Here is a 60,948-nt window from a genome sequence, read left to right as displayed (position 1 = left end):
TGAAGTGAAGTCCATGGCAATTCTTTGATTCAGTGAAATAATTTGCGAGTTGCCGCAGCTCCATGCTTAAGCCATGTTGGAGCGAGGTTGGCACAGAGAGGTTTTGAGCCAGTTTGCACTGTTTGTTGAAGGCCTGTTTGGTTGGTTACTGCTCTCAGATAACAGCATACTACAGCATGCCAGTGAAACCAAGATATCATTTATGTTTGGAATTTGATTTCACCTTGTACTGGTTTCTAGAGGAGTCTGTCCAATGTTTTAAGATGGTCACAAGGCAGATTGATGAGGCATAATGGATCAGCACAACTTGTCATCATTTAAAGAAAAATGTGCAGCCTGGTGGGCAGTCTGAAGTTGATTAAATGACTGAGGTCGGTCATTAATAATGTTTTATTTCTGTTCCATTTGTGTGAGTGCACCGTACATTTCTTAGCCTTTCCTTTAATGTATCCTTACTAATTTAAGTGCCATGCAGGACTCTGTAACCTGCTTAAGGAAACTGGATGATTCAAACTGAACCAAGGGTTATCCTGAAATAACTTGATGGTTTAGATGCCAGGAATGCTGAGTTAATTTTAGGCTTGAAATATCAGTGGCTGCAATGGCTTATCTTAGCAACGAGATATATTTCTGACAGTACTACGGAGATCTTCAGCTACAACATGGTTTTCCAGGGGTCACAAGGGCACTGATACTTGCCATGTTGTTGAGTAAAACCTGAATGATGGAGAGCGTGGATTTCATGAGCTCCACGAATCTTTGTGTTCTTCTCATTTAATCACGCTTAATATTTCCAACCCAGAGTGGAACATAATGAACCCCGTTCCAACAGGCCTGGCATTCTACAGGAGCAGAGTAGCTGGGCCTCCATAGGCTGAGTTGCTCTGGAGTAAGAGTCTTCTACATATTGCTTTATCCCGCCAGCATCCTTTGGCCAGACTGCCGTGGATGCTCCTCTCCTCCCATTGGTGTATCCTACCACTTGAGTTGTTCTCCATCTACAAAATGGGAATAGTGGTCCTTCCTTCAAGTGCCTGTGATCTTGTGTGTAAAAGTGCTAACTAACTGTATATGGCATTTGAATGTACACTGAGAAGCTCCATACACACATGGGCACAGCACACTGTCACTGTGGAGGTGCATTTGCTGTACCGTCGTAACCCAAAGTACAGATTCAAAACCCATTGGTTTGTGTACTGTGCGCATAAGAGTAATTTCCATGAGAGAGGACCTCAAAAGATGGGCAAAACTGCATAAATCCTGTGTGTGTGTGCTATGGACTGAGTTCTCTCAAAATCCATATGTTGAAACCCTCTCCCCCACTGTGATGATGTTAGGAGTAGGGTTGTAGTTAGGTGATGAGGGTAGGATCCTCTCGCTGTGATTAATGCCTTTACAAGAAGAAACACAAGAAGGTCTTTCTCTCTGCCATGGAAAGACACAGTGAGGAAGCAACCATCCACAGCTGGGAAGAAAGCGCTTACTAGAACCCCACCATTCTGATGTCCTGATCTCAGACTCTAGCCTCCAGAACTGTAGGCAATGTCTATTGTGTAAGCTGCCTAGCCTATGGTATTTTGTTAGAGTAGCCAGAACTGACTAACATGGTGTGTTTCCAGAAAACATTTATCTAGAACCTAGCATCATCCCTCAGGGTAATAGTCTTATACTGACTCATGTCTCCTTATATGCAAGAATCAGCTTACAGCAGGACAAAGGAGTGATAATTTCAGCATCAGCCAACATTAGTGCCATATTAGTGTAGTGTGCTGCTGTCATGAGGATCTGAGGAGTTTTCTTTTTTGTAAGGATGCAGTTACATGAGGTTTTCAGGATAGAGCGGCTGTGTTTCATGCAGTTCTGTTTTTGTTTGTTTGCTTGTTGTTTTGTGATACTTGAGGATAATTCAAAGCATCTCTTACAGGAAAGGTCTATGATCATTTGCTGTCACTGAAATTCTTGGATTCTGATTTTTTTCTTTAACTTAAAAACAATGTTTTTTGATGTTAGAGAGACAGAGCATGAGCAGGGGAGGGGTAGAGAGAGAGGGAGACAGAATCCTAAGGAGGCTCCAGGCTCTGAGCTGTCAGCACGGATGCAGGGCTCAAACCCACAAACCAAGAGATTTGACCTGAGCCAAAGTCTGATGCTCAGCTCAACCAACTGAGCCACCCTGGTGCCCCTTCTTTAAATATTTTCTAAAAAATCAATTGCTTACAAATTTTGAATGCTGTCAGTCATTCCCTACCCTTGCCTCTTTTCTGGAATTGCAGTGCTCTGTGTACAAAATTTGTAAGGAGTGGTAGTGCTTGAATGCTTATGTCTCTAGAAAAAATTATTCACTCAATTTATTTTTATTTCTCCTGGGTTTTTGTTGTTGTTGTTGTTGTATATTAGGCTCTTGTCATAGTTTTTTTCTGTGTCTTTTAATTTTTAGAAGCTCTATCACCTTTACAGTACATATGAGAATAAGTTATGAACACACACAGAACATTTTCCACAAAGTGAATTTTCTTGCATAAAGAGTTTATTGTGTTACTGAGCCTCTAATAGGGAAATGTAATCAGATAAGAATGAGAAATGGGAACTCCCTCCCCCTTTTCTCTGTCATTTACACTGATCAATTTACCTTTCATTATCTGCTATGTGTAAAAGGTAACATGATGGCAGATAAAACTTAGTTTAGAGTTTGAAAGCACACATCATTCTAACAGCACAGACAGCCATGCATTTGCCCTCGGTATCTGGGAAGACCTGACAATTCCATAAAAACAGACTTTATAGGGGCGCCTGGGTGGCGCAGTCGGTTAAGCGTCCGACTTCAGCCAGGTCACGATCTCGCGGTCCGTGAGTTCGAGCCCCGCGTCGGGCTCTGGGCTGATGGCTCAGAGCCTGGAGCCTGTTTCCGATTCTGTGTCTCCCTCTCTCTCTGCCCCTCCCCCATTCATGCTGTGTCTCTCTCTGTCCCAAAAATAAATAAACGTTGAAAAAAAAAATTAAAAAAAAAAACCCAGACTTTATAGAATGTGTAGCTACCCTGTCCATTTGAGATCATACAGTTTTTTTAATGTTTTATTTTTAAGGGAGAGAGAACACAAGTGGGGGAGGGTCCGAGACAGAGGGGGACAGGGGTTCAGAAGCAGACTCTGCCCTGAAAGCTTCGGTGCTGACAGTGTGGAGCCCAGTGTGGGGCTTGAATTCTCTAACTGTGAGGTCATGACCTGAGCTGAAGTCAGACACTCAACCAACTGAGCCGCCCAGGAGCCCCCAGATCATACAGTTTGTAATGTACATGCTGGACAGGTGTTTTTAAGTCACCTCAAGTCCTTTTCAAAAATGGAGATATACACGTTAATAAATAAGCCACCAAATAAGCAAAGAGATATGGACATATTTTATCCCCCAGAATCAGCACAGTACTGCCACTAAAGCCGGAGAGGTATAGATGTGGGCATCAGGGTCAGGAGCACTCTGGATCATTTTTCAGGTTGCCAGTCGGAGTTGAAAGCCCAGTTCTGCCACACAAGGTAGTCCATCTGCCAACCGATGCACACCATTCGAGCAAGAACAGGAAGAGTAACTCAAGGAGGGTGGTGTGACTGCTTAGAGCCTGATGTTCCAAACAAGATGGGGACTAATCGAGTAGTGGCACAGCATCCCCCCCCCCCCCGCCTCCACATGGTGCAGAACTCAGACAGGAGCCTCAGCTGGCTTCTCTTGCTATTTCACTGGCCTCCACCAGCAGCTACACTTCATTTCAAATTGGCAAAAGAAGATTTACTCAGAGTCTTTGAATTTATACAGCCTCTGCATGACACAGTTTGTACCCTGATCTGCAATTCTAATAGACTGCTACATCTGAATGCTCACTGGATTTCACTGGATACATTTGTACATGTATGATGCTGAGTTAAGGTAGTGGGTTTTGGTTGATGCATGTGGTTGGTTTGCTGGGGTTGCTATAACAAAGGACCAGCTACTGAGTGGCTTAAACAGAAACTTGTATCATAGTTCTGGAGGCGGGAAGTCCAAGATCAAGGGGTCAGCAGGCTGCTCTCTCTCTAAAGGCATCAGGGAGGGATCTATTCCAGGCTTCTCTCCTGGCTTCTGGTAGTTCACTGGCTTGTGGCAGCCTAACTACAGTCTTCACATGGCGTTCTTTCGGGGTGTGTGTCTGTGTCCAAATGTCTCCTTTTAATAAGGACACCAGTCATATTCTGGCCACCCTACTCCATTGTGGCCTCATCTCAACTACATCTGCAGCCACCCAATTTCCAAGTAAGGTCACATTCTGAGATATCTGAAGTTAGGACTTCAACATAAGAATTTGGGGGAGACACAATTCAGTCCATAATAGTGCAATTGGCATGAAGATAATCAACTTATAGAGGGTTAGCACCAGTAGGATCCTAGAAGATTAATTATCAGATGCAACCCTCTTATGAGATTAGTGGGCAGTAAAGAGCACATTATTTTAAAAATTAAATTAAACGAAGTGTCTTCTAAATGTTCTGTAATAATTAAAGCTCCTTTATGATTTCTCATCTCTCTCCCAACCCAAATGGCCCTCCTCTTTCTTTGACTCTCTGCCATCATCCCAGTTCTAGCTCACCTTTATTGACTTCAGGAAATCTTCCTTAAGTATTCTCACCAGCACACTGCCCAGTTCTATACTTGTAACCTGCATCACTAACCTGACTTTTATTAACTGGCATCTGAAATGTATATACCACTTTATGGTTTTTTTCTTTAAAATTTTTTTTTAACGTTTATTTATTTTTGAGACAGAGAGAGACAGAGCATGAACAGGGGAGGGTCAGAGAGAGGGAGACACAGAATCTGAAACAGGCTCCAGGCTCCGAGCTGTCAGCACAGAGCCCAACGCGGGGCTCGATCTCACAGAGCGCGAAATCATGACCTGAGCCGAAATCGGCCGCCCGACCGACTGAGCCACCCAGGCGCCCCATTTTCTTTAAATTTTTAAAAACTGTTTACTTATTTTTGAGAGAGACAGAGTATGAGTGAGGGAGGGGCAGAAAGAGACAGAGACACAGAATCTGAAGCAGGCTCCAGGCTCTGGGCTGTCAGCACAGAGCCCAACGCAGGGCTCGCTCAAACTCACAAACTGTGAGATCATGACCTGAGCCAGAGTTGAACACTTAACTGACTGAGCCACCCAGGCGCCCTGATATCACTTTATGGTTTTTTTTTTTTTTAATTTTTTTTTTTTTTTTTTTTGAGAGAGACAGAGACAGAATGTGAGTGGGGGAGAGGCAGAGAGAAAGGGAGACAGAATCCAAAGCAGGCTCCAGGCTCTGAGCAAGCTATCAGCACAGAGCCTGATGCAGGGCTTGAACTCAAAAACTGCGAGATCATGATCTGAGCCGAAGTCCGACGCTTAACTGACTGAGCCACCCAGGTGCCCCGATATCACTTTATGTTTTTATTGTGCCATGTGTTTATTAGACCTGGCATTTGTAGATGGAACATTTTCTGGTTCTGTTGGTAAAAGGAACTTTGATACCTAGGCACATGAAGCTTTTCTGACATACAAATTTTAATCACCCGAGTTTTGAAGATGTGCGAGCGTGTGGGGATCGGGCTGTGGGGTGAGGTGGTAATGAGTAGTTGAGTTAGTGAGTGCCTAGCTGACCATTCCCTACTCAAAAGCCAAACTAACTGGCATCCTGCTCTTTGATAATGTAGGTCTTTTGAGGGGAATATATATGGAATCATGTATTTCAGAATTTTAGAAGGTTCCCAGGAACATAAGATTCTACTGTTCTTGTCTCTATTATATGGTTATATGTTCCTTGAAGGCAGGAACCTTCTCTTTTCCTCCTTTCTGCCCAACGTACTGTTGGGGGAAGTCATGCATGTTAACTTATTACATTAGTTAGTGAAACCCGAGGTTATCTGAATGTAAATAAGGTGAAGAAAGACATACTCTTTTTTTAAATTCATTTTAACATTATTTTTTTATTTATTTATTTAAAAAAATTTTTTAAATCTTTATTTATTTTTGAGAGAGAGACAGAATGTGAGCAGGGGAGGAGCACAGAGAGAGAGGGAGACACAGAATCAGAAGCAGGCTCCAGGCTCTGAGCTGTCAGCACAGAGCCCAATGCAGGGCCAAACCCACAAACCGTGATATCATGACCTGAGCCAAAGTCAGACGCTCAACCGACTGAGCCACCCAGGCGCCCCTATTTATTTGTTTTTTAAAGTTTATTTATTTATTTTTTTTGAGAGAGGGAGAAAGAGCAGGGGAGGGGCAGAGAGAGAGGGAGAGGGAATCCCAAGCAGGCTCTACGCTGTCAGTGCAGAGCCCCATATGGGGTTCGAACTATAACTGTGAGATCATGACCTTAGCCAAAACCGAGAGTTGGATGCTTAACCGACTGAACCCCCCAGGGTTCTCAGGAAATCAATATTTAAATATATTATTCCCCCCATGATTTAGAATTGTCTAGACATTGTACTTTATGTCTAGTGTATGGAAATGTCTTGATGATGAATTCACTTAATACCTACCTGTATTATCTTGGCTTCTTGCAGTTAATTGAATGAACAAATTTAGTCAACCTTACTCATGAAGTTCCAGGACACAGTGTAATCAAATAATATAGTACTCCTAATTCCTGCTAAACATGAGTTTTTGTAATGATATTACAATCAAAAGTTTACTGTAATCCCTCTGCAAAGTTTAAAAAACGTCATGAGGTAAGCCTGCCACCTGCTGGTCAAGGTTCATCACTTCATTTTACATTGCACATAAATTTGACATTTTTCATTACAGCATGGGAATGTAATACAATTTGAAGCAATTCTGCATACACACTTTTGAGATTTCCTAGGTTGTCACAAATTATTGAAGCTTGACATTATAACAGTTGTCATCCCCCCAAGGCTTTCATGTTTATTCTTCCCTCTTTTTAAAAAAATTTTGATGTTTATTTTTGAGAGAGAGAGAGAGTGTGCAATGGGGGGAAAGGTAGGGAGGAAGACACAGAATCCCAAGCAGGCTCCAGGCTCTGAGCTGTTAGCGCAGAGCCTGATGCGGGACTCCAACTTATGAACTGTGAGATCACGACCGAGCTGAAGTCAGGTGCTTAACCGACTGAGCCACCCCCGGAGTCCCTATTCTTCCCTCCTGATAACCATTGATAACAGATCTACAGCTGTGTATTTCTGAGTCTTTGATATAATGTAAGTTCGATTCTGGTTTCTTTCTCTTAAGCAATTATATACCAAGAATCTATCTGTAGCTAGGAGGTCCCGAAATGCTGCTAAACCTCCTACAGAATTGCACTCCTGTGCCTCTTCTTTTTCTGATCACTGTGGCACAAACATACTGGTAATGCTTCTGTGTCCTCTTTTGGGACCCCACCGGTGCTTTCCCTCATTCATCGGGGCAGCCCTGAGCCCAGCCTTAGGTCATTCATCATTCAGTCCATTCAAAACCTCAGTTTTCTCATTTGTAAAATAAGGCTAATAATTCTGCTTCCAGTTGTTTTGAACATTAATTTAGGTAATTCACCAAAAGCAGTTAGCTTCATTATTATTCATTAACCTTGTAAGATTTTACTGTATGTCTATTATCAATGGTTAGAAGATTCTTCGAGATGTAACATCATTATTTCTCATCTTAGTATATTGTCAAATCCACTTTTTAAAATCCTTGTTTTCTTTCCTTTTGTACTTTGAAGATCCCCTTCACTGGCAGATGGACTTTGCAACCCCAGGAACTAGAAATTGAGCCCATCACTATTAACATGACAGAAATCATCTGGAGGCTGGAGAGAAACGCCCCCATGGGTCCTCCAAACATTTGAAGATTCTCCAGCTTTCCTCGTATGTTAATTAGTCTGCCCTCATTAAACCTAACTTTGTACTTGCTAGAAAGAGGGGATAATCATTATGACTATTTCTGTAAAAGAGAGTAAGTGAGGTAATTAGTTCAATAAATGTTAATTAACTGCTAACCATACGCACTACTGGGAAGGTGCTGGATACAGAACATCAGGAAGAGAGCCCCCATTCAGAAGCAGTTCACAAAAATCTCTCAACTGTTTAAATCCCAATAACAAGTTAACACTCCTTATAAAATGTCACATTTAGATCTCTCAAGGTTTCCTTTTTACCTTTTTAGGTCCTACAAGCTTCAAGTGCCTGAAGTTTCTCATGTTTGCCTTCTCTCCTTGGTGGGATTGACAGGTATATCTGCTAGATGGGTCTCTGGCTATCCTGAATAAACGGTGTTCACGGTGTAAATTAAGCACTTGACAATCACATTCATCTTCTTGAAGTTTTATTTGTTTATTTTTGAGCATGCGCGCGTGCTAGTGAGGAAATGCGAGAGAGGGAGAGAGAGAGAGAGAGAGAGAGAGAGAGAGAGAGAGAGAGAGACAGAGAATCCCAAGTAGGGGCCACACTGTCAGCACAGAGCCCAGTGCAGGGCTCAAACTCACAAACCATGAGATCATGACCTGAGCCAAAATCAAGAGTCTGATGCTTAACTGACTGTGCCACCCAGGCACCCCACATTCATCTTTTTAAATGCAATGTTTATTTAGCAAATTCCTGCTATATGGGAAGTGTTCCATAAACATTTATTTTAATAATTGAAAAGAATTTTGAAGTTGTCAGGGTGCTATTTAATTTGAAAATGCTCAGTAATTGAAGTTTGGGAACAGCAGACAGTAGGTGCATCATTTGGTGTTCTTGGGATAAAGAGAAGGTGGCACAGTGTCTGGGACGTGAGACTGACACCCAGGAACTTGTATCTGTCTACACTTTCTGTTTCTTAGACTGGAGCCCCTTGGAACTCAGAGTCAGCCTCTGGCCAGGGCAGATAGGTAATTGAAGCATTTAGAGAGAGCTGTTGATAATAATTTTATTTTTACTAATTATAGAAGAAGTGCATATTCATTTCAGCTAATGAATAAAAATCCTCACCTGTAATAACATGACCCAGAGATATTGCTTGTTGGCATTTTCATGTAAGTCACTGGGCTTTTTACAATGAACACAGCTGTGTGCAATTCTTTTCCTCTCATTCTCTCTAAAACCCCCTCCAATCAGGCTTAAAAATCCCCCTCTACCCCACAGAACTGCTTTTGTCCAGGTTACCAAAAACATCCACTTTATGTGACCTGGTGGGTCAGTTCTCAGCTGTCAGCTAATCGACCAGTCAGCAGCTCTTGGCATGGTTGGCCATTCTCTCCTCCTTGTGGCTGTTTCTCCTCTGGCTTCTGGGGTGCCAGGCTGGTCTGGATGTTGCTGCCTCATTGGTTCCTCCTCAGCAGACTTAGCCTCTTCTTTCCTGCGGCCTGTCCAGGTTGGTTTGCTTTAGGCTTAGTTCTTGAACTTTTCTCTCTCTGTGTTTGGTGATTGTTTAAGCTCAAGGTTTGAATGCCATCATTAGCTGCTGACCCCCAACTCTCATCTCCGGCCCCAACCTCCCACCTTAAACTCCAGACTGACATTCCCAACTGCCCACCGCACATCTCCATTTGCATGTTTCATCAGTGAAGGAAACAGAAGACTATGCATGCTGACTACGAATGGAAGTTTAAACAATGGTTAGAAGGCCATTGGTTGGAAGAAAGGACAGTCAAAAATTGTCACGTGTGTTTTAGCCTACAGCAAGCACATGTCTGGAAGCCATGGCACATTTTGGGATCCTTGCACCAAATCTTTCAGTCCATAGTCAGTAAAGTCCTGAAGCTACTGTGAATAACAAGCACCCACGAACTATCCCCACGTGGGCATTTTTCAGAATGCTCAACCAGATGCCACTTGGAACCTCACTGCGGCTGCAACCACTTCCAGAGAACAAGTGCCTCAAAGTTCAGGCCTCTCACTGGCTGACTGATGGAGAAGGGGATTCTGGGCAATGTAGTCCTGGTCTCTTCTCAGCAGCTAATTTAGCAGAGGGTGCCAGTTATGATAATTTGAAAACAGTATAACACAGATGTCTGGTAGACGTCTCAAAAATAATACATCCAAAGCTCAATTCCAATTCTTTCTTTTCAAACTAGCTTCATCCTCTGCCTTCATTTTTGTTATTGTCAACTCCATCCCCCAGGTGCTTAGACCCCAAACTTTGATTTTTGATTCCTCTCTTCACACCTCACGTTCAGTCCATTAGGAAATCCTGTTGGCTCTATCTTTAGAAATCTGGGCACTGAACATCTCTTAGCCACCCATTCTGCCCTTTCCTGGGTGTGGGCCACCATCCTTTCTTGTCTGGATTACTGTGCTGGACTCTAAACATCCTCCCTGCTTCTCCCATACTCCCCAGTTCAGCAGCCAGAGCCGTCCTCTCAAACGGGAATCATCTCTCTGGTCACAATTTTGCAATACCCCCCCACCCCCGCCCCTTATGGAGTGAAAACTGAAGTGCTTACAATGGTAACAAGGGACTATCGCTACCTGGGCCTCCTCTCCTAATGCACTCCCTCTTGTTTGCTTTGCTGCAGCCACACTGATCTCCACCCTGTTCCTTGAGCAGAAGAAAACAAAACATGCTTTGGGGGCTTGCTGTTCTGTCAGATCCGTGCTTGGCTAACTCCCTCTCTTGAGTCTTCATTCACCTTTGCAAAGGATTAGGCTAACCTCCCATTTAAAACTGCAGTATGTCTCTGTCCAGCACTCCCAGATACTCGCCTACCAACCCCATGCCCCCCGCCCCCCGCCACATGGCCCTTTTTACCTTCTAATATACTGTAAGATGTTATTAATTATGTTTATTACCTATGGCCAATCTGCCATGCTAGAATATAAGCTCCACAATAACGAGGATCTTTATTCACTGGAATCTCAAACATTTAGAATGGTGCCTGGAAATATGGGCATTCAATAAATATTAGTTGAATATACGGGTATATCCTTTTGTCAGCCAAACCAATGGGATCCTGTTGTGTAAACTGTTTTATAAAACTCTTTTGCATACTATTTCTTGAAGATTTTTCCGTGTCAGTAGACATACAGCTCCAATATTTTTTTCTAACTACATTGTATGCCACTGTCTGACAATTTTCATTAGTTTGATGTTTAATTAATTTACAGATTAATGGCAACATCTTTTTAAAAAAGCTTTATTGAGATGTAATTCACATACCATAAAATTTATCCATTTAAAGTAGATCCAGGGCCAACACCTATTTATTGAGGGCATGCTATCTTCTGGGCACTGTGATTTGCTCTGAGGGTACAGCTGTGAAGAAAATGGGCCTCGTTTCTGTCCTTACAGAAATTATGATCTGAGAAGAGAAGGAGACAGGCAAACATTAAGAACTGTACATGTGATTACTTAACTATTATGGTAAGAGCTACAAAGGAAAAGAGGATGCCATCTGAGTCACTAGCAGAATGCCCTACTCTCTCTCATCCTGGGGGCCAGGACAGGGTTCCCTCAAAGTGGAATTTAAACTGAGCCCTGGTAGGATGAGTAGGAATTAAGCAAGTGAAGGAAGTACAGCCAACTGGGGGCTCTAGAAGGAAAGTTGTTATCGCTAGACTTCTAGGCTGTTTCATTCTCTCAGTGATATATGCTGTGATGAGGGTCTTTAAAATACTTCCATACAGTAAATTCTTAGAACTAAAATTGCTAGGTCAAAATATATGCAGATCCACCCTCCCTTTCTCCCTCCCTCCCTTCCTTGCTTCCTTCTTTCCTCCCTCCCTTCCTTCCTCCCTCCCTTCCTTCCTTCCCTCCTTCTTCCCTTCCTTCCTTCCTTCCTTCCTTCCTTCCTTCCTTCCTTCCTTCCTTCTTTCTCTGCTTTCTTGAATTTTTGCATGTACGATGTTGCTGGAAGGGCAGTAGTTTAGGTGTCTAGGAAATTCCAGGTCCCCATTATTTTGTTGCTTCCTTCCAGGATGGGGTTGAGAAGGGGGTCAAGGAGCCTTGGAAAAGAAGACCCTGTGGCAAGTCTTTGTGAGTTGAGGTTGGCAGAGAGTAGCAATGCCACAGCATGGAGGGCATCAAAAAATCCAAACTTGCAAAGCAGTTTCCAATATTTCTGAAGCGTATTAAGAAACGTTTTTATTTTCTCTTTATTTAGTTTCTTCTTTACATGTAAAATTGTTAAGAGTGGGGTTCCTGGGTGGCTCAGTTGGTTAAGTGTTGGACTCTTAGTTTTGGCTCAGGTCGTGATCTCACAGTTCATGAGATTAAACCCTGACATGACAGTGCATGCCTGAGATTAAACCCCGCATGACAGTGCAGAGCCTGCTTGGGATTCTCTCTCTCCCCCTCTCTTTCTCTGCCCCTCCCACTTATGTGTGCACGTGCTCTCTTTCCCAAAATAAATAAACTTTAAAAAGTTATTAAGAGCTCCTGGAGCTCTAATTTTGATTGCTTTTTCAGTGACTCTAATGAGTACATGATTGTAGTATATGGATAATCTCGCTATTTAAATACTAAGTGCTACTGAAATTATGACTATATTTCAAGTTAGTACTTAAAATTTCAATTTCAGCTATAAATGCCAAATAAAAGAAGACACAAAATAGTTTGCAGAAAGTACATGAAATAAAATGGGAATAAAAAAAATCTGACAGCAGCAATAGGAAAGAAAAGCAAATTAGCCGAGTCAAGCTAATAAGAGTAATAAATAAGTTAACATATTTAAATCATGTGAAAGTAGGAATCCTGTAATACTTATTTCAACCTTAAATTCATTACATGGCTTCTTTATATTCAATTTCTACTGAAAAATTGTTTTGCTTCTCTCTTTCCTCAGGTACCAGCAGGAATTTCCCTTTACTTTTTATTCATTTTACTCACTCACGTTCAATGGTATGCCATCAGGGAGTCCTTTCTTGATTGTCCTAATTAAAAGAGAAGGTCTTGTCTCCACTCTATGACATGGTTTCCCTGCTTCTACCCTTGCTCCATTCCAATCCATTGTCCATGCTGGGGTCAGAGTGATTTTGAAATCCAAGAACAGCTAATGCTGTTCTCCTGGTTAAAACCCTCCAGTGGCTCCCCATTTCCATCAGAAGAGTTCACACTCTCGTGTGGCCTGCAAGGCCTTACCTAGTCTGCTCCCCTAAGCCTCCCATCTCTTTGATTTTTATCTTTTTACCCCTCCCTTCTTGTTATGGGCTGAACTGTGTCCCCCTAAAATCCATATGTTGAGGTCCTAACCCCCAGACTCTCAGCATGTGACTGTATTTGGAGATAGAGATAATTGCATTAAAATGAGATCCTCCAATTTGGCCGGTGTGACTGATGTCCGTATAGGAAGAAGAAATTAGGACTTAGCTGTGTACACAGGGAAGACCAGGTGAAGACATGGGGAGACGATGGCTATCTGTAAGCCTAGGAGTGAAGCCTCAGAAGAAACCACCCCTGCTAACACCTGAGCTCTGACTTCTAGCCTCTAGAACTGTGAGACAAGAAATTTCTCTTAAGCCACCCAGTCTGTAGTACTGTTACGGCAGCCGAGCAGTCTAACACACCTTTGTTTATTCTTTTTATTTAATGTTTATTTATTTATTTTGAGAGAAAGAGAATATGTGCACACAAGTTGGGGAGGAGCAGAGAGAGAGGGAGAGAGAATCTCAAGCAAGCTCTGCGCTGTTAGCACGGAGCCCAGCATGGAGCTCCATCCCATGAACCATGAGATCATGACCTGAGCCAAGAATACGAGTCAGACTCAGATCCTTAACTGACTGAGCCATCCAGGCGCCCCACCTTTGTTTACTCTTTATCCTCTTTGAAGTCTTTGTAGTTCCTCAGACAAACCAAGTGCGGTCCCTTTTCAGGGCCTTTGCCTCTCAAATTCCCTCTGCATGGAGTGCTGCTCACCTGCATGGCCTACTCCCTCACTGCAGTCTGCTTTCTGCTCCAATGTCACCTGTTCTAGGGGCTTCACTGAGTCTTGTATTAAAATTAGCACCCCTGTTCCATCATTATTTATCATCTTACCCTGTAAGCACTTACATTATGTAAAATACTTTATTAATACATTTCTTTGTCACCTATCTTCCCTCATGAACCCTTGCCCTGACTGTAAGCTCTGTTTTGTTTACTGCTGCTGTATGTTGAGTGCCTGCGATAGTAGGCACTCAGTAAATATTTGCTCAGTGAGTAAACAGAATGAATACATGAAATTTTTAATCCTTGAAGCATAAAAGTAGGGTCACTGTAAAGTCATGCTAATCAAACATACTAATCTTACAAATAACATTTTTTTTCCCTTATTTAAATTTATTTATTTATTTTTAATTTACATTGAAGTTAGCACAGAGTGCAATAATTTCAGGAGTAGATTCCAGTGATTCATCCCCTATGTATAATACCCAGTGCTCATCCCAACAAGTGTTTTCCTTAATGCCCCTTAACCATTTAGCCTGTCCCCCCACCAACAGCCCCTCCAGCAACCCTGTTTGTTCTCTGTATTTAACAGTCTCTTATGTTTTGTTTCTCTCCGTTTTTATATTCTTTTTGCTTCCCTTCCCTTATGTTCATCTGTTTTTTATGTTAAATTCCACATGAGTGAAGTCATATATTTGTCTTTCTCTGACTTATTTTGCTTAGCATAATACCCTCTAGTTCCATCCATATTGTTGCAAATGGCAAGATTTCATTCTTTTTGATTGCCAAGTAATACTCTGTTGTATATATATACCACATCTTCTTTATCCATTCATCTGTTGGTGGACATTTGAGCACTTTCCATACTTTGGCTATTGTCAATGGCGCTGCTATAAACATTGGGGTGCATGTGCCCCTTTGAAACAGCACACCTGTATCCTTTGGATAAATCCCTAGTAGTGCAATTGCTGGGTCGTAGGGTAGTTCTATTTTTGACTTTTTGAGGAACCTCCATACTGTTTTCCAGAGTGGCTGTACCAGTTTGCATTCCCACCAGCAGTGCAAAAGAGATTCTCTTTCTTTGCATCCTTGTCCACATCTGTTGTTGCCTGAGTTGTTGATTTTAGCCATTCTGACTGGTGTGACAGGTGGTATCTCATTGTGGTTTTGATTTGTATTTCTCTGATGATGAGTGATGTTGAGCATTTTTTCATGTGTCTATTAGCCATCTGGATGTCTTCTTTGGAAAAGTGTCTATTCATGTCTTTTGCCCATAAAATGACATTCTTGTAGTTACCATTGGGTTCTGGAGAAAGGTGTTGTGGATTTTTAATTAAGGTAACTTAAAACCTTAATAAATACACATCACCAGTTAAAATTTCATTTATTTTTATTAAGACTTTAGGTTCTCCAAAAATTTTAATTAAACCTACTTTTGATAAGTTAATAATTTCTACCCACGAGAGATTTAATTAGCATTTGAAAAGTAATTTAAAGCTATACCATGCTGTACAAACATTATATGAAAAGCATTAAAGACTTTCTTATATGGGGGAGAGGAAATTGCTAAAGTTGACAAACATCCAAACTTAAAAGGAAACCATGCCAAGTGACAACCTCCCTTTTAGACCAACCTACAATATCCATATTGATTACCACCAAGACCAAATGTTCCAGCTACTTCTGTTCATCGTGGACCTTGTGTAGTGACACCATGGTTTCCACACAGAAACTACATGGATTAATACTGGGAAATTAAACCTATGTAATATTTGACCAGATCCAAATTGATTATGGTTGTATGGATATGACTTTCAATTTGATTTTTCATTACATGGTAGTTGCCCCCTTGCTGTCCCTAGATCTATTTTTTCAATATTGCCTCTAGGAACCTCTACTTATCCAACTGAAATTAAAAAAAAACAAAAACAAAACTGTGACTAATTTGCTTGAGGTTTTAAAAAATAACTTATTTTTTAATTTTTATTTGAAAACATTCTTTTTTTTTATTCTTTGAGAGAGAGCGAGTGAGCATGAGTGGGGGAGGGGCAGAAAGTGAGACACAGAATCCAAAGCAGGCTCCAGGCTCTGAGCTGTCAGCACAGGGCCCAATGTGGGGCTTGAACCCATGGACCAGGAGATCATGACCTGAGCCAAAATCAGATGCTTAACCGATTGAGCCACCCAGGTGCCCCGAAAAATTAATTAATTTATTTTTTTATTATAAAAGTAAAGAGCCATGTTAAAGAGTATTTTGAAAATAAAAAGTTACCCAATTTTTGCTTTTTTGGTGGATGTCTTCTTATTTTTTTACATAGTTGTAATTAGAGTATATGTATGCTTTCATACCCTGGTTTTTCATTCCATATTATATATAATCATTTTAACATAGTGCTTCATAAAATGAATGATACTGCTTCATAGTGGTGTTTTAGTGGTTGCCTAAAACTTAAGTGGATGAACCATAATTGACATAACCCATTTTCTTACTGCGAGAACTTCAGTCCCAAAACCTCAACCCCTACCCCCAATGTTTTGCTGTTTTAAATTACAATTACTGTCTTCATGTTTTTTTACTTTCTTCCATATTTTGAGTAATTCTTTACTATGAATGTCCATAAGTGGAGTTCCCAGTGGGTGGTAAAGGGTTAACTCAGCAGATCTGGGTCACTCCAATGACGGCTGTGTTTGTGACTGGCCCTTGGCTGGCTCGTGGGGACTGAGCTCTTGGAATATTCTCATTAATGAGTGTTTTTCATGTCTGGGGTCTTGAGCCATGCTATAACTGCTTTTCTAGGTCGTTTTTACTGCATGCTTTACGGTGGACACCGGAGATCCCCCTGTGGCTGTGGAGCTTCAGTAACTGAGGTCCACCATTGCAGGCACTGTGTGTGACTGACCCCTGATAAAACTCCTGACAACCAGGCTCTCAAGTGAGCTTCCCCTGTTGATGACACTTTGCCCTTGCTGTCACACATCATCGCCCAAGGAATTAAGCATATCCTGTGCGACTCCGCTAAGAGGGGACTCTTGGAAGCTTGTGCCTGGTCTCCTCCAGACTGTGTTTGTCCCACGTGCCTTTTCCCTTTGAGATTTTACTCTATCCTTTTTGCTGCAATAAATGGCAGCGGTGGCTACACTAGCTTCTGGGTCTTCTGAGTCCTTTTAGGGAACCATCAAGCCTGAGGGTGGTCTTGGAGACCCGGACACAGCTGGCCTGGTTGGCATTCGGTGGCAGATAACAGAAACTACTCTAGCTAACTTAAGTGAAGTGTTTATTATCATATATTCTGTGGCTTCCAAAATTGTTTGGAATGCGTGTAAAAGTAAATGGGGTTTCCAGAGACAGTTTCTAGCCCTGGGATTTCATTTCTTCTGCCAGGATCAGAAAACCCCACACCAAGAAGCTGCTTGCTGTAAAATCACATTGCCTTAGCAAATGGATGCCTTGCCTCTTGACTTGCTCCCCTCTAAACTCAATTCCGAATCCAGGCGTCTGAATGATGGAACTTCACTCATACATGGACTGTAGCTGCAGGGCATCTGGAAATGTGGTATTTCATTTCCACCGCGCCCAAAGACACGAGAAGGAAATTAGAATTCTGTCCAGTGGGCCAGTCCACACTATCTAGTATCTTGTGTTAAAGGATATAAACGTTTTAGTGTTTCTTGATATACACTGCCAAACAGCTTTCCCAAGAGGCTGGAAAAATTGACAGTGGCTCCAGAAAGTTCTCTAGTGCTTTACTCTATGAGGGGAAGGTAATCTCCCTGGATGAAAATAAACACTGAGTAATAAGGGGCAGCCTAATCATTTCCTGTGCTCTCCTTCCCTACTTTTCTCCCACTCTGTTTTTCTTGGAAGAAACAGATTCCTATAGATTGTGGTTAGAAGTAATCCCTTCCTTGAAAGCTGGGGATTATAAATCAATATGTAAATCAACTACTCTTTGTTGGTGACTTAAAAACGAATGCAAGCCAGAAATTATGTAGTGCTGGCTAAGAAATTTTCATTATTTTTGAAACTACTGAATAAGCAGAAGGCTTATTTTACTTTTACTTTTATAAACTGAATTCATACTTTCCTCTTTCTTCTTACAGTAGTGGAATTGTTAGGTTCATCTCAGGCCTCCTCCAGGCCCTGTGTCTTTCCAGACTTTCCTAAATAACTATCACTGGTTGTCTTAAAAACAGAGATGGGCTTAGGGGTGCCTGGGTGGCTCAGTCAGTTAAGCATCCAACTCTTTTTTTTTTTTTTTTTAATTTTTTTTTCAACGTTTATTTATTTTTGGAACAGAGAGAGACAGAGCATGAACGGGGGAGGGGCAGAGAGAGAGGGAGACACAGAATCGGAAACAGGCTCCAGGCTCTGAGCCATCAGCCCAGAGCCCGACGCGGGGCTCAAACTCACGGACGGCGAGATCGTGACCTGGCTGAAGTCGGACGCTTAACCGACTGCGCCACCCAGGCGCCCCAAGCATCCAACTCTTGATGTAGGCTCAGGTCATGATCTCATGGTTTGTGGGATGGAGCCCTGTAATGGGCTCTGCCCTATTACTTGGGATATCCCCTATTTGGAATTCTGTATCCCTCTCTCTCTGCCCTTCTGCTCATGCTCTCTCTCTCTCTCAAAATAAATAAATATTAAATAAAGACGGGCTTAGAGTCAGCTAATAAGAGCTTTGAGATGAGATTTTTGTTCAAGAACTTTAGTTGTTGGAAGATGTAACATCTCATCCAGATGTCAAAAACATATTTAATAACTATGGTGGATATGTTTATACAGACATACCTCATTTTACTATGCTTTGCTTTATTGTGCTTTACAGATAATGCATTTTTTAACAGATTGAAGACTGTGGCAATTATGTGTCAAGCAAGTCTATTGACACCATGTTTCAACAGCATTTGCTCACTTAGTGCCTCTGTGTCATGTGTTGGTGATTCTTGCAATGTTTTAAACTTTTCATTATATTTGTTAATATCTGTGATTAGTGATTACTAGTGCTGAAAGCTCAGATGGTAGTTTGCATTTTTTTTTTAGCAAGAAGGTATTTTTAATTTTTATTATTTATTTATTTTTGAGAGAGAGAGAGAGAGAGAGAGAGAGAGAGAATGGATAACAGGGAGGGGCAGAGGGGAAGAAGGGGAGGGAGAGGGAGAGGGAGAGGGAGAGAGAGAATGAATCCCAAGCAGACTCCATGCTGAGTGTAGAGCCGGATGTGGGACTGTATCCCACAACCCTTGGATCATGACCTGAGCTAAAATCAAGAGTTGGATGCTCAACTGACTTAGCCACCCACGCACCCCTATAAAGTATTTATTTATTTATTTATTTATTATTATTATTTTTTTTTATTTTTTTTTTTTTCAACGTTTATTTATTTTTGGGACAGAGAGAGACAGAGCATGAACAGGGGAGGGGCAGAGAGAGAGGGAGACACAGAATCGGAAACAGGCTCCAGGCTCTGAGCCATCAGCCCAGAGCCCGACGCGGGGCTCGAACTTGCGGACCGCGAGATCGTGACCTGGCTGAAGTCGGACGCTTAACCGACTGCGCCACCCAGGCGCCCCTATAAAGTATTTTTAAATTAAGGTATGCACATTATTCTTTACACATAATGCTATAGCACACTTAACAGACTACAGTATACTGTAAACATTTATATGCACTGGGAAACCAAACAATTAATTTGACCCTCTTTATCACAGTATTTGCTTTATTTGTGGTGGTCTGGAACCAAACCCACAATATCTCTGAGGTATGCCTGTATACACAAAGGATGTCATAAATAACAATGATTTCCTAATTCCTTAAAGGAACTTACAACTTAACAATTGCTAGATCGTGGAACATTGCGGTAATTTGTTAAACAGCAACAGAAAGCAAATGCAGGGTATTTATGATACACTGTCATAAGGAGATCCTGTTATTTTACATATAACATGCACATGCATAGAAAATCATCTCAAAGGATGGATGATAAATGTCGACAGCGGTTTTCACTGGGGGGTAAGACAGCAAGTGGCTTTTACTTTATCACTTATATTTACTATATTGTTTGAAAAATTTCTAATAAGCATAGATTACATCAATAGCCATATGGGAAAAATAAAGGTCTGAAAAGGTGAGAAAGAAAATCATTAAAAAGTATATCCTAAGTACCTCAAAGGGGTGTAGATTTAAATTACATAACTGATAAGACTGTATTTTTGTAAATTGTGCAGTATTATGAAAATACACTGTAGCATATTTTTCTAAGCCCCTGATCTCTCTGCCTTATTTAGAATTAATAGGTCTGATGCCTTTAGGTGTGCTTAGTTTCAGAATTTTATTTTAAAGGGATATCTATGGTACAACATAATGTCTCTAGTCCTCTTACTGAAAATCATTTACAATGGACAAATCCTAACAATTTTTGCAACAAGCTTTCATTAAATTTTCCTAAAAATTGAAAGAGTTCACATTATATACCATTTTGAATTTATTTTCTTACATTTTCAAAATAATTTACTGTAAAATGTTAAGTTTCAAAGAAAATTTATGGGAAACCATAGAGCAGCTAGAGTTCTTTACAATAAAATCCAGGATAAAAATAATTTTCAGGTTGAATATTTATCAAAAGGTATAAGTAGATTATAAATATATTTTGGCAATCTGATGAATTTAAGGGCACTTTAAAAGTCATCTAGTTAAATTACTACAGATATGACACGTTTGATGAAATCTAACCTGTAAGTCTAATGCCAACGATCATTTCTTCCTGCTAAATCATAAAAATAATTTATCTGAAAAATCCATGAGTACTATAAAGATTTCTTCATAAAGATTCTTTAATAATTTGGGATAATCTCTGGAAGGCCTAAAATAGGAAAGAGATAAGAATTAATGAAATTAGGCTGCTACTTAGGAAAAGTCTGTGATAATTGAAAAAGTTCACACAAAGAGTATCTTAGGTTGAACTGAAGCAATGGAAAGTCAAATTTAACATCAGCTTTATCAGGGTAGGATGCTGGCAATGTCCACTAATACATGTAGATATAAGCTTGTCAGAGTTCCAGGATTTTTGTGTATTCTTATAGCCCTCAAGATCATTATTTTCCATTTTCTCCACAACACTAATTACTTTTTCATATGATCTCTCACCTGAACATACGTTATATATTGTTTCAATTGTCTAACTCTATTCATATGTTAAAGCAGACATAACTTCTGAAAAGTATATTTAGCGACATGAGAAAGCAAGTAAATAAAGAACACACCAAGAACCAATACATCTGCAAGGGCAAGTACAGACTCTTCTCTCAAGGTTAAGAGCACTGTTCAATTAGGGCTCTTCTATTTGGACTCCCAAACACACAGTCCTTACGAACTCGTTTCTTTGCTTCTTGTTATTTTGGCTAAACCCAGACTTGTGATGAATTTAATATCATTGTATTTGACCCTTGCTGATACATTTTTCTTCAGAGAAAGAGACTGATGGCTTTCATGAATTTGTACTGTTGACTCATGTTAATTCCATGAAGGAAGGAAAGAAATTTTCTTCATAACATGTTAATAATCTGCTCACACTGTTCAGCAAGTCTGAAAACTATTCACGAAGACAAGGAAATTTAACTACAACTTGGTCTCGTGAATTTGTCTATTTATGACTGTTAAAGTGTGTCTTTTAATAGTAATTCATGACTTTTTAACTGATACCTGTTGTTGAGAAACCCAAGAAGACATTAAATAATGTTATAACTCACAAAATGAACACAAGCACCAAAAAAGTGGAATTGATATCTAGTGTTATTATGAAAAGAATATTGTGCTCACCATATCCATTTGTTCTGGAGAAGCTGAAGAGAAGGACACTCTAAAGTAAGGGCTAGGTGCTGAGGTATCAGTGTAGAAAACATTTCCAGGAAGCATGAATATCTAAGAGAGTTTATGGAAAACAAGTGAATAACCATTAAAACAAACAAACAAAAAAAACCTAAAGGAAATATAGGTAGATCTAATCTCAGAGTGGGTAAAGACTTTTTACATTTGAAAAAAACTTAAGAAAATCATGAGAAAAATCATTTTATATAAAAATTCTGTATGTCCTATAATAAATAAAATAGCACACAAACTGGAAAAATGTTTATAAGAAATATGGCAAATGCTACCTCTTCTCCATATAAAGAATACAAAGAAACTAAGAAGAAAAACACTAAAATTTGAGCTTTGATGGGCAAAGTACAGCTTATAAAAGAAATAGAAATGGTAATAAACATGAATAAATGTTTAACCAACTAGAAAAGTAATATAAATTCAAACAATGAAAGACCATTTTTAAGTTATCAAATTTGGAAGTAACTTTTAAGCTGGAACTTGAAAGATAAGTAGTTGTTGGCCGAGCAAAAAGTGGGGGAAGAGTATTTTAGGGAGAAGACAGTGTAAAGGCCTTGAGATGGGAAGAAATTGATCTGGCCAGAGAACTAAAAGGAGGTAAAAAATTTAATGAAGTGAATGACTAAAAAATGTTATGTAAGTGTGTCAAGACAGAGTGGTGGGAACAAGTGGTATTCTTGATGTGAGCACCATGGCAGTTGGCTCACGGACTGTGAACTCCATTTCCTCTGTGTTTCCTGGGTATAGAAATATATTCTGTTCCCAGCTTCTTTCCAGTTATATGTGGCCATATGACCAAATCTTGGCCAATGGATGTGAAGGGATGCATGCCATTTCTAGGCCTTCCCCATAAAAATCTCTCCATGTGTGATCCATCATGCTCTTTCCATTTTGTAGCCATTGTGTAATCCATGGGTTGAAGACTGAAGAGCAACAAGAAGGAAGGAACTACAGTCTCTGATTCACTGTTTGGACAGAGTTGCCTGCAGATCACATCTTTAAAAGTTTTATGTGTGGGGCGCCTGGGTGGCGCAGTCGGTTAAGCGTCCGACTTCAGCCAGGTCACGATCTCGCGGTCCGGGAGTTCGAGCCCCGCGTCGGGCTCTGGGCTGATGGCTCAGAGCCTGGAGCCTGTTTCCGATTCTGTGTCTCCCTCTTTCTCTGCCCCTCCCCCGTTCATGCTCTGTCTCTCTCTGTCCCAAAAATAAATAAAAACGTTGAAAAAAAATTAAAAAAAATAAATAAATAAAAGTTTTATGTGAGTCAGAAATAAACTTTGATTGTGTTAAGTCTTTGAGAATGTTGTCTAATACAATCATGATATTCAAAAGGATTATCACATGGTAAAAATCTGGGCACTGTCTGCTAAAGTAAGATGAGTTGGGAGTGACATGGTTTGGGCCATTTTGGGGAAGAGATTTCAAGGCAGAAGATGGGTTTCTGTGTCCTGAATAACAATAAAATGAAAACCATCATTTCTCCCAATATAGTGGAAAAGTTTGGGAATGTATTACAAGCAAGGGGCTGTAAGAGAAGGTGGGAGTAGTAATAATCCCTTTACAAGATGACCAGGATTGGGCTAAGGTTGAGATCGTAAAGTTAGAGATTATTTAGAAAAAGAAAAGGTTACATGCAACAGGATAAATGGGATATATGGAGAACACTGAAAAAACTACAAGAAAGTCTGAGGTCTATATCCTTAGCACCCAGCTCAGAGATACATACAAATAAATAGCCACTTATCAAATGTTCTTGATGATAATGGCCTTGGCAGAAAAGCAAAGGAGACATAAAACTGGTTTATTATACTAATATGTATTTCTTTGAAATAAGTCAGTACTTGTTAAGTACTTAGTATGTAGAATTAGTAGGATTAGAACAATGAATAAAGATGAGCCTTGTCCTCAAGTAAGATGGTTAGAGAGGATGCCTGACTTGAAGTCCAGGTAGTCGGCTTCCACGTCTAATCTCTGGACATGAGTTTTTCAACGTCCAGACCACCTCCTGTCTCAGGCACTAGCGTGGTCCTGTGCCAGCATTAACACAATCTGTTTGCTTGTACTTCCTGCTTCAAGACAAAAGTGATCCTAGAAACAGATCTTAGTGTTTACAAAGACTGGCAAATGTGATAAAAGAATTAATTCACGGAGAAAAGATATCTTATTAGGTAACAATTTTGAAAATATTTAGATTTTTCACCTTAATCAATGCCCCCGAATGATAACTAAGTAGGTTTAAGTACAAGATGAGAAAAAAAAAAAAAAAAAGCAAAAAAACAAAAAACCTAGAAGTCCTTATAGTCTGATTTTAAGTGGAAATAACAAGATACAAACTTTTCTGTGTAATTTTGACAATGGAAAATAATTGCATAGCCAAAATACCAGATTTAGACAAGCCCTTCAAGAAAATAATATTACAAATGGTCACAAAATTGGGGTAGGCTATTTAAAAAATTTTCATTATTCTTTTATGTATTTTCCAAGTTTGCTGCCATGAGTGTGTTTTACTTTCTTTTTTTTTTTTTTTTAATTTTTTTTTTTAACGTTTTATTTATTTTTGAGACAGAGAGAGACAGAGCATGAACGGGGGAGGGGCAGAGAGAGGGGGAGACACAGAATGGAAGCAGGCTCCAGGCTCCGAGCCACCAGCCCAGAGCCCGATGCGGGGCTCGAACTCATGGACCGCGAGATCGTGACCTGAGCTGAAGTTGGACGCTCAACCGACTGAGCCACCCAGGCGCCCCTGTTTTACTTGCTTAATAAGGAAAAAAAACCCCTCTGCTCTTAGCTACTAAACTAACCAGTAGCTGGGATGACCATATTATTATTAATGTAGACCAGAAGAATAATTATGTGACTCAAAAATCTATTATGATTTTAATAATATTACTAGAGACATGAGATCTAGAGATAGGAGGTAACATCTGATATTAAAATATTATGGGTTGGAGTGGAGGGCAACTTTTATTTTAAGTAAGAAGTCATGTTAAAGAAAAAGTACAACTCTTTTCCCCTTTTACCTCTTTCTTAATGGCTTTTTCTTCAATCACTTGTTTTACATCATAAATGCCCTTAATTTTAAGCCATAAAAACATTCCAGCAGTAGGAACATGCCATTCTGCCAAACCTACAAACCAAAGAAGAGAATAAATATCTGCTAAAGCCAGTTCTGATGATGTCAAATCTGTTACTTAATGATGCAATTGCAGTAACTGTCAACTAGTATTTCTAAAAATGTTCCTTCAGAGATAGCATTTTTAAAACATAGAATTTTATGAGTCCTGACAATCGATGTTCTGAGTTTATTTCACAAATAAGAGAGGTGGTGAAGGTAGAGAGGGAGATATATACATGAGTATATATTTCTAATTTTAGTCAGTCTTAGGGTTGTGTGAGGAGTCTATGGCCTATGTCTACTTCCCTTAATTAGAACCATACAGAAGCCAAATGTGGCTCTTTCAAATTTAGGAGATTCCTTAACTCCTACATTATTCCAGTGCTTCAATAAATCCTATCTTTTATGTAATAGTTTTGAAGTCCAGTGGATTAGAGTTTTTATCAGAATGTAATTAATTATGAAAAGAAGTTCCTGAAATTCAAGACCACATGCATTTGTAGGCTTTAAGTTTCATTGAGTATTAGGATAGAGAAACCAAGAAGGAAGGATAATTATTTTGATTTTAATTATCTTTTTTTAAAACTCGCTTTTGAATCAAACCTTTTCTTTAACTCCATTATACAAAGTGGTAGGATAGTACTCTTATCAAAAAGACAATTCTGTATTTGCCAAGAGCTTACAAGAAACAAGATATGACGGAAATAAGGAACTGTTTTTTTTCTTTTGTTTACTGTTAATCATACTGAAGGCTTTTTTAATGATGTAATTAAAACCATGTAATTCATTAGTAGAAAATTAAATCTAAACCATCCTGCAATCACATTAGCAATAGACAATATTAGATAAATGAGGTTAACGATTAGAATGCAAGTAATCTGTAATGAGAGAACTGCCTCAGAATGTACTATTTTGTTTTTATACAGTCTGATTAGAAAAGGAGTATACTGTTGTTTGACAATTCCTCAGCTGTTTGGGGGAAATTTTGAAGTAACTCTAAAACCTTTTGAGTATTGGCATCATTTAGCTTTAAGTTATCGCTGATGGGTTTTTAGACTAAAAGGTCCTTTTTTCTCCCTTTAAACCACAAGCTCTTTGCAGCGGACAGGTAATGTAGAGATAGGTAGAACAGTGCCAGGGTTTGCAGATTGTTACTTTTGAGACTACTTACAGGGCACCATTTCTTGGCAAGAATACTTCTGGACTCTTGTTTCTTTTCTCCCAGGCTTATTATCAGTCACTTTGCGGTGTTTATTCCCCACTCATAAAAGTGCTAGTATCTATCACAGGACAGGATATATGTTCCACTCACCACTTAACCATTTGTCTGCAGCTGCCAGTAATGCATCCTTCTGCTTCCTATAGAAATCAGTAACCCTGGAAGAAACAAACAATGAAAAGCATGTGTTAAATACATGCTTGATTGAAGAAACCCAAAGGCTCTGGAGTCCAGTCTATAGGAATCTGTTTTCCACCTTGTTTAAAATGTTGAATACTTGAAATGGGAACACAGCATGTTTGTTTACCTGTCTGTTGGTAAGCTTTGTACCATTGCATTTTTCTCCCGTTATTTTGGAATAATTCAAAAATGAAAATGAATAAAAAGAATTACATTTCTATGTAAAATTTGGAACCTAAATTGCAATACCTCTCTACATGAGCCAGGAAACCTTCTTCTCCCCATTGGTGTAGAAGCTGTGATACTAGAAGCTAAAAGAGATAAGACAACAAATGTCATGGTTCACCCTCTAAAAAGTGACATCAAAGCAAATCACTCTTGATTACCTGTAAACCACAAAAAAATATAACAAGCTGAACCAGCTTTACATAGTGATTTAAAATAAATGTAAATTAGGGGCGCCTGGGTGGCTCAGTCGGTTAAGCATCCAACTTCGGCTCAGGTCATGATCTTATGGTTCATGAGTTTGTGAGTTTGAGCCCTACGTCGAGCTCTGTGCTGACAACTCAGAGCCTGGAGCCTGCTTCAGATTCTGCATCTCCCTCTCTCTGCTCCTCCCCCACTCATGCTCTGTCTCTCCCTCAAAAATGAATAAAGCTTAAAAAAGAAGAAAATAATAAAATAAATGTGAATTAATAACAATGACAATAACAAATATTTATATTGCTATATGCCAGAAACTATTACAATATATTTACATATGTAGATTGTTTAATCTTCATAATACCCCAATTAGGCTATTATTTCTACTTTACTGGTGAGGAAACCAAGGCCCAAGGGTTAGGTGAACTTTCCTGGGGTCACACAGCTGGTCAGACACAGCCTGGATTCAAGTTAGGCAGTCTAGCTCCAGATCCATGTCACTAATTACCATGCTATATTGCTTCTCTAAATATAAAAAATATATAGTAGATATATAGTTATATAAGGTTCTCAGTGATTTTTCTATATAATATGAAAGCTTTAATGCCATAGATGGATAGTGAAGTTTTGTTGATAACACGGACAAAAAATATGGGAAAAAACCCCAACTTGATAAAAATGGGGATATGTTCTTTATGGAATGTACAATATCAAACAAGTGTCCTGGTCTTAGTATACCGTTCTATTCATTTTGAGTTCTTAGGTAGCAATTCTACCTAAGATTAAGTACTGATTCTAAAGATTGCATTAGGGATGGATCCAACAATTTCTCAAAGCTTGTGAGGAAATTTATACATTCTCCAAAATAAATTTTACTTTATTTATTATTAAACTAAAATGCATTACAACCAGTGTCTTTAGGGGAGGTTAGCACGTGTGCAATGAAGGCAAACAAGAAGTTCCTAAATAGGTTTGCAATCCTTGTGCTCAATATGGATTCCAAGACAATGAAGCTAAAGTTATATTACTTCAGTAAGGCCACTTCCATTTTCTTCAAGTTCAACAAAGTTTTTATGGCGTTCCTGGGATAGATGCTAGGGACACAAGATGACTAAGACACCATGACCTGCAAGGAGTTTGGTCTACACTGCAAACACCAGGTCAATTCAATTCTTATTTGCCTTTTATTTATTAAAAACATTTTTTAAAAGTTTATTTATTTTGAGAGAGAGAGATAGTACATGAGTGGGGTAGAGGCAGAGAGAATTCCAGGCAGGCTCCACCCTGTCAGTGCAGAGCCCGACATGGGGCTTGAACCCACTAACTATGAGATCATGACCTGAGCCAAGAGCAAGAGTTGGACACTAAACTGACTGAGACACCTAGGCACTCCTGATTTGCCTTTTAGAGTAAACATCTGTGGTATCTGATCTTCTAATTCAGTCCATATTGAAACTAGAGATTCAGTATCAGTGACTTACTCCCTGCCACCTTAACTCAGTCTTACTTGCTAATATCTATTTTCTATTCTGATTGTTTAAAAAAAAAAACCTATTTCTGAAATTGTTCTTACCTGTGTAAAAGTGCTGGGGTGCACAGTTGAAACTTGTGTGTGTAAGACAACTCTCTCTATCAAGGGTTTTGGACCAGTTATAAACCCTAGTCTCAACCTGCACAAAAAGAGAAAAGGTGCAAAACCAATCCTATATTAACAAATATTACATGTCACTTTACTGCCTTCATTAGGAAGACAGTTGTAACCTGGGGACAAATGGGTCTAGACCACGAAAACGTTCTAATAAAACTAACTACTTGTTATTTAAAATACAAATTTAAGACTACATTAAAGATACAATGCAAATCTGACCAAGTATTTTGAAGTGTGTTCTTTCATATGTGAAACCCAAAACCTGACCAGTCCCACTACAACTTTAGATTAATGCCCACATACCTTTGATTTCTGGAGATGAATAAAGAAAGAAAAGGCATATATTCATAATCAAACTGATGCTTTAAGGTAAAGGGAATACAAGTATCTCAAATGAGAATTATTTGGACTAAAAGACACTCAGGTACAGTCTATCTTTTTTAGATCTGGCCATAAGTTGAGACACAAGGGCTTACCCAGAGGAGAGGACTTTTGAAAAAGAGTCAGCTCTGATGACACGCCCATCAACGTCCATGGAAAGAAATGTTGGTGCCCAGGACTTGAAATGGAAAAAATATATATTGTTAGCTTGAGAACTCTGTTAGTGACTGTATAATTATTTTGTGTAGAGAATGGACAGGGCATAGGTTTGGATAGGAACACAGCCATCTTTTCTGTTACCTTAATCTCAACCCTTTAAAATGGAATAAGAAACAGACATGCATGTTCTTTTATTAGTACCCGTCTTTCTTCATGGCTTTTCTGCCAGAAACACACAGAAGGGTTTATTCATTTGCTTAAGATGCTATTATTATGAATTTAGGGACACCTCAAATAGGCCCTGCTAGCCTCAAAGGTTGACATCCAGGATCAGCAGATTTTGAGGAAGGATTCAAGAAAAATTTGTCTGGATTAGATCAAAATGAAGAGGGCCAGCAGCAGTCAGGATTATCTAGAGAGAGAATGATCCTTAGAACAGCTAGAGAGATAAAACAAGATGAGAAATTTAGTCCATCTGCAACATTGACTTCAATGTAGATGCATACAAGAAAAGGGGCCCGGTCATGTTGAGGGTAAAGAATAGGTAGGTAGATGTGGTATTCAGCAAGCTATATAGAAAAATCAAGAGTTTTGGTTTCTTTCCAGCAGATTTTAAGGGAGCACTGAATGCAAGTATATGTTCTCTGCAGACATGAGAGCAAATATAGTGTTTGATTTTGAAGAATCAGGCACTGGGAGTCTGTACCACCGCTGCTATCTATTAGGAGAGCATGATCATGAAAAGTGGCATGCATATATAGTGGAAAAGAATCTAAAAACCCATTATTCTGCAGGTAGAATCCAGGCCTTCAGGACAGGGATGGAAAATATGTGGCATGCTGCCAGTAATGCCTTTTCCTATGTCCATAATGGACATCACTAATTGGGCATGACCCTCTTTCTCTTTTAGTGTGGGTGCAGCTTCCCAATCCTTTGCAGACATCATTCTAGTCAGCCACTGCCAAGAAACTAGTTCATATCCCAAATGAAACCTACTTCATATCCCTTGTATGATGTTTAAAAAGCTATGAACCAGAATTTGGAGTTCAAGAAGACCATCAGCCCTGATTTACTGTTTGCCCAAATGCGTGGTATAGAGAGCTAGCTACTATTTTAAAGGTAAGTCTATTTCTGGAAAGAGCAGTAATGCCAGACACGAGAGATACCAACTCTGTGATAAAACTGAAAGATTTAAGATTGAAGTGGTAGCAAATTACTAATAATTTTATTTAATTTCAACATAAAGATAGATTAGCTCTGACTCAGCAGCCAGGCTAAAATCAAATCAGTGTAATAACTTACAACTTACCTTCCAATTGTGAAATAAATTCATATCACCACTTACCTTGTTGAACTGGAGAAAATAGTAAGGATCATCTTCTATTATGAGGAAATCATATTTTCTTGCAAGCTAAAAAAGGTTAAGGTCATATATTTAATTCTTAAGAACTGTCTAAGCTGACTGGAATCATAATTCTTTGTATCCATCCATCCATCCATCCATCCATCCATCCAAGAAACTACTGAGTACTTATTGTTGTAGATAATGAAGATAGAGGGATGAACAAGGCACTGAGGCCTCTTGTTCACATGGAACTTACATTCCAAGTTCTGGGAAAGATGATATACATAAGACCATGGATAACGAAGAGAAGAAATACAGATGAGAGGTTTTAGGGGCTAGGGAGAACATTAAGCAGGGTGATATTGAGTGGTGGGTGGGGGCAGAGAGAGAGAGAGAAAGAGAGAGGAGGAGAGAGAGATAGGGTAGCTATTTCAGGGTGAATTATCGGGAAGCCTGTCCTGACAAGGTTACGCAAGAGCTCAGAATCACAGGATGGAGCCAGTTGTGCAAATATCAAGGAAGATTCTAAGCTGAGGGATGAGTGAGACCAAAAGCCCTTGGGTGGGGGGGAAAAAAAAAGAAAAAAAAAACTTGACATGTTTAAGGGATGGAAAGAAAGCCAGGGGGCTGCAGCAAGAAGGTGATAATAAATGACAAGGCCTGAGAAGAGACTACCAGGTCACATAGCTTTGGGAGGCAGATGAAGGAATTTGGATTTTATTTTAATTGCAAGGGGAAGTCACAAGAGGACTGTAAACAGGAAGACCATGAGACTGGCTTTACATTTATATTTCAGCAGGGGAACGACATATATGCCTGGTTGCTGTGTGAAGAATAATTGGTTGAGGATCAAAACTGGAATGCAGCAGGGGTCCAGTGAGGAAACCATACTGGCAGACCAGTGAGGGAAGGTGGTGGCTGGGAAGATGGTGGGACTAAGGGGAGAAGAGAGAAACAGGTGGATTTGGATCCATTTGGTGGTGGAGTCCACAGGATAAACTGGATGTAGGGGGTTGGGAGAGGAGAGAAGGGAAAGAGAAGAATAAAAGGTGATTGTTTATGGTGGCACTATTTATGGAGATGGAGAATGTTAGGGGTGTGACTTGGAGGTTGGGGTGTGGCTACACTAAATCAAGAGTTCTGTTAGGTCATGGTAGGTTGGAAATGCCTACTAGATACTTATGTTGGATGTTGGAAACATAAATTGGATGGAGAAGTTGGATACAGAAGTCTGGCGTTCAAGGGAAAGGCGTTTCTATGATATAGAATGAAATTTACAGCCATACAACTGGATGAGACTATCTGGGAGTAGTACGTAAATAAGAAGAGAACTCAGGACAGAACTGTGGAATGCGTGAAAAATAAGACAATACTTCAAAAAAATATATATAAATGAGTGAAAGAAACTGTTTGAAAGCTTTCTTTATGATTCCACTGTACAGTCTATACAGTTTAATATGACTTTGGTACTTATTTAAAAAATTTTTTTTTTACATTTATTTTTATTTTTGAGACAGACAGAGCATGAGCTGGGGAGGAGCAGAGAGAGAGGGACACACAGAATGCGAAACAGGCTCCAGACTCTGAGCTGTTAGCACAGAGCCTGATGTGGGGCTCAAACCCATGAAATGTGACATCATGACCTGAGCCAAAGTCAGACACTTAGCCAACTGAGCCACCCTGGTACCCCTTATTTGGAACTTATTAGCTGGGACACCTGGGTGGCTCAGTCGGTTGAGCATCCAACTTCAGCTCAGGTCATGATCTCGTGGTCTGTGAGTTCAAGCCCCGCGTCCAGCTCTGTGCTGACAGCTCAGAGCCTGGAGGCTGTTTCAGATTCTGTCTTCCTCTCTCTCTGCCCGTCCCCCACTCATGCTCTGTTTCTCTCTCTGTCAAAAATAAATAAACATTAAAAAAAATTAAAAATAAATAAATAAAAGCTATTTGTAGCTAAAAATCTAAGGAACACAGTCAGGTACATAAAAGAGACTTTACAAAAGGCATACTTCTCTTATTTTTCAAAGATTTTTGTATAGCTAGGTATGTGTGTGATATTTAAAATTTTTTTAAATTTTTATTTATTAAAAAATTTTTTTTAACATTTATTTATTATTGAGAGACAGAGAGAGACAGAGCATGAGCATGGGAGGGGCAGAGAGAGGAGGAGACACAGAATCTGAAGGAGGCTCCAGGCTCTGAGCTGTTAGCACAGAGCCCTACGCGGGGCTCGAACTCACAAACTGCAAGATTATGACCTGAGCCGAAGTCAGACGCTTAACCGACTGAGCCACCACCAGACACCCCTAAAAAAATTTTTTTTAATGTTTATTTATTTTTGAGAGAGAGAGAGAGAGAGAGATTAGGGAAGGGGCAGAGAGAGAGGGAGACACAGAATCTGAAGTAGGCTCCAGGCTCTGACCTGTCAGTACAGAGCCTGACGTGGGGCTTGAACTATGAACCAGGAGATCATGACCTGAGCCGAAGTTGGACACTTAACTGACTGAGCCATCCAGGCACCCCTGTGTTTGATTTTTTAAAAAAATGTTTATAGTGGAAGCTTAGGCATCATAGTCAGGTACCTAAAAGAGACTTTACAAAAGGAGCATTCCTTTTATTTTTAAAGAATTTCTTTGTAACCTGAAATGATAAGGAGTAGGAAAGAAAATTGACAAGTTGAAAATATAAATATAAAATAATGAAAATCAAACTTGCGGTCAAATATTAAATAACTTCCTAAAATTTAATATCGGGTCAAAAATACTATTTCCTTTTATATGAAAATAATCTATTAAAGGAAAAGAAAAATCTCATAGTTAACAAAGGATGGAGTAATTTCTTGTGTTTAAATTTATTAGAGCCCTTGGCATAGAGGACTTCCTTTTATTAAAAGCTATTTTCCTTGTAAGCAAGAGGCTAATAAGAGAGCTTGCACAGTACTCTTCTCAAACGTTGAAAATAAACAAGAACATGGCCACATACACCTTCTTTTAAAATACCTCATAGATTTCCTTCTTGCGGTTAGTTGTTAATGAGTTTCCGGTAGGGTTGTTGCCGTTTGGGACAGTGTAAAGAAATTTGGGGGTGTTTCTCTTGGGGTTTTTTGAGTCTTCTGGTTTCCATTTGGAAAGTACTTCTTTGAGGGAGCCTGGAATAATACCATATTCATCACTGGAAACATTAATAATGTTGCAGCCCAGTGGCATTAGCTGTTGAGCACAAAAAAAAGGAAAGCCCAAGTTCAGACATGATTACAAAATGTGTCATCAATGGTTCTTCTTATACTAACTAAGAATGTTACCATTTAGACCCTTAAACATATAAACCTGCACTCAGCTCTATGCTACAAAGGTTGATGTTGTATATTCTCATTTTATCGTTGCCCTGGGGTAGATTCCATTATTGTTCGACAATATCCCCTGCCAGTTTCCAGAGGAAGGAGTATACTTCCTTGCTCTTCTGTGTCAGGATTGACCAGTCCTATGTCTTGCTCTGGCTGATAAATTGTGAGCAGAAGTGATGTATTTTTCTTCCAAGCAGAAGCTTTAAAATCCCAGCTTGTGGTTCTTTATTTCTCTTTTCCCCTTGCTCTGAAACTGGGAGTGTCCCAGATAGAGACTGCTTCTGTCAGCTTGGGGCTTTGGATGGAGATGACATAGAACAGAGCTGCGGCTGCCTTTCGGTGGACATGGAATATATAAGCGAAATAAACCTCTCTAGCCATAAGCCAATGCGATTGGGGTCATTCATTATGCAGCATAACCTAGCCTCTTCTTTTAAAAAAAAATTTTTTTTTTCAACGTTTATTTATTTTTGGGACAGAGAGAGACAGAGCATGAACGGGGGAGGGGCAGAGAGAGAGGGAGACACAGAATCGGAAACAGGCTCCAGGCTCTGAGCCATCAGCGCAGCAGGGCTCGAACTCCCGGACCGCGAGATCGTGACCTGGCTGAAGTCGGACGCTTAACCGACTGCGCCACCCAGGCGCCCCCCAGCCTCTTCTGACTGAATTATCTTTATAATTATAGTTAGAACTGGTTCATAAAGTAGATGTTTATTAATGAATGCTTTTTTTTTGACAAAGCAAGTTAAACAGAAAGCATCTGTTATGCTAATACCTAAAATAGTTACTAGCAGAGGTGATATTCAAAATATTTAACAGGTGATATAGCATGAGAACATCAGAAACAGTATCTGACTGGAATAGAGTCCTGGAGGCCCCCTGCATTAATTCTGTATGATGGGAAGTTAAGGGTGGTCTTAGGGGAGGGGCCAGGGGAGCCAGGGTAGTGATTGGCATGAGGAGGTACAGGGAGGGCAGCAGTTTACCAGGGTATGTGCAAGTATTTCACATTTCACCAACTGCTAAGCCTGAGATGGCGAGTAGCGGCCTTGCTTATAGACCTAATTTATAAAAATCTTGTGGAGTCTTATTCTTGGATGAATATAAAAAAAAATTGAAACTTAGGAAATAACAATAATTTAGTGAGGTTCTCAGAAAATAAAGTTTTCCAAAGGATAAGCAAACACTCTTAGCAGTCAAATGTGGAATTATGTACTAAGTGGGAATAATCCAGACAAATTTATGACAAATCTAAAAATTCTTAGTCTAAGAAAGCACATCTACCATGAATAAAACAAATTAATATTGGGCCATGAAATAAATACATATTGCTTACTTGCACATTTCCTCAGTGTGGCACACAGTTTCTGCTTGGGTAGGTGAAAACATTTGTGCATGTGTTTACATAGACATTGGTTTTACATTCATGAGCATTATATAAGGAGTTTAGTAATTATTAATTAGTATCCAGTAATTAAGAAAAAGCAATTATTTTACTTTAGTTTTTATCATGGTAAATAGGTATGCAACAAAAATTTTGCCATATTTAAGTGTGCAATTCATGGCATTAATCACATTCACAATGTGTACATCCATCATCACTATTGATTTCCCAACTTTTTCATCATTCCAAACAGAAACTCTGTACTCATTAATCAGTAACTCTCCATTCCTCCCTATCCCCAGGCCCTGCTAACCACTAACTTTCTGTGTCTGCAAATCTGCCTATTTTAGATATAAGAAACATATAAGCGGAGTAATACAATATTTGTCCTTTTGTCTCTGGCTTCTTTCAGTTGGCATAATGTTCTCAAGTTTTATCCATTTTGTAGCATGTGTTAAAACTTTGTTCCTTTTTATGGCTGACTAATATTCTATCATATGTATATGCCACACTTTATCCATTCACTTGTTGATGTACAGTTGAGTTGCTTCTACCTTTTCGCCATTATGGATAATGCTGCACTGAACATTTGTGTACAATTATCTGAGCTCCAGTTTTCAGTTCTTTTGGGTACATACTTGGACTTGAACTAATCAATCACATGGTAATTCCACGTTTAATTTTTTGAGAAACTGACAAACTTTTCCACAGTGGCTGTACCAATTTACATTTCCACAAGCAATGTACAAGGGTTCCAATCTCTCCACATATTCAACAATACTTGTTATTTTACATTAAAAAAAAGTTGTCCTAGTAGGTGTGAGGTAGTATCTCCCTATGTTTTTGATTTCTATTTCTCTAATGACTAATGAGGGTGGGCAACTTTTCACGTGCTTATTGGCTACTTGTATATCTTCTTTGGAGAGATGTCTATTTAAGTCCTTTGTTCATTTTTAAATTTGTTTTTTTGTTGTTGAGTTGCAGGAGGTCTTTATATATTCTGGATATTAAGTCCTTATCAGATATATGATTTGCAAATATTTTCTCCCATTCTGTAGGCTATCTTGTCACTTTCTTCATAATGTCCTTTGATACACAAAAGCTTTTAATTAAAAACATTTTTTTTAATGTTTATTTTTGAGAGAGAGAGAGAGAGAGACAGAGCACAAGCAGGGGAGGAGCAGAGAGACAGGGAGACACAAAATCCAAAGCAGGCTTCAGGCTCTGAGCTGTCAGCAAAGCCCAATGTGGGGCTCGAACCCATGAACCATGAGATTGTGACCTGAGCCGAAGGTGGATGCTTAACTGACTGAGCCACCCAGGTACCCCACAAGTTTTTAATTTTTGATTAAGTCCAATTTATCTATTTTTTGTTCTTTTTGACTACGTTTTTGGTATCATATCTAAGAATTTAGTGCCATACCAAAGGTCATGAAGATTTGCCTGTATGTTTTCTCCTAAGATTTTATAGTTTTAGCTCTTCCACTTAGGTCTTTGATACATTTTGAGTTAAATTTTTATAAGGTGTGAGGTCAGGGTCCAATTTCTGTTTTTCCATGTGGAAATCCAGTTGTCTCAGCATGATATGCTGAAGAGACTATTCTTTCTCTATTGAATGGTTTGGTACCCTTACCAAAATAAATTGACCATAGATGTGTGGGTTTATTTCTAGACTCAATTCTATTCCATTGGTCTATATGTCTATCCCTATACCATTACCACACTATTTTGATTACTGTTGTTTTGAAGTTGGTTTTGAAATCAGGAAGTGGGAATCCTCCAACTTTGTTCTTTTTTAAGATTGTTTTGGCCATTTGGGTTCCTTCCAATCCCATATGATTTTAAGAATTGGCTTTTCTATTTCTGCAAAAAAGGCTACTGGAATTTGATAGGGACTATGTTGAATCTATAGTTTGCTTTGGTATCACTGACATCTAAACAGTATTAAGTCTTCCAGTTGATGAATAGGTGATGTATTTCCATTTATTTGGATCTTCTTTAATTTCTTTCAACAGTGTTTTATAGTTTGTAAGCGCCAGTCTTTTGCTCCCTTTGTTAGATTTAATTTCAGATATTTATTCTTTTGGCTGTTATTATAAATGGAATTATTTTCTTAATTTCCTTTTCAGGTTGTTCATAGGAAAAGCATTTTTTATAATATCAATTTTATCCCTACTTAGAAGTTTTGAGAAAATATGCCTTTCATTAACACTATATTATTGTTTTATGTATTAATTTTCACGTTTTTAAATTTTTTTATTTTTTTTATTTTTATTTTTTGAGACAGAGAGAGACAGAGCATGAACAGGGGAGGGGCAGAGAGAGAGGGAGACACAGAATCTGAAACAGGCTCCAGGCTCTGAGCTGTCAGCACAGAGCCCGACGCGGGGCTCGAACTCACGGACCATGAGATCATGACCTGAGCCGAAGTCGGACGCTTAACTGACCGAGCCACCCAGGCGCCCCTTATGTATTAATTTTAAAGACGGTATTAAACTCGAAAAAGAGAGAATCCATGATATTAGAATCAACAGAGCATAAAGGTCATCTCATTCATTTCCCTATTTTAAGCTAGAGTTACTTTTCTAACACTTGTGTTAAATGACAGTTCAGAGTAACTTTGAACATCTTCAGTGATGGGCAATAAGTACCTTACCTCCCTAGGCAGTCAGGAGCCAGGTGAGGCTCATGGCTAGGAAGTTATTACATTGAGTTGAAATAGCTTCCCTGTAGTTTCCACCCTTTCATTCCAGTTCTGTTAACCCGAGGACATGCAGAAGTCAATCCATGGCTATCCTAAAGTATTGTGCCCCAAACAAACCTAATTCTCAATGGTGTGTTCTGATTAGTGCACAGTACAGCCAGATGACCAGCTTCCTCATTCTGGATATTATAGTCCCATTAATTTAATGCTAGAGTGGAAAGTCCTAATTATACCATGTTGGCTTACCGTTATATTAAATTGACATACAACATGATTATACTTAGGCATATGGTAATAAAAGATGGTAATGGAAAAATACAGTTTTGTAAATGAAGTTGCATTTCAAGTGAAACATGAAGAAAGCTGGACGTGATTTTGCACAACCTAATTTTAGCATCTACATATTTAGATTTTGTAAAAAGAAATGTGTAAAGTGGAGGGTACGCTTAACATATTTAACATATATCATTTAAGATTCTCCTATCTTATTTTTCAGTGGACAGATAATTCTAAAGGTACAATGTTTTCTTCTTATGTATTATAAGAAAGAGAGTTGCCTTTTATAAAAATGTGTACTCACAGCGTGAAGTGTTCCTGAGTAAACAGGTTCATTAAGGAGGACATTATCTCCAGGATTAATGATCATTTCAAACACCTAACAAAAGAAGCATAGGTTAGGTTGGATAGTATTGTTTCAATTCTTAGAGCCCTTTTTTTTTTTGCTCATTAGGATTCTACAGTAGGAGTTGGCAAATTTTCTGTAAAGTGCAGGATGGTACATATTTTGTGGGCCATAATATCTCCATTACAACTATTTATCTCTGCCTCTATAGTGAGAAAGCAGCCAAAGACAATATGTAAACCAATAGGTGTGGCTGAGTTCCAACAAAACTCTTTATAAAGTCAGATGAAGCCTAGATTTGGTTTTTCAAGCTATGCATAGTTTTCCAACCTCTGTTTTAGGGTAAGATAACTAGCTTGACTCTAAAATTCATTTATTCCTTTTATTCCTTCTTTGAAAATATACTAAATATTTACTCTAAACCAACCCAGCGTATGGTATGGAGACAAAATGATGAGCAGAGCAACAAGGTTCTTATCCTCATGGAGGTACTAGTCCAATGGGAAAGCTAGATGCTAATCAAATAACTAAATAAATGTATACTTAAAAACAATGGTGAGTTCTATGAACTATAGATGCACAATGCTATAAGGGCTCACTGAAAGAGGACTTGGACAATCAGGGAATTCCAGGCATTCAGGGAAGGCTTCCTTGAGGAAGTGATGAGATGGTATAGGGGATTACAATAGGTACATTTTGAGAAACTGAAAGAATTCTGTGGCTTAAAGTGCAATGTAAAGAGGAAGGTGGTGTGAGATCTGATAGAAGTAGGCAGAGAAATACCACGTTGGCATTCAAGCCACATGAGGCCAGTAAGAATTTTAGGTAGAGGCTGGGAAGGAGGAGTCACATTATCAGATATGCATATTGGGAAGATATTTCTGGCAACAATATGAAAGAATAAAAGATGAGTGAGAACACATGTGGAAAGTTTGGGAAATTTTGGGATTCTCTGGAACGTTTTTGCTGTAGTTCTGGAGAAAGATGCAGATATAGCCTGACCAACAGTGATGATGGAATTGGAGAGGAAAACTGAAGAGGTATTTAGAAAATCCATGCCAAGAGAACACAATTATGGATTATAGAAGAATGAGGAAGGGGAACCATGAAGACTGACTCCTGGAGGGAGTGATGCTATTCACTGATAAACAGAACCACAAAGTTGTCCATCTTTGGGGGACAAGGTGATGAGTATGTTCTGGTTTGAGATGCCTTTGAAACATTCTGTCACAGTTCCAAGTGGACAGATGGATAACATGGATTTGGAAGGAACGTGTAAGTTACTAGCTATGATGAGCACAAGGGTGTGAATGGAGGTACCCAGGGAAAGTATATGGACTGAGGGGAGAAGAGGTTTGAGGACTGAGCCTTGAAGTCTAATAAATGATGGATATGTAGAAGGGGACACTGCAAAGAAGGCAGGACAATTGGGCCAGTGAGGTGTTGAGAGAATCAGAGAAGAGTGTTTCAGAAAGGATGGGAAGATCAACAATGTTAAAGGATATTTAGAGGTCAGGTAAGACAGGCTTGACAAATTTTAGGAGATTTTGCAGACAATATGACCTAGACAATAGATACTTCTAGCCTAAATCAAAGGGGGTCTATTATGACTAAATCTTACATAACTCGTGGAATCATCTTTTCTTTCCTTGTGGTGTGTCACAATCCTTGGTTCAAGCCTCTCCTTCCTCATCTTAAACCTGTATCTCATGACAAACAGTATGGCCATTATCAACTGAGATAGACAATTGACTTTTGTTTCCTGATTTTGCCCAGGATGTTCTCTTTCCTTTTTCCTTATGAGGTTTTGGCCTTATATGACAAACAGTATCCACCTCCAGAAAGTTTCCAAGTGATTCAGCTTTACAGGACATCCTAGGACTAAACAAATTACTTGGGTGGCATGTCCATTGTCAATAGGTCAAATGAAAACCTAATTATATACATTTTCTATGTCCATTATGGGACATGAGGATATCAAATAACCTAAATGAAAAGAAGGGCTGTTTATTATCTGGTGGCACTGTTTAATAGATGCAGACAGAGACACAGGTGACTAAAATGATATCTATCTTGGAGAACAAAGTGGAAGGAATAGTAAACCAGATTCCCACTAAGGCCTCTATAACAACATGTGTGTAAATGAGTGAGTTATTGATGTATTTGACCATCTATGCTATCTTCCTTTGATATGATGGATATTGTGACAGATAAAGAAATTGTCTTGAGCATCTTTCTGGGAAAAAAAAGGTTCACAGTATACCTTCCTAAGAATTTAACCGAAAAGACCTTTTTTCATATTAGTCTATGGAATCACAATTGTTTCTCTTCAAGCAAACACTCAAACGGTAGCTAATCTTCCTTTTCCCCCAATTAAATAAAAAAATAGGGAGGAAAAATTATATTCTTATTACTTCAATACATCATGCTGTAATAATAATTTAATTAAAATTCATTAAAGCTGAGGCGCCTGGGTGGCTCAGTTGGTTGGGCATCCATCTTCAGTCAGGTCATGATCCTACAGTTAGTGGGTTTGAGCCTCACATCCGGCTCTGCGCTGACAGATCAGAGCCTGGAGCCTGCTTTGGATTCTGTGTCTCCCTGTCTCTCTGCCCCTCCCCCTTGCTCTCTGTCTCTTGAAAATAAATAAATGTTAAAAAAAATTTTTTTTAATTCATTAAAGCTAACTAGATTACAGCTTTCACATTTTCATAAGAAGAAAAACAAAGCTACTATGGTTTAAGATAAGTAAGAGCACTTTTTAATCTAGATATGAAGGCTGAATGTAGAGAATCTTTAGGACTAATTATTCATGAAAAAGAAAAGAAAAAAAGCAGATGAAATCGAGAACCATAGGTACAGTCTCTTTATTATGAGAACCCCCCAATGGTGGTTATAGACTTCCTATAACCCAGGAGAGAGGCAGATGGAATAACTGAGAAAGAGAGACACACAGAGAGAGAGATAACACAAGAACTAACCCAGAAATAAGTCAGAGACAGACATACATAGAGATCTAGGGAAGCACACATCCAAGAAGTCCAGATGTAAGCAGTTGTGAACACAGATGATTATATAAGCAGCCATGCAAAAGATTTACATTTCACTTCAGGACTATCAGGATATCCCCTCTAAAGAATTTAAAAATCATATTGAAATTTCATAACTACATAAATCAAAATGTAACCTGAGTCTTTGAGCCAAATGAATTAAGCAGTGCTCACTAAGCTTCTGGTAGGAGTTGAGTATTCCCTTCATGGGAATCTTGTTTTAATGACTCCTGGCTATGGCTTATTAACCACATGATCTACACTGAAGAAAAACCAGGTTAGTGAATGTCTTTAAATTCCATGTTTAAAATTCTAGGTAAAGATAAACTACCAGTAACTCATAAAACATGATCCTCTTGTGGTTAGGAGAGAGGAGTGTATTTATGAACATATTTCTTTTTAAAAAAAAATTTTTTCTTAACATTAAAGAAACATTAGATTTATTTTTGAGAGAGAGAGATAGAGTGAGAGTGGGCGAGGGGCAGAGAGAGAGGGAGACACAGAATCCGAAGCAGGCTCCAGGCTCTGAGCTATCAGCACAGGGCCTGATGTGGGGCTCGAACCCACAAACTGCAAGATCATGCCTGAGCTGAAGCCACCCAGGCGCCCTGAACATAAATATGATTCTTAATGTGGGGTTCCCTTTCCTTTCAGTCTTACCTTACAAAGGCCGTCTTGGCTGCCAGATGTTACACATAAGTCCATTTTTCCTTGGCTGGTTGGATAATTGATGGTGGGAGGATTATGCAATTTTATTTGTAACTGTTTTAGCCAGGACAACAGCTCGGGGATTCTACAGCATAAAATGTATTTTCAAATTTATAGTATTAAAAATTGTAATAATAGTAGATAAGAATTAGATGGTAGCTTTATATTATGCACTTTATACATTCAATTTAAAAATCTTCAAATGCTTTTTGCTAATATTAATATCCCTATTTATAGTAGAAGGCAACAGACTGAGATTAAGAAATTCACATAAAGTTAGCTTACATTAAATGAGCTAAGATATGAATCTTCATCTTTCTTATTCCAAAGCCTGGTCTCTTTTACACTAGAGCACTCACTGCATCATCAATTCTTTGTTATCCTAGGAAATTTTCCATAGGCTACCTAGAAGTTCAATCTCAAGTTCTTTGTATCATGGAAAGAAAAGCCTGTGTGTCTATTACACATAATTCATGTTTACATAATGTGCTATATTTAAGTGTCCTTTTTAATCACAGAACAAAGAAAATTTAATGAAGTATAATTTGTAGACACTCTATAAATTACTCTTTATCATTGGAAGAAGACCAGCTAAGAAAAATCATAAAGTATATGTTCCAACTTTGTTTTAAGAAATTAAAGACCTCTGCATTGAGGGCTAAGTATCTGCATAGGTGTCTGCAACTATTAAGGGAATCTAATTATTACAAAATTACCCCCAGACTTAAAATTGCTTCTTCCTGGATCGTCCTTTTCCTCCTTTATCCCAACTGGTTTCTTCCTCTAGCTCTCCCTCTCTGTCTCTCTGTCTCTCTCTCTCTTTTTTTTTTTTTTTCAGTTTCATCTCCAATGGTACTTCCTCTTAGAAGCCTTCTCTGAGTCTCCCCATCATTTAAAGTCAAGGAGCAGTCACGGAGGGGGTGTTAAGCATTCAATGCGTCTGTTACTCTTAATTATTCTTTGGAAACTCTACCCCAAACCTTCCTACCTGTTGAATACCCAGTTAAAAAAGACACACCACTTTATCAATGGGCCTTGGAATATTACTCATGAAAATAAACCAACAAAATTATGTTATCTATTGATAGCTACCCAGCACTCTGAGAATACTGAAGTGCTCTCTTCATCATCTCTTCATTAAACTGGATGGGCTCTCCATTGTCTACGGTGATAACAGCAGTCTTAAAAGGGAAGGTATTGGGGTTTGGTGATCCAGTAGCCAAGGAGATGACCGATTTCGGTGCCCTGCTCAATGTCTCAGCTACGATAAGTTTGGAAGAGAAGAAGAAACACTTTCAGTGAAGATTTTCATAAACAGAGATAGCTCGATGTATTGCATTATAGTCCATAAAACTGTAAAGTTGAACAATTTCTAGTGATAGAATGCTAGTCGAAAATAAGCACATAAAATAACTTCTTCTGGACCGGCCTCACTGGTGGAGGAACTAAAGACTGGAGATGTCCAACTAAGAAGGCGGAGGGATCAGGAAGGTAAGCAATGAGCCATGATAACAGAAAACCCTCCTCCTCCATTTAGCGCCTATCGGACTGTCAAGCTTCGAGGCTCACTCCTTTCTCTCCAATTTACCAGACCCTCCCAACTCCGCACACACCTGCACATTGTGCCAAACCAACATCTACTCATGTTGCCGGCATGTCCCGGCACATGCCGGCATGTGCACGGACGTGTCCCACAACAGCCTGTGCCCCTCTCTCTATTGCTACACTGGAGCAGAGATAACCAATTTGGTGCCTTCCGTTCCAGCACGAGTTCTCCGAAAACAAAGTCTGTGCCTGCTTCAGGTTTGCACGCAGAGCCTGGCTCACAGAGGCTTTCACAGTTTAATGAAAGGGTGCAATTGGCGCGGACCCTAGGCACCACCGTTAGTGGCTCTGCAGCACCCCCCGCCCCGGAGCAGAGGCGCCAGCCCAGGACTCACTCATGATTCGGATGGCAGAAGGCTTTCTCGCTGCGCTCGTGGCCGTGAGGAACCGTGAGTAATTCATGTCCGATATCCAACCTTCGGTAGCTGAAAACTAGAAAAACAAAATAGCCGCGTCAGGTAGTGCCTCCCAACTCCGGAAACGCCACCTGGGTCGTACCCCCGCCGCTGAAACTCCCCGGCTGGGGATTGCGCTCAGCGTCTGGGTCCCTAACGGGCCTGGGCCGGGTGGCAGACTGGCCCAGCGCACCGCAATCCAGGATCCGCTGCCTGTCCCGGGCCCGGGCCCCACGCGCTCTGGCCGCCCACCGCGGGGGCCGGGGCAGGTCCCACCTCGCCCCGGCCTGCCTCGCCCCCTCCCGCCCAGCGCCGCAGCCTATGGCCGCCCGCCGCGCGCGCAGGCCCGCCTGGGGTCAGCGCCCACTGCGCGGGGCGGGCAGGGTAACGGCCTGTCGCGAGGCACTTGCACCCCTGGACCAGTGCCTGAGTCCATTCAAAGGGAGCCCGACTCTTGACCTCGTAGCTGGGAGTCGCCGCAAGACAGCGGCGGGGTTGGCCTGGACGCCCTCCTGGGAGCTTGCCGAAGGGCTGGTGGGGGTGAAGGGGGAGGTGGGGAGGGCCGGAAGTCCACCTCGATCCTAAGCCTGGAGTACCATCTGGTGGCTGCTTTGATCCATTGCAGCGGGCTTCCTAAACTGCGTTGGGCCTGGTACGCACCCCACATTAATGCGCTGGTGGTTACCTGGCTGGCCTTCTCTGGCAAAGCAGCTGGCGCGTTTCATGCCCCTGGACGCTGTTGCGTTTCATACTGACCTTTCATTATAGAAGTATCGGCACCATCTCGGGAAGTCGCCAAGGCGACCCAGGTAATTTCCAACGTAACTTTCAGATGTGAACATTTGAGAGTGAGGGTGGAATGTTGAAACGTATTTCGAGGGTCTCCTCGAAGTTTGGTGTCTTTCCCTCCCCTTGGATTTTCTGACCATTCATTATGGACTTAGTTTAGATTTAGGATTTAGATTTATCTCTTTGGGTCTAGCACTCTGTCCTCTTTTCTTACAGAATAATCCTCCCCACCTTCCACTGCCCCGCTCCACCCCCAGTTATCTCTGTGATTTCACCCTCCCGAATCACCAAAATGGAATGCACAGTTTTCCATGTGAGCACTTAATGAGAGACGATTTTGAGACTGCCCCTCTTTTTTAAATTCTTAAATGGTTATAAAAGAGTCATTTATTTTTAACAAATTCCAAACTGGCTTCATTCATTCAGTAAACATTGAGTACTTCCTGGATAAGTGTTGACACAGTGTCAAAGGGCTCTCTTCTAGACGTGAATAACTTGGTCCAAGAGACACTTCTATCCTTATCCAGGTCCTGGCAACAAAAGGATGAGATAACCCAGTGAAATACTTTATGCCAACAGCTAAATACCAGAAGGGAATGTTATTAGTAAAGCTGCTAGAAACCCAAGAGGCAGTGGAGTTCTGGATTCAGAAACTTCAAGTCGTTTAAATCCCACTTGATGATTTACCAGCTGGGTATCTTTGGACAAGTTACTCTTTTGTGCTTAAGTTTTGTCATGGGGCGGTTGGCAGGATTAAATGCGAGCATCCCTATTAAGCACATGAGCACATTAGCCTGCATATTGTAAAAACACTCAATAAATGTTAGCTGTGTTTTTTGGGGGATGCACTGTCAAAGCAGAGACTGTGAGGGGCTTGATCTCCTGACCGGTGAGATCATGACCAGAGCCAAAATCAAGACCACGCTGTTTAACCAACTGAGCCACCCATGCGTCCCAAATATTAGCTGTTATTATGAATAGTTACAGTGTTTTTACTTAAGTACTCAGCCTCCAAATGTTTTTGGCTGGAGAAACTGCTTGGGAACTTTTTAAGGCAAATTGTGTCCTTAGTTCATTCATGAATGCATTAAGGATCTTCCTTGAGATGGTGTATTTTAAAAAGAGTTTCCCCTGAATGTTTCCAGAAATTAGCTCAAGAACCTCTAAATACATCTAAAGGTATAGGTCAGGGTTAATTATGAAATATAACTAAAAATATTGATATTACTGGATACTCCAGCTCCTTTTTTGCCTCCAATAAGTGTGGTCACCTCTGACACTTAACACAAACCTAAACTTCCCTTTGATAGTAGGAAAGGGTGAAAGGAGTTTGGAGTTTGGGGCCAAGGAAACACTGAAAAGATTAGCTTTTGCAACCACATTCATGCACACGTCTGTGGCTCTTATAATATTTATTATATACGCATTAAAAATAATGCAGAACTAATCCCTCCTCCCCCCCTTACCAGTCAGTAGAACACAATTCCAGGAACCCAAACCAAAGAGACTTAAAGCCATCAAGTCATAAGATTCAGGTTTTCAGCCCTGGAGTTGAATAGGTAGGATGGTTAAGGGTGCTGATTGATTATAAGTGGGGTAAAGATTCAGGCCAGGTATGAAGGCTGAGAAGTGGCCCACGAGGAGGGCTAATGGAATGCACGGGCCCTTAGGGTTGTGTTCAGAAAATGTGAGGCAGAAAATGGTCACTGTGATGGTAAAGGCACAGGCAAGAGTTAAATTCGAGAGAGGTTACCTGCCAATAAGAAGCTAAAAATTGCCAGAGAAATCAAACAGACCAGACTTTGAATTTGTCAGGAGCTGCAGCAGAAGGAGTTCTGAGGGGATAAGATGAATGAGCAAGGTTCACAGCTCAGTGCTGCCTTTTTACAGTCTTGGCATAGGACTGCCTCCAGTAGAATTAAAGGGGTGGGGGGCAGTTCTGGATCCAGTCATTCCGTAAACATTTGTCGAGTGCTTGCTCTGTGCTAGGAACTGTAATAAATTAAAAAATCTAATGGAGATAAGTCACTGGTCTGGAAGAGCAAGTGTTTGTTGGTTGAGGGGTTAACAGTTTCATATAATTCAACATCCACAGCAGAGGACCAGGCTGCTAAGAGAAGCGGAGAGAAGGTAGTGGTTATTTCCAATGGACCGAAGTTCTCCATTGGGTTAGGATTATAAGCTTCTTTTCTTCTCAAAGTTCTATTATGATCTTGGTCATGGTCATAGTCTAAAATCGAACAGGGTCATGCACAGGCTAATTGTCATCCTTTAGTATTTTCACTTGAAGGTGAGAATTGCTTGTCACTTGATGGATTTATCACAGGGCCTTTTCCACAATCTGTGAGAGAATGGAGTTTCAGAACATCAAATCTGTTCAAAAAAATACTGCTGACATTTCTAATTTGTGTACTTTGGGGCTAGACTGTTGGGACCATTTTGGGTGGTGAATGGAGATGGAAAATGTGTGTGTTTAGGGGGCTGGTGTGGGAAAGTATCTTGTAAACTATTCTTGTGGGACAAGTTATCCCCAAATTTTAGCAGCTGCATTATTCTTCTGGGGCTGCCATAACAAAATACCACAGACCAAGTGGTTTAAACAACAGAAAATTGTTTTCTCTAGTTCTGGAGGCAAGAAGTCTGGGTCAAGATGTCAGCAGGTTTGGTTTCTCTTGAGGCCCCTCTCCATGGCTTGCAGATGGCGGCCTTCTGACTGTGTTTTCACATGGCCTTTTCTTTGTGTGTGGCCATCCCTTGTATTTCTTCCTCTTCTTACAAGGACAACAGTCATATTGGATTAGAGTGCCATCCTAACAATCTCATTGAACCTTAATTACCTCTGTAAAGGCTCTGTCTCCAAATACAGTCACTTTGGGGTTAGGGCTTTAACATATGAATATAGGGTGGAGGACACAATTTAGTCCATAACAGTAGTTAAAACGTCAAATAGTTATCTTATAATTTCTGTGGGTCAGGAATTCAGTAGCAACTTGGCTGTCTCAGTTCTGACTAGGGTTGTCTCAGGAAGCGGAGGTCAAGATCAATGGTTAAGGCTGCAGTAATCTGAAAGCTTGTCCCTAGGACTAGATAATCTGCTTCTAAGGTGGTTCTTTCACATGATATGTTAGTTTCCTGGGGCTGCTTTTGTAACAAAGTGCCACAACCTGGGTGATTTAGAGCAACCGAATTGTGTTGTCTCTGGTCTTGGGGGCTAGAAGTGCAAGATCAAAGTGTTGGCAGAGTGGTTCTTTTCGACAGCTGTGAGGGAGAATCTATTCCATGCCTCTCTCCTAGGTTCTGGTGGTTTGCTGGCAGTCTTTGATCTTCTGTGGCTTGTACTTGCTTCGTCCCGATCTCTGATTTCATTTCCACTTGGCATTCTCCCTGTGTGCATGTCTCTGTGTCCACATTTCCCTTTTTCATAAGGACACCAGTCATACTGGATTTAGTCTACCTTTAATGACTTTGTTGTAACTTGATTACCTCTGTAAAAACTCTAGAGTTATCTACAGATAAGGTCAGATTTTTAGGTACTGGGGGTTAAGACTCCCAACTTATCTTTTGGGGGAGAGGGACACAATTTAACCCATAACACATGACTATTGGCAGAATACCTCTTGCTGGCTATTGGTAGAACTGAGTTGCTTTCCATGTGTACCTCTCCATAGAGTTGTTTGAATGCCTTAATGATGTGGCTTCCCTCAGGTTGAATGACCCAAGAAAGAAAGGAAGAGGCTTCAATGCCTTCTATGACCTTATCTTGGAAATCACACTGCCACTTTTGACATATTCTTTTTATTAGAAATGATTAAGTCCAGTCCACTCTCGAGGGGAGGGGAATCAAGGTCCACTTTTTGGAGGAAGGAATGTCATGAAATTTGGACTTTTTAAAAAAGATTTTACTTTTAAATAATCTCTACACCCAACATGGGGCTCGAATTTACAACCCCGAGATCAAGAGTCACATGATCTACCAACTGAGCCAGTCAGGTGCCCCATGGGCATGTTTTAAAACTACTGCAGATGTGATGCAGGGTTAGGTCAAATTAGACAAAAGTATTAATTAGGGTAGTGGCATAAAATTAAGTCAGGAATCAAGTCATAGAGATTATATGAGTCATAAATACTAGAATCAGGCCCTGAACACTCAAGACAGGAGGAACCGAGTAGTTAGATAGGTAAGGTTAGTTATTGGAGAGACTAAACAAAAGATTATTTTATATAAAAAGAGAAAGAACTCTTCCGAGGAAGAAAGTTGTACCTGCAAAGCTGCCTTTTTAATTTCAGATATTGTGTTTTTCAGTTTTATAATTTCCATTTGGTCCCTTAAAAAGTTTCTATTTTTCTGTTGAAATCAACTATATTTTTCATCATTGTAAACATGTTTTCCTGGAATATTCTAAGGCCAAGGAAAGCATTAGTAGTTGGTTTATCATTGTTACAATAGTTGCTCTCAAATCCTTGTCTGCTAATTGAAATGTCTGGGTCATCTCAGAGTTAATTTCCTTCGTCTTTTTTCCTGAGATGAAGTCACATTTGTCTGGTCCTTAATAAACTGAATACTTTCAAATTTATCTTGGCATGTGACTGTTATGCTGTAAAGACTCTGAATTCTGGTATAGTCCTCTAAAAGCGTTGAGGTTTTTTTGTTTCAGCAGGCAATTAAATTAGTTCACATCAGAGTATAATTTCTATCTCTTGGGCAGCAGTTAAAAACTCAGTTCAGCTCTTTTATCTTTAGCTGGGCTGCTCTGAGGTATTTTCTGTACGTGCATGCTGCATGGTTCAAGGATCAGTCAGGGACTTGGGCAGAGAATACACAGATTTATACACAGAATTTGGGACGCTGTCTCTCAAGCTCTCTTTTCTGGGATTTTGCCCTTCACTTTTCAGTGCCTGTGGTTGCTCTGAACTCTGTCCTTTTGTTCTTTAGACCAGAGAGGCTGCAGTTTTCTCCCTGGAGCTAGCTACCCCATAAGGTGTTCATTTTGACCTGTTCTTGTGCTGGAACTTGTAAAAATAGGAATCTCTTATTGCAAGTATAGATTCCCTCCAGATTCTGCAGGCTTTTGTTTACTCTGGAGACTCCAGGTTTTCTTTGTTTCCATTTCTCTTCTTTCCTTTCCTCTCCTTTCCTCTGACCTTCCTTACTTCCTTCCCTTTTGCATTTTGTGCAGAACTTATATTTGTTGTCTTCAGGAGGTTTGGGTCCAACAGGATCATACTTATTTATATCCAAAATAGAAGCCTATGGCTGCAGCCTTTTTAAAAGGATGGGAGGTAATATAGTGCAGTGAATATGGCCAAGGGACTATTAGACTTTACCACTTAACACTCTGTGTGTCCTTGGGCAAATTACTTAACCTCTTTATTTCTAAGTCACCTAGATTGTAAATTGCATTAAGATGTTACCCATCTCATAGGATTCTTATCAGTGTTAGTTTTTTTTTTAATGTTTATTTATTCTTGGGGGGGGGGGAGAGAGAGAGAGAGAGAGAGAAAGAGAGGGAGGGAGAGAGAACATGAGTGGGGGAGGGGCAGAGAGAGGGAGACCAGAATCCAAAGCAGGCTCCAGGCTCTGAACTGTCAGCACAGAGCCCGTTGTGTGGCTGGAACTCATTGGACCATGAGATCATGACCTGAGCCCAGGTCGGAAGCTTAACCAACTGAGCCACCCAGGTGCTCCTCATAGGATTATTATCAGTGTTAAATGCATATAAATTGCTTTGCAGCATCTGACATGTAAGTGCCTAATAATTATCAGCTGTTTTCATTCTTATCATCAGCAATATTCATTTAGAAATATTAATGATAATAAGCAATATTAATGATAAAAGGGACAACTCAGAATATTCTGAGAAATCCTACTTAGAAAGGATTTATCTCAGGGCACCTGGGTGGCTCAGTCAGTTGAGTGTCTGACTCTTGATTTTGATTCAGGTCGTGATTCCAGGGCCATGGAATTGAGCCCTTTGTTGGGCTCCCCACTGAGCATGGAGCCTGCTTAAGATTCTCTCCCTCTCTTTCTCTCTCTCTCCTTCTCCCTCTGTCCCTTCCCTGCTTGCTCTCTCTCTTTATAAAAGAAAAAGAAAAGAAAACATAAAGATTTATCTCAAGGATTTCTCAGAAAACTGAGGGGACTAAATCCATTATATTAAAAAGAATTACTAAATGTTTACCATGTGCAAACTTGGGCTGAGTTTACTAAGACAAATAACACAAAGTTCCTGTTACTGATGAGTAAGCATACTTATGTGTATATTCAACGGATACTATAAGTCAACAAATAATGATAGAACAATGTGAAAACTACAAGGTGAGCAAAGTACATATATAAAGCATTTTATTATGGTTAATTTTAAAAGAGACCCTTTTCCCTTATTCAACATATTTACCACAGTATCTAACCATGATATGAGAGAGGTTTGTTTTAAATTTTTTTAAATGTTTATTTTTGAGAGAGAAAGAGAGATTGATGGAGTATGAGCAGGGGAGGGGCAGAGAGGAAAGGAGACACAGGATTGGAAGTAGGCTCCAGGCTCCAAGCTGTCAGCACAGAGCTCAATGCGGAGCTTGAACTCACAAACCGTGAGATCCGTGACCTGAGCCAAAGTCGGATGCTTAACTGACTGAGCCACCCAGGCGCCCCAAGAGAGGTTTGTTTTAGACAGTCAAGTTTATTGCTGGGCATTCTGAGCTTAATATCTGTAGTAAAGAGGGGTGTATAATATTATCTTGCCTCCCCAACTATTAGAACTACTCATGGGCATAAATTCAAAATAAATAGAAATTTTTGGTGTGTTGACTTTTTTTTTTTCAAAAAGAAGTATGCAGGTGGCAGTTGAAACAAGATTCAAAATAAGAAGCAGGATATTATTCTTTTTGGCAAGTTGAAGCCCCCAGAGCAAGGGTTGATTTGAAAAATATTTGTTTGACATTTCCTATACCAGGTGCTTTAATAGGCACTGGGAAGGGCTGAGAAGAAATGCACACAATGCTGTGATAGTGTATAATGGTGCAATGATGTAGTCTCTGGGTTGAAGGGAGACAGTCTTCTGAGGAAGCAATGTTTCCATTGAGATCTAAAGACCGAGGAGAAGTAGGCAAATGTAGAGTGGATAAAGGGAGAGAGTATTCCCAGTAGCAGAAACAGAACATGCAAAGGTTTCCTAGATAACAAAACATGGTATATTCAAGGAAGTGAAAGGAAGCCAGGAATTGAAGAGTTGAATGGAAAGAGATGAAACTAGGTAGACAGAGATCAAATCATACTGGTTTTTGTAGGCTCTAGTCAAGGTTTCAGTTCTTATCCCAACAGTAATTGAAAACACGGAAGAGTTCAAATGGGAATATAGAGGTAAGGATAGACGTGGTGTCGGAAGGGAAGCACGTTAGGTTCATTTTGTCTTCAACATGCTGGATTAGAAGAGGCAAAATTGGATGAAGGGAGATCGATTAGGAGATTACTGTATTAATCCAGATGAGAGTGGAGTATTTTGGCTGAGACCTGGTTATGATGGTGGAAACCAAGAGAAATGGACAAATTGGGAAACAAAATTGACAGTACTTGATGGATTGGAAATGGATTCAAGGGAGAAGGAATGACAAAAATTATTTCTGGGTTTTTGGTGGCAGAGCTGGGTGGACAGTGGTACTATTTAGAGATATTGTGGGTTTGGTTCCAGACCACTGTAATAAAGTAAATACCACAAGAGAGCAACTCAAATGAATTTTTTGGTTTTCCAGTGCATATAAAAAGTTATGCTTACAATGTACTGTAGTTTACAAAGTGTGCAATGGCATTTTTGTATAATAATATATGTACATGTAAAGCAATGTACATCCTTTAATTAAATACTTTATTGCTAAAACATGCTAACCATCATCTGAGCTTTTGGTGAGTCATAATCTCTTTGCTGGTGGAGGGTCTTCCCCCGATGTTGATGGCTGTTGATTGATCAGCGTGGTGGTTGGTGAAGTTGGGGTGGCTGTGGCAATTTCTTAAAATAAGACAAAAACGAAGTTTTCTGCATTGATTGACTCTTTCTTTCATGAGGATTTCTCTTTAGCATGTGATGCTGTTGTGTAGCTTTTTACCCACGGCAGAATTTCTTTCAAAATTGGAGTCAATCCACTCAAACCCTGCTGCTGTTTTATCAACTAAGCTTACATAATATTCTCAATCCTTTGTAGTCATTTCAACAATTATCACAGTTTCTTCACTAGGAGTGGATTCCCTCTTTCACCTTGCCCTTTTCTGTTATGGAGACAGCTTCTTTCCTGCAACCTCATGGACCAACCTCTGCTGGCTTCCACCTTTTCTTCTGCAGCTTCCTCACCTCTCTCAGCCTTTACAGAATTGAAGAGAGTTAGGGCCTTGCTCTGGATCAGGCTTTGGCTTAAAGGAATATTATGGCTAATTTGATCTTATATCCAGACCACTCAAATTTTCTCCACATCAGCTATAAGGTGGTTTTGATTTCTTATGTGTGTGTTCACTAGAGTAACACTTTTGATTTCCTTCCAGAACTTTTCCTTTGCATTCAAAACTCTGCTCTTTGGCACAAGAGGCCTAGATTTCAACTTATCTCAGCTTTTGACATGCCTTCCTCACTGAGCTTAATCATTTCTAGTTTTTGATCTAAAGTGAGAGACATGTGACTCTTCCTTTCACTTGAACACTTAAAAGGGCATTGCAGGGTTATTAATTGGTCTATTTTCAATATTGTTATGTCTCAGGGAATAGGGAGGTTTGAAGACAGGGAAAGAGATGGATGTCAGCTGGTCAGTGGATCAGTCAGAACATATAATATTTTTTGACTGAGTTTGCTGTCTTATATGGGTGCAGTTTGTAGCACCCCAAAACAATTACAATAGTAACATCAGAGACACCTGATCACAGATCACCATAACAACTATAATAATAATGAAAAAGTTTGAAATATGGTAAGAATTACCAAAATATGACACAGAGACATGAAGTAAGCAAATGCTGTTGGAAAAATGATGCCAACAGACTTGTTTGATGCAGAGTTGCCATAGACCTTCAATTTGTAAAAAACGTATTATCTGTGAAGTGCAATAAAGTGAATTGCAGTATAATGAGGTACGTCTGCACTGAGGGACCATAGGAGGAGGTTAGATTTGGGTGGTACTATTGTGAGTTTAGAAGGAATGACACTTCTATTATTTTTACACATATCAGGATACCAGAGTACAGAATGGTGGACTTTGTAGCCACAAGTATATTGAATGGGTTGGGGGAGAATGTAGAACAGGATTTACATTAGTTTTTAGTAGTTTGGGCAAGTAATAGAATAGTAGCAGAGAATGAGAAGAGAAGGGACAGTACCATATTTATTTGTAGAGATGAACTTCTCTTCCAAACTACCAGCTGACATTAGTGTTTGCGTGAAGCACTTGACCGAATGGAATGAAAGGGAAATGCAGCAGCGCAATCCTGGGTCCGGCTGAGAAATACTGACTTTGTTTCCCTTTTCCTTCTTCCCTGTCTTCAAACTCTCCTGCGTAGTGGCACCCTGACAGTGATCTTAAAGCTGTTCTCAAAGCTGAAAATGACCAAAATCTTTTGGGATCTGCTCCAGATACTGTGAAGGGGGAGAGGACGAGGATTCCACAGAGTCGGTTTGAAGTCAGTGGAGGTAGAAAAGAAATCTGCTTCCTAAATGTAATCCCATCAACTTTAGCTCCTTCAGTTTCTTTCCGTCAGGATCCCATCCATCCCCAGTGAAGTTTTTGTCTGTAGTTCCGTTACCAATTGAAAAATTTCATCTCATTTATGACCTTTCCATAAAATCAGATCTTAACCTCTTTACATTCTATCCAGCTTCTGGAAGTGATAGATTGACATCAATCCCGCTCACTTGTGCTGGCTCTTGTCAGTTAGTGGGTAATGTTTGTGAGTTCTGGCAACTTCCCATTACTTGAACTCAGGACATCAGCAATGGATATTCTGGTTGGAGCCTTAGAGGATTTTGCTCCATCTGCACCACTATCTCAGCTACTGAGGGGCCAGTGTGACACTTCTCTATGGTTGTATATCCGTTTTAATATCCCAGGATATTTATAAGCCAAAAGGTTGGGGAGGGGACAAGTGTCACTAATGGATAGTGCCATAGAAAAAAAATTCAGCTGTACTTGAGATTCTAAAGCAGTTTACTGGCCTGATACACACATGAGTCCCTAACTGTTATGTAACTATTATATAGTTATAACTACTATATCATTATAATTATATGTGAGAGCTCATCAAGGACCCCAAAAATTTGTCAGTCTTCATAGATTAACACTGCATCATGTATACAGTATACTTTAGACACGAGCCAAGAATATTTCTCTAGTTTCTCTCTAGATGGACATAGATCATTAGAAGAATGATACAGAGAACTGGAGAGCATTTCATCTCATGCAGCTGTGTGAAAGAGACATTAAGGCAAAATTAGACCCAGGAAGCTGCAGAATTAAAGTAGTGGCTTAGACAACTTTATATGAAGTACATCAGGCTACTGACCCCTAATGAGGTTCTTAGAAACTAGTCTTGGGATTGTGTAACAGAAAGCTATTTGTTGTACGCTCTCCCCTTCTTCTGGGGCATGTGACCAGCCAGTTTTAACTCTTATTTTCCAGCTTCCTTTGCCATGAGGTGAGGCTATGTGACTAAGTTCTTCCCAGTGGAAGGTGAACAAAAAGGTATTAAAACAAAATTTGCTTAAAACAAAATTTCTTGCTCCAGACTCCCTCTTTTCATACCATGTGAGCTGGGTCATAGACATGCCTGTGACTCAGTTTCAACCATGCAGATGAGGACAACCTTCTCACACAGGGATCAGCATACCACAGCCCATGGGACAAATCTGGCCTTGTTTTTGACTTATTTTTACATTTTAAATGGTTGAAAAAACTCAAAAGAAGAATAATATTTCATGACATGTGAGAATTACATGAAATTCAAATTTCAGTGTCCATAAATCAGTTTTATTGGAAAATAACCACGTTCATTTTTTAAAACTTACTGTCTGTGGTTGCTTTTGCAGCAGGGTTGAATAGTTGCAATGGAGACGGTATGGCCTGCAAAGCCTAAAATATTTGCTATTTTGTCCTTTACAGAAGAAGCTTGCTTACTTCTGCAATAGCATATGGCTAAGCACAAAATAAAATGAATCTGGGACCCTAAATGTCCTGAGGGAGAAAGGCTGCCATACCACATGAATGGCCAGACTATTATCTTTAAGACACTTCATTAGGGGCGCCTGGATGGTTCGGTTCATTGAGCATCCGACTTCAGCTCACGTCATGATCTCATTGCTCATGAGTTCAAGCCCTGCGTTGGGCTCTGTGCTGACAGCTCAGAGCCTGGAGCCTGCTTCAGATTCTGTCTCCATCTCTCCGTCCCTCCTTGGTGCACGCTCTGTCTCTCTCAAATATAAATAAACATAAAAAAAAAAAAGACACTGCATTAAAAATTTATGTCAGTCTATTCTTTCCCTCATATAGAAATTAATACTGGAAGTAGAGTGTTGTTGTAACAAAAATCGAAGATATATGACATTGTCTTAACAGTTGAGCCATGGATGGTGAAGAATGGATTATATTTAGAAAATTGGAAACAGGTGAGTCTGGTCATACCATAGGAAATCATTCGGTGAAGCCCCTCTGCCGCTCTCCGTGATAATTCAGAAGTCAGATCATGAGTTCATGGAGCCGGTTGCCTTAGGGGAAGATGTTGCCTAGAGTCAGAGTCTTGGCCATTCCTTGCTGCTTTTCATAAAGTATTGTAAATATTGGATGAGCTCAGGCAAGAACTGGCAGTTTGCAAGCAGAGATGAAAGCAAATAGGCTTTATTTGGGAAAAACAATTTCCTCCAAATTTGAATATTGGGAAGAAATATTTGCTCAGTGTCTTTGTTAGCTAAATATAAGGTGCCAGCTGTCCAACCCAAGCCCACTGTCTCAGATGATACTGGGGCCTCAATATAGCAAGATTCTCTCTCTCTCCCTTTTGCACACACACACACTTCTCTCTGTCCCTCTCCCCTGTTTACACTATAAGATAAAAAAAAATGAGCATCCAATTTAAACTTACATTAGGCTCTTAAGCCTTTCACGTTGTCTCTACAAGACATCTGAGCAATTATGGTGTCATCTTAGGGAAGTTTCAAGCCTGTGATGCATCTCTGAGAAAACTATGGTTCTTATAAATTAAGTGTCAAGACAAAACAAAGTCCAAGACAAAATTAATAAAGGCTGTTTATTCATAAACTTGTGGCAAGGAAACCCACATACTGTCTACTTTTGTTTTGGCAGGAGTTAAAAAATGTTCAAAAGGAAAGTAATTTTTTTGTCATAAAAAGAAAATTTTGAGTGTCCTGTAGGCCTTCTGAGGTGAGGTTTTAGAATCAGAGAATACTTACTAATTGTGATTGTAATTCTTTGGGTACATTGGGCAGTCCTTGGTTGGCTGCAAGGTAACAACAATTTTATTTATTTTTTATTTATTTAAAAATGTTTAATATTTTTAAATGTTTAATATTTTTAAATGTTTAATATTTTTAAATGTTTAAATGTTTAATAATTTTAAAATGTTTATTTTTGAGAGAGAGAGAGAGAGAGAGAGAGAGAGCGCAAATGGGGGAGGAGCAGAGAGAGGGGGACAGAGGGTCCAAAGCAAGCTCTGTGCCAACGGCAGTGAGCCCAATATGGGGCTCGAACTATGAGACCATGACCTGAGCTGAAGTCAGATGCTCAACACACCGAGCCACCTAGGCACCCCCAAATGAGCAATTTTAAAACATTTCAAAAGAGGAAGGATTGTTTAATATCAGGGGCAGAGGGTTTTCTGTGGCTAGTCATTTGTGGAATGAGTGAGAATTGGCAGTGGTGCCTTTTTTACTGTAAAAAGAAGCTGACTGTCATAGTTGATGGTTTCTTAGAAGGAAATGATTATTGAATGCTACGGCTTTTTTCTGGATGTTCTTCTCCAGCATAGTGAAAGTTTCCTTTTGGACCCTGGTTAGCAAGTGTAATGAGGATGTTTCTAGGATGGCAGGTGTCAGAGTGTGAGAAATGTTAGAGACTGTTGGGATGTCAGGATGTCTAGCTTTTGTGGTCACTTCTGTTCTCAAAGTGAACAATCCTTAAGTATTGGTGACAAAATGTATCTGTGATCAGGGTGAGTAGAGAGCTGGGTTAGTACATGTCACCTTCTTGAGTATGCAGCAAGAAGATGGGTTAAAAGCTGTGCACTGATTTTCGTGCAGAGGTCTTTGGCTGGGAGACTCTAGATTAGGAAAACAAACATCGGTCTTACTCAGATCAATGCGGACCACGAAATTCTCCCTCTATACTCAGCCTGTGGTTCAATGTAATTCTAGTTAGTGAAGCTGGCCAGGCAAAGGAAAGAGGGCAAAATAAATGTCAACCTTGCAGGCCAGGGATGCACTTCCTCAACAAAGCACTTGACTCTGCGGTCAACCAAGTCTCTGGCAGCTGGAAAAGGAGCTCTCCGAACACCTAGAAGTCCCAACAGAGCTTTATAGGCCACTGGAAAGCAGAGTGGGGACATTTTATTAATAGCCTGAGTCAGTGATCAGATGAGGGAATCTTAGAACTCCACAAAGAGAGGAATTCACCCATACTCTTCTGTGTTTCAGAGCACATTTTGGGAGACTGTAATAAGGAAATAAATGAATGCCATGGGGCACTGGAATTCTTGGAAACAGCAAACCTTCCTGGGACAAGAGCTTCCCCTGAGTTGGACTAGAATTGGCATAGGGCAGTCTGTCACACCTAGTTTCCTGAGACTACTTGGGCTCCAAAAGGAAGAAGTGGCAGAGGTAGAGGAGTTTTGGATTTCCCAGTCCTCCAGTTATGGAGGGTTGCAGGTGATCACTGCATCCAAATACTCTGTTTGCCGTCTGAGCCCTAACCCACCGAGGGAAGGAAGTGACATTATTTACTGTGGATTGCCTGCCAAAGCCTCACCTTGAAAGCATGAGTATGAACTGTTGCTGTCCTAAAGGAACAACATAAGTCATGTGAGGAGGTTGATATTGCTCCTGTTGTGGGTGTGTTAACCATGTCTTTTATTTTCTATGTTCTGATGGTTTGATGTCTTGAAGCCTTGCTGACCTTGGAGGGACTGCCCTTCTGAGGGTTAGCCAGTTCCTAAAGATGGTAAACAGCTAGCCTAGGAGTGTCCTTTTCATTTCCCTGATGATGAGTGATGTTGAGCATCCTTTCATGTGCTTGTTGGCCATCTGTATGCCTTCTCTGAGAAATTTCTGTTCATGTCTTATGCCCATTTTTAAATCGGATTTTTTTTTTTTTTTGGTGTTGAGTTGTATAAATTCTTTATATATTTTGGATATTAACCCCTTATCAGATATATCACTTGCAAATATCTTCTCCCATTCCATGGGTTGTCTTTTTGTTTCATTGATGGTTTCCTTTGCTGTTTCCAGTAGTTTATTTTTGTTTTTGTTTCCCTTGCCAGAGGAGACATTTCTAGAAAAACATGTCTATGGATTATGTCACAGAGATTACTGCCTATGTTTCCTTCTAGGAATCACATTTGGGTACTTATCCATTTTGAGTTCACTTTTGTGTATGGTATAAGAAAGTAGTCCAGTTTCATTCTTTTGCATGTTGCTGTCCAGTTTTCCCAACACCATTTGCTGAAGGGACTGTCTTTTTCCCACTGCATATTCTTGTCTCCTGTGTCATAGATTAATTGACCATATATGCGTGGGTTTATTTCTGGGCTCTTTATAATGTTCCATTGATCTAGGTGTCTATTTTTGTGCCAGTACCATACTGTTTTGATGACTAGAGTTTTGTAGTATATCTTGAGACCTGGAATTGTGATACTTCCAGTTTTGTTCTTCTTTTTCAAGATTGCTTTGGCTATTCAGGGTCTTTAATGGTCCCCTACAGATTTTAGGATTGTTTGTTCTAGTTCTGTAAAAAATTTTGTTGGTATTTTGAAAGTGATTACATTGAATTTGTAGATTGCTTTGGGTAGTATGGCCATTTTAACAATATTTGTTTTTCAATCCATAAGCATGGAATATTGTTCCATTTGTTTGTGGTGTCTTCAATTTCTTTCATTAATATTTTATAGTTTTCTGAGTACAGGTCTTTTACCTCCTTGGTTAAATTTATTTCTAGATACCTTATTATTTTGGGTACAATTATAAATGGGATTGTTTTCTTAATCTCTCTTTCTGCTGCTTCATAATTAATGTATAGAAATGCAGCAGATTTCTATATGTTCATTTTATGTCCTGAAACCTTACTGAATTCATTGATCAGTTCTGGTAGTTTTTTGGTGGAGTATTGAGGGTTTTCTATATATAGTATTATGTCATATGCAAATAGTGAATGTTTTTCTTCTTCCTTAGCAATTTGAATGCCTTTTATTTCTTTTTGTTGTCTGATTACTATGGCTAGGACTTCCAGTATTATGATGAATAAAAGTGGTGAGAATGGATATTCTTGTCCTGTTTCTGATCTTAGAGGAAAAGCTCTCAGTTTTTCCCCATTGAATATAATGGTAGCTGTAGTTTGTTTTATATATGGCCTTTATTATGTTGAGGTATGTTCCCTTTAAACCTACTTTGTTGAGAGTTTTTATCATGAATGGATATTGTTCTTTGTCAAATGCTTTTTCTGCATCTATTGAAATGATCATGTGGTTTTTAATCTTTTCTCTTATTGATGTGATGTATCACTTGGATTGATATGCAAATATTGAACCACCATTGCATCCCTGGAATAAATTCCACTTGGTTATGGTGAATCATTTTTTAAACTTATTTTTATATTCCATTTCCTAATTTTTTTGTTGAAGATTTTTATGTCTATGTTCATTAGAAATATTGCCCTGCAGTTTTAAAAAATTTTTTTCAATGTTTATTTTTGAGAGAGAGAGACAGAGTGTGAGTGGGGGAGGGGCAGAGAGAGAGGGAGACAACAGAATCTGAAGCAGGCTCCAGGCTTTGAGCTGTCAGCACAGAGCCCAATGTGGGGCTCAAACTCACAAACCACAGATCATGACCTGAGCTAAAGTCAGATGCTTAACCAACTGAGCTACCTGAGGGCCCCACCATGCAGTTTTTTGTTTGTTTGTTTGTAGTGTCTTTATCTGGTTTTGGTAT

General features: G+C 39.8%; 1 protein-coding gene across 7 annotated transcripts; it reads right to left on the bottom strand.

Moving 5' to 3' along the window:
* Positions 1-11,086: 11,086 nt before the first annotated feature.
* On the bottom strand, positions 11,087-44,557 carry AADAT (aminoadipate aminotransferase). 7 transcript variants are annotated; one of them, XR_006708683.1, is made up of 14 exons: positions 43,925-44,253; positions 43,077-43,245; positions 41,937-42,069; positions 38,185-38,259; positions 33,173-33,382; positions 30,177-30,242; positions 28,768-28,850; positions 28,217-28,313; positions 26,470-26,531; positions 26,134-26,198; positions 24,727-24,833; positions 21,648-21,749; positions 20,562-20,691; positions 11,087-11,267 (listed from the first exon to the last, which is right to left on the bottom strand). XR_006708683.1 is itself a non-coding variant. In XM_045463122.1 (14 exons), the coding sequence occupies exons 2-14, from the start codon at positions 43,989-43,991 to the stop codon at positions 11,184-11,186; spliced, it is 1,320 nt and encodes a 439-aa protein (XP_045319078.1). In that variant the 5' UTR covers positions 43,992-44,021; positions 44,444-44,557; the 3' UTR covers positions 11,087-11,183. The 7 variants fall into 7 exon arrangements, 6 of the variants coding, with proteins under 6 accessions (XP_045319078.1, XP_045319086.1, XP_045319094.1 ...); XM_045463122.1 differs by lacking the exon at positions 20,562-20,691 and adding an exon at positions 44,444-44,557 and having other exon boundaries at positions 43,925-44,021; XM_045463130.1 differs by lacking the exon at positions 20,562-20,691 and having other exon boundaries at positions 43,925-44,021; positions 44,237-44,347.
* Positions 44,558-60,948: the final 16,391 nt, after the last annotated feature.

Source organism: Leopardus geoffroyi, chromosome B1, assembly GCF_018350155.1.
Source record: "Leopardus geoffroyi isolate Oge1 chromosome B1, O.geoffroyi_Oge1_pat1.0, whole genome shotgun sequence".
Taxonomy (NCBI): domain Eukaryota; kingdom Metazoa; phylum Chordata; class Mammalia; order Carnivora; family Felidae; genus Leopardus; species Leopardus geoffroyi.
The sequence above is the reverse complement of the archived record's forward strand: the minus strand, read 5'-3'. Positions and strand labels throughout refer to the sequence as shown.

Bases quoted from the DNA above. Each gene is read 5' to 3' on its own strand.
- AADAT (XM_045463122.1), bottom strand. From the start codon at position 43,991: ATGAATTACTCACGGTTCCTCACGGCCACGAGCGCAGCGAGAAAGCCT. The intron at 43,246-43,924 runs GTGAGTCCTGGG...AACTTATCGTAG, and splicing joins TTCTGCCATCCGAATCATGA to CTGAGACATTGAGCAGGGCA. The intron at 38,260-41,936 runs GTAAGACTGAAA...TTCTTTTGTTAG, and splicing joins GCCAAGACGGCCTTTGTAAG to GTGTTTGAAATGATCATTAA.